This window comes from Aulonocara sp. 'chitande type north' Nkhata Bay, linkage group LG6, assembly GCF_057382095.1.
Source record: "Aulonocara sp. 'chitande type north' Nkhata Bay isolate Kocher_YH1m ecotype deep benthic linkage group LG6, A_spYH_male_GT1.1, whole genome shotgun sequence".
Taxonomy (NCBI): Eukaryota; Metazoa; Chordata; class Actinopteri; order Cichliformes; family Cichlidae; genus Aulonocara; species Aulonocara sp. 'chitande type north' Nkhata Bay.
The window spans coordinates 37083673-37154707 of NC_141349.1; the positions used below are offsets into that span (position 1 = coordinate 37083673).

Consider the following 71035-nt stretch of genomic DNA (forward strand, 5'->3'; position numbering starts at 1 on the left):
TCAGATTGTTGCGACATGATGCAGCTCATAAAAAGATTCAGTCTCAATCTCTAACATCAATTTATTAGCATTGTTTTCCAGGTCGTAACTTTTGTGCTGATAACACTTTATGACGCGCAGCTTTATACCCTATTTATTTCCACGTGTGTCAAGCTTATTGTGTTGTGTCACTGCACTAATCCCCTCCCGAGGGACTGAGTGAATGTCCCCAGATCAGCAGGATGGGATCCTTGACTTTGGAGAGGAGTGCAGAACACTTCGGAGAACCTCTCCATATTGTTCTGTACGTAAGGTCTTCTGCTCCAAAACAGCCGAGAGCGGCACTGAGCTGTGATGAGGGTAGGTCATGGGCCTTCTGCTGTGTCATTGGGTCAGACATGCAGTTGCATTTTGGTTATATTCTGCTCATATTTGTCTTTGATCCGTCTGAAATAATGAGCAGCAATGCAGAGGCAAGTCTGCACAAAGGCATCTATCTCAGAGGTGAGCTCGTATCTGCTTGTTTCTCTAAATTGATTTTAAGTGTCACAGATTTATTAAACAAGGCCCAGACAGGAAGAAGAGGGGAAATGGATCCTGGCAGCCTGGCAAAGCATTACGAGTACTGCAGTACTGTTCAGAAAGCATACATAAAAGTTAAGAAGAATGGCTTTGAGGATAACACTAACTTAAAAACAAGTCCACAAGTGATTGCATGGATTAAACAATATCACTGTTTGTTTCTTGTTTTTGTTATTTACCCATCTCCTTTGCTTCTAAGAAGATCAGACTGAGCCAGCATCAATACGAATCTAAAAATATGAGCGACCAAACAACTCCCACTTCCCACTTTACTGAGGTGACCTTTTGCACTCCTCTTTTCCACCCATAATAAGTCTTTCACTGCCTATAAATCAACCAAGCCACCTAAAATGATTGCTCCTTAGTCTTGTTTTGGCTCTGGGCAACCCATACTCCCAAATCAGTTCCATTTTATTAGATGTTAAAAATGTAGTTTATTAATCCAAAGAGCCGATATAGCTCTGAGGCAACTGTTAGACATGATCGAAATGGTGATTCGTGACGGGAGAAACTGTAGTTAACATCCCTTAGTTTGAAATGTGAAAAATATTGTATCCTCTTGTAGGAGCAAAGCCTGTGTGAGGCTTGCTTAAGTACTTTGACTTTTCTTTTAACTGACTTCTGTGCCTGTGCTGTTTTTTGTTTGCTGCTATCGCCCCCTGCTGGTCACTGTTGGTACAGAATGTACATTTGGCACTTGCAGATAACAGTAGGGCTGGGTATCGTCACTGATTTCTAGAATCGATTCAATTCCGATTCACAAGGCCCCGAATCGATTCGATCCACGATTCGATTTAATTCGATTCGATTTAAATCTGGGAAATTTTGACAGTCAGAAATATTATAATTCAGATCAGTACATTTACATATTTTTGTATCAATAAAAAGGAAGCTGACACACGCAAGACTTTATCACAGGTGTGAGCATCACAGCAGAGGCCTTTGTGTCAAAGTAGCTGAGGATAAAACACAGAAAAACATGAAGGTGATTTTCCTGGCCTGGGATTTTATAAAAATATTCTGCAGTACATCAAAAACGAAAGAAAACCATTAATCAACATATGAACATCACCTCTGAAGTTACAGCGGTTTTATTAGAGACACAGTGTTTTGCATTTTGAATAATTTTAAAAAGTTTAAATTTGTTCAGTATTGAACAGCAGAAATGAGGTTTTCTTTTCGGAAGAATGTAAAAGGGAAAAAACAGCGGCCGACAGCCTGTAAACAACAGTAGACTTGTGCGTAACAAGCAAGCGAATAATGAAGAAAGGGAAACTGTTCTTGAAGTACAGAGAGAGAGCTGTGCATCGCAGTGGAAGCAAAACAGTAAAAGTCTGAGTGAATTCATGACGATGTTTATGTGAAGCGTTTGGATCTTCTTTTGCTGCTGGTTCGGTCAATATTGTTTGGAGAGAGATCAAACTAACAGCTTTAGAATCGGCGCATAAAGGGCGTGAACACAAAGCGCAGACCCGCCGACAGATCAGAGTCAGCGAGCTGTCGGCTTTCAGCCCCGACTGTGAGAAAAGCGACATCTAACTGATTCTGATCCGCGGGTCCCGCTGTGTGTTTAAGTCTTTGTGCAGAATCCGTGTTCCTGCTCTCATTTACTGTCTTAACTGTTTGGTGGTTCTTGAAATTTTGTGAGATTTCACCTGAGATTCTGGCATTTTGGGCAAAATAAATTTATATTAAAAAATCGATTCAGGATTTTAATGAATCGATTTTACGTTATCCAAGCCAGAATCGATTTTAATTGATGAATCGATTATAAGAACCCACCCCTAGATAACAGTGTTGTAGCTATATTATAACTATACATGTGTTTTTAGATACTCATTCATTGGTCTGTTGAAACAGTGTATCAAATGTATAATTTTTTGTTGAATTATTGTGTTAATTAATTTAAGCCAATATTATTATTATGAATATATTATAATAAGTAGTAGAAAATGAAAACAATAAGTCATAAATGTGTATGTATTTACTTTTTTAAATAATCAAGATGAATTAGATGAACATAGAAAACTGTGTCACGCATGCATTTTGCTTTCTTTTCAGAATAAACTTTGGTTAAAGTTAAAAGTTTTAAGTTTTACAACTCTAAAATAAAATCTGCTATCTCTCATCGACTATCAAGATGCAGCATCCAGATTACTCTGAGCTCTTCCCTTTTAAAAATGATAGAAATAACAATAATTTTCCACCTGCTTCCGGTTACAGTAATTCAAAATGATCAAACTTAAATAGATTTTTTCTATCTCAGACAAACATGGATTTCCAAAGGTCATCGTATTCCTTTAAACATATCAAAACATAGTGTTATTCATATTTCCTATCCCTCTCTTCCTTTTGATTTTTGAAACTAATTACAGATCATCGTTGAAAGCCAAACTTCAGAAGTTGCATGACAAAATCAGAGTGCTTTATGTACTAAACTAATTTCCAAAAACTGTGGCCGCGAAGGTGCTACTAACTAGTAAGACTGAAAGTCCCACTTCAGTGACTAACTTCACTTCTGAAAGCATGCACTGCATCAAGCCTTATATTTTCAAACCATCGCAAGTTCATGTGAACCTACCAACTGTCCACCTAAGACCCTGTGAGCTCTGACCCCATGCTCACACTGCGAAAACGCTGAGGTTCACTGAAGGACGGCACAGTGAGGAAGGACATTTTGTTTCCTCCCAAGGGAGGTTTGGGGGTGGACACAGCTTTGTTGTGACTGATAGCTGGCTGGGAGCTGCAGAGCTCCAGACTAGAGTGGGCAGCTGGGTGAAAGAGGAGAGCAGAGGGGTGACTCGAGGTGATGGGAATGGAGGAGTATGGTCGAGAAGACTTCTCTCTGGAGGACTTAGGTGGGGGAGGAAGCAGAGACACTGGAGCTCTGGTTGTCTCTCCGCTCTCTCCTTTCCCTTCTTCTTCCCCAATCTGGTGCTCTTCGTTGCACTTACTCTCCACTCTACTCAACTCTTTCCTCTCCTTGATGGCAGGTTGCTCTCCTGGCCTGTCCTGCTCAGACCCAAACTGAATCTCCAGCAAAGGCGTTCTGGCACTCTTCTCATCCCTAAAACTGCACACAGTGCTCTGTGTCTCCTGCCCGAGCCCTGATGGCAGAGACCCCGCTTTACCTATTTTACAGCTGTCCTCGTCTTCATCATCGCTGTTGTACTGGTCAATGCCGGGGGAGTGGCGCTGTCTCTGGAGCTGTGCTGAGGTGCGTCGAAGGGCCCCTCCCATTAGGCCAGTCGGTGATGGGGCTGAGTTGAGAAGGCGGTTGAAGAGAGCCATGTTAGGATGGCGAGTTCCTGACTCTTCCAAGTTCTCAGCAATATCTTCCAGAGGCTGGAAGTGCATCTCCTCTTTAGGAATCCTGTCAAGCGATACAGCAATTTATGTTCCATGTTCAGAGTTGTGTTTTGCGTTTTCAGCCTTCCTCTGGGGAACAGGTTTTACCATTTCTCAGCCCTAACTACGTCAAAGTACTTGATTTAATTTAGGTGCATTACTTTCATTTTCACAACTGAAATTTTCCCACCATGAGGGGGGAATCCAGTTGAAGGTGTCAAAGTCACAAAGGAAGTACACGTACAATGAGAAGGTAATGTAAAACTTACGCCATGTCAAAAGTGGACCCCTGGAACGAGGGCTTACGCAGGACGAAGAGAGTGGCTGCGGTGTAGGGTGGACGGGGATTGGAGTCATTCCAGTAACGGTCTCTCTCCATCATCGGCAAATCTCCATACATCTCATCCACAGCCATCATGGAAACCTACAGAATGAAATGCAAAGAGATGCACACATAATAAGTATCCACAATAAGAAAAAAAGTCCAATTAAAATCAAGCAAGCACAACAGAAACAAATTTTACCTGATGGTCGCTCTCTGAAAACATTTAAAACAGATTACAATAACTGCCACAGTGTCATTATAGTAGGCCAGAGATATGGAGGAGAAATTTAAAAAACAAAACAATGAAGAAGCTGCATTTGATAATGAGGCCACAAAGTTCCTCCCTGAGAAGTTGATTGCTACAAGATCAGAAAAAGAGCATTAAGAAACCTGGAAGTTTCTGTCTATCAGCCAGTTGGTCTCAAAGTCGTCATCATCTTCTCCAAAAGGGTTGATCAGCTGCTCAGCAACCTTCAGAACAAAACATAAAATATGAAAAAAACCCACAATAACTCTCCATGTGTTACTTTTTTTTTTTTTTTTTTCAGAATCAAACAGGGAATAAATGTGCTGTAAGCCTAAATCTGACCTTGAGCCAGCCTGCATAAAAGAAGAACTGCAGTAGAGTGAAGATGGGCACATAGAGGTCAAGGTCATGACCTGGATAACCTTGACTGGGGTCCAGGAACTGGCGACCAATTAGACACACCAGGAAAAAACTGTACACGGCCAAAGTCACCACCTGAGGGACAGATGGATTTAGGTGGTTTTGTGGTTTACTCTGCAGCTTTTCTTTAACCTCTTTTTTATCATTACAATACTAAAATGATCAAAAATAAGCACTAAAATACACTTATTTTATTTTACATTTACAACAGATTAAGTGTTTATAAAGACAGTTTATGTGAACATCAACAAATGCAATCTGACTAATCAAAAATTTATTTAATAGCTGCATACAAATACACTGAGCCATATTCCTTAATTAAGTTATGTACTTATAAACACTAACACAGTAAATAAGTCTTTTTGGTTACTTATTTTTGATTGTTGCATGTTTGATCCTATATATCACAAAGCTCTAGAATGCAGCTGTAGTTATAGATTTGTTTTATTAGTTAAAATTATTACTTTTTATAAAAATCACTGTAAAAGCTAAGTACGTCCTTACTGTTTCCATTGGAAATAAGAGGATAAGTAGCAGCTAGGTGTTGCTAATCAAATGCACTTAATGAAATGATAATCAACAAGTGTGACCACCTCTGTACAAGCAGAGGTTTTAGCAGTTTGCCAGTCTGAAGCATTCAGGTAAGTGTTAACACAATGCCGCAATCATTCCAGGAGTGGACATCCCAGCAAATTCATCCCATGGTTAGAGTGTGTCACGCTCAGACAAATTGCAAGAATTAGACTCTGAACAACATCTCAGACTCTACAGACCTCAGTTAGCGCTCAGTGTTCAAGTTCATGGTAGTACAATTAGAAAAAGACTGAACAAGTATGGTTTGTTTGGAAGCTTCCCCTTGAGAAAGCCTCTCCTCTCTAACGAACATGGCAACATGACTTAAGTTACACCTGAAAGAAACCATAAGACTCCCAGAACAATGTCCAGTGGACATTACACACAGTACCACATTTAATGAAAACCAAGCACAGCATATTAGCATAAGCGCCTCATATCAGATGTGAAGCACATTGGTGTTTTGGGCTTATTTTCCAGCCACAGGACGTGTGCACCTTCTAATCATTGAGTTGACCATAAACTCCCCTGTGCACCAAATGTTATAGAGTCAAATGTGAAGTCATCTATCTAAAACAACTGAAGCAATGAACATTGAAAGACTGATAAAGTCATACAGAAAATAATTACTTTGAGTTACTGCTGCTAAAAGGTCGATCTACAAGCTACTAAATCACAGGATGTACTTAGTTTTTCACGAGACTGCATAGAGTGCTGTGAAAACTTTTTATTTCAAATGAATGTACATGACTTGTCACTAGGGACTAATTTATTATTTATATTTGAACAATTACAATTTGAGAGATGCAGTCTTTCACCTGTAAGTTTTTGTCACTTCAGCTGGAAGCAATCGCAGTCATTTCTTTGACATCAGTGAATAAAATTGAAACAAAAGCCTAATGTAAAAAAAAATGTTTGTGTGAAAGAAAATCATAGTTTAATTAAAGATGTGTGTAAGAGTTAATAGCAGTGCGATAATAGTCAGCACTTACCTGAGTGTAGACCAGAGGAACACTGATCATGTCATAATGAAACAGCATGCTACACTTCCCTCTGAATGCATTCAGTTCCTGTTCACACACAAATAAAGAAACTAGCTGTCTGTGTGAATGCATATCTAAGCCTGCATATCCACCAAAACACAACTTTAATTCTGCTGTACCTCCAGCAGTAGTTTGAGAGTGTGATTGTCTTTGATTCTGCCCTCGCAGCGAGCCATAGCAGCCAAGTTGGTGAACCAAACACAGGGAATCCAGTACTTGTTATATGGAGAGTGGAGACCCTCAAACTTCTTTCGCTCATCTCTTGTCATGAATCCTGCATGGACCAAAACCGGACTTGTTTATTATGTAAGACTTCAGTTTAAATAACAGCAAGAAACTGGGATGAGGATTCATAGACAATAGTCACAAAGAACTGCTTCAGAAAACAAACATAGTCTTCTGACGCTGTTCAAATCTCTGAGAATTGTTTGTGACTCTGTGAAATAACTTCACATTGTAAATCAAAGCAGGAGAGTCATTTGTGTGTGACTGGGCTAAAACACTTTGGGTCACTTCTTGACTACAGCCTGGGAAACATCTGATCACTGATACTCATCATCAGCATCAGCGAGTGAATGGCTATTTTACATTAACAGCTAAGAATAGACCCACACCACTCCCATCACCATCTTCCCTCCTTCACCATCCTTCTTACCAGCTTCTACCACGTGGTCCATGGTGGGGAAACGTTTGAAGACAGCAGTGCTGACAGAGCGGAGGATGAGCAGGGCTGACAGACTGGCGTAGCGCATCATGGTGCGCCTCAGCAGACGGCCTCGCTCGTCGCTCCCCTGGAGGCCACCTGACAGGACGCACATGAGTCTGTCAGGGAGTGGGATGCTGGTGTACTGGTTCCACCACCTGTTCACCACCAGGGTCACATAGAAACCTGCAAACAGCAGTGGACAGATGATTACTACTGAAGATCTAAGTAAAAAACTGGAACTTTTAAAAAACATGAGATCATATGCTATCTTGTAAGGTCCATAAAGGGGCCTAAAGGATGTCAAGTGGTTTGAGTTTACTGTTACAGTGCTGTGAAAAAGTATTTGCCCCCTTCCTGAGTGGCTAATCCAAACCTATCCAGCCCTATGTGAAAAAGTAACCCAACTCATGTTAAATCATGAATTAACTGCGATTAACCACGTTTTTGAAACACTGAGTTCACTTTCACTACCCACACCCAGGTCTGATTACCGCTAGACCTGCTAAATCAAGAAATCACATAATATAATCTACCCGACAAAGTGAAATAGGATAAAAGATCTTAACAGAAACACATCAGGTCGTGGTCTAAAAATCTAAAGCTGAGAAACAAAGTCACTGATGTCTATTAATCTGAAAAGGATTACACAGGTTTTGGGACTCCAGTGAACCAGAGTGAGAGTCATTATCCACAAATGGAGAACATTTGGAACAGTGGTGAACCTTCCCAGGAGTGGCCATCCTACCAAAACTATTCCTAAAGTGCACTGACAACTCAACCAGGATCACCAAAGAGCTCAAAATGACATGTAAAGAACAACAACTTAAATAAAAAAGAAAAGAAAAAACAACATCTCACAAGGAGTCAAAGGCCAGGGTGAAGAGGTGGGTTTTCAGAAGTGTTTTAAAAACAGGCAGAGAAGAGGCCTGTCTAATCTCTAAAGGCAGATTGTTCCACAGTTTTAGAGCTGCTACGGCAAAAGTACGATCTCCTCTAAGCTTATGCATATAATGCTGTAGCAACTCAGAGAGATAAGATGGGGCTAGGCCATGGAGGCTTTAAATGCAAATAAAATCATTTTAAAATTAATCCTAAAAGAAATGGGCAGCCAGTGAATTAAAATAAAAGACTGGCAAATATATGGCCTTAATGGAAGAGTTTCAAAGAGAAATTCTCTGCTGACCAAAAACAACACAAACGCTTTTTTCACATTTGCCAAAAAAACCCCCAAAAAAAACAGGACTTTTAGAAAGTATTCTGTGGACTGATGAGACAAAAGTTGAACTTTTTGGAAGGTTTAATGATGTAAAACTAACACAGCACTTATTAACAGTCAAACATAGTAGTCATAGTTGCCATTACTTGCGGTACCACGAATTCTGATATCTACTAGAAAATCCTGAAGGAGAATGCTCAGCCATCAGTTCATGTCCTGAAGATCAAACACACTCAGATTATGCACCAGGACAATGATCGGAAACACAGCAGCAATTCCATCTACTCAGGATATCGTTGTCTAATGATAAAATTTGTTTGATGATCTGACAAATATCCAAAAAACTAAAAATTAGAGGCAAATACTTTTTCACAGCATTGAACATAATGTCTTGTTAAGCCCGATGGATCCCAATAGAGAACCAGTAACCTTGACTAATGACTCACAGGATGCATAAGAATAATTAGCTGATTTACATCCACAAAGTAAAACCAACGAAACATGCAAACAGTGCAAGGACGGATGAACTTCAACAAAAGCGGAGTCTGTAAACTGAAAATCCCTCATGTAGTAAATGCACTAAAGGGTTTTTAAGACCCACACAAAAATCTGCTATTATCACTGTTAAAAATGTGTAGATCTCTTTTTAAAAACATTATTCTAATATTTGCATAATCAAACCTTCAATTACAAACAGCAGATATGTAACTCTAGAAGCTACAAACCCATGAAACAAGGGTCTCGATGTCTAGAGCTGAGGATCGCTGACAAAAATCTATAAAACATGAGCCTTGTCCTATTTAGCAAACTATTCCTATTTTCTGGATGCAAACATCAGGAGTAAATCATAAAAGTGAAAAAGATCTGGGAGACAGCAAAAAGGTGATCATTAGCTTACCCAGTACAAAAGACATGGGGATGAGACTGGCATAGTGATTGCAGTAAATTGCCAGCTTTTCGAAATACCTTTTCTGGTCATCATACAGGAAAAATCTAAAAACAACAGAGGAAAAGTTTTCCAAAGTTTAGTATGATGAATGGATCAAAGCACTGATAAAGCAATCCTCCTTTCTCACCTGTAAGTAATACTGATGGCGGTATACATGGCAAAGAAAGCCAGGAATTCTTTATATAACACCTTGTAGATGCTCCCTTTCCAGGCCCAGAGCAGCTTGGAGAAGCCACAGAATCGGGCGTTTGCAACTCTAGCCGTGTATGTGACCGTCATCAGTGACAGAAGATCTACAAGTCTCCAGAATAAAATAAAAAAAAAAACAGCTGTTTGGAAGAAACAGCTAAACTCAGGTGAGCCAGAGACAATGAGAACATGATCTCACAAAAAAAGTTTTTATTTCTAGTTATTGATTGTAGTTATTTAAATAAAAAAAAAACATCTACTTACCTTTTGTTGTGATTTAGCTTGCTGAAATGTTCAGCGCATCCCCTGTGCGTAATTGGCACCTCTGGATAAGTGAATTCATATTTTCATTTAGTAGTACCGTCTTCCATTTGCCTTGTTCTGTGCTGTTTTTTCAATGAGCTCGGAAGCCTGTGATCAAGTGGCTCCGTTAAGTTGAAGCTCATTCGGCTGCGTGGCAGTAATCCTACGTGCCTCCTCAGTGCGTCCAGTGGTCAGTGCGCCCCGGGGTAAATCCCCGAAACGAGAAGGAGGAGCTCGTTAACGCGACCCCCGACCGGGAGAGCGGGGCTAGGTGATGGAACACAAGCGACAGGCCGCAGCGCCGGGGCACCAGGAGCGCACAGGACCGTGCAGTACAGTAGAAAATTATGCAACAATAGCAAGTGAACCATGGCAAAGTTTCGTGTTAAGTGATACGAAAGAAAATCACCCAATTTTCCAGTTACAGATCAGTAATTACTGCGTGCTGCAGCTTAAATAACAAACATCTTAAGATACTCATACCATCTTAAAGGAGCATTTTATGTCAAAGCTTCCTCCACTTTTCTTAAACTTAGTTGTACTGTAATAAGGAGATATCAGTGGAGTGGAGCTCCGCACCTGGATATAGTTTGAGACTTTTTTTAAAATCATGTCTCCAAAGTACCCAACACGACTTATCGACCACACTTTAAACTGAGACACTTCTTGGCGTTCATTGATACAATAGTCATTTTGTGTCATTTTTCCTCCCACTTTTGTGTTCTTTTCAGTGGGAGGCTTTTATGTTGCTCCTGAACTGCTTTGTTGGAAGGTTAAATGGGGCTTCATGCTCTGTCGGAGCCGATCTGCACACTGCTCAGTTTGGTGGTCTGTGCGCACGCAAGAATTTGCTTCAGTCCCCTCCAATTAAACGATTAATTCAACTGGCACGCAGATGAAAAAGAAATGACCATGAAAGACTTTCAGCTGAGGCAAGTTTGTTTTAATCAACACTGACATTATAATTTAAGGAAAATCTATAGAAAACAGATTCTTACCAACTCAAAAACTGTCCGTGACAGAGAGGGGAAATGGAGCTTTTAACTGAGAGTGCACTATCCTGTCATTTATTTATGTTTCACTTGGGAAGCACCAATCAAGGCAGCCAGGAATCTGATATTCAATCAAAAGGGAAAGGATGCTTTAAATTTCCTTCACCTCACCATTCATTTAACATTTGATCAAGTGACATTCAATATGTATTTTAATTAACAAAGCGCTGAATAAGGCTACTAATATCTTTCAATGGTGTTCCCATATAGTTCTCAGTCAACAGGATGGACACAGGTTTGACAGAAACACACTGGATGAGTTTATGAGCGCTGTATAGGAACATGAACAGGGAGATCAGCAGTGCCCAACAGCTTTAGCTTCCAGCTCAAACATCACCAGTCACATCAAATAAAACTGCAACCTTCCTCCACATACCAACCAAAGCAACTAATGTCCTTTATGGATAGAAAACAATAAATCTGACTGATGTTCTCATTATTGTCATCTAATGATCTGATAAATGGTAAAAGACACTCAAATTTGTTTTGTTTCAGTTTGTTTTGGTTGCAATAACAAGGCTGTAACTAAAGACCACACAAGCTGTCTTCCTGGGTTTTTTTTAGTGTTTTCTTTTTTATTTCCCTGCCACCACCACAACCTGAATATAGAAATCTGGATGGAAAAAGTGTGATACACGAGTTTGTTTGAATTTTTAAGTTGCAAATCAAATGGAAGAAGACACACAGTCACCATGAATCACACAGAATAAACAAGTCATAAACATCAACCATCTGAAAGCTGTTTTCTCCTCAAACACACAGCACTGTCACTGGAAACACTTTGTTTTCACAACTGAGGCTGCACAGGGTGTGGGGGAGGAGGGGACGATTTTTCAATTCTTCTGTCGAGAAAAAGTTAAATGCTTAAAGTAGGAACTGCCACAGTGGATATGAAGACAAGAGAAGGTGAAGTGAGAGTAAGGCGGCACGCATATGTACCATCTTATCTCCAAAAATAATGCAGCTTCTCTATGGGTTTACTTGTGATGTCGTGGGGGGTGGGGCACCCTTCAATGCAGGCGGGTGTCTCGCTGTAACCGTGCTGTGAAGATACCGTGTTGAGGAGTGAATGGATCGTCTTGAGGCTGTTGCTGCAGGATTTGAGGCTTGCTGGGGATGGAGCTCAGAGGAGGATAACTCAGACTGCAGAGCTGTGTCTGTAGAATGGGGGGAGAGGAGGCGGCCCTGCGAGGGGGCAGGACATCACTTGTTTGGGGGTTTGTAGGGTTCCAGAAGTTGCTTAGAGAACGTGTTGACCTTGTCGGCACCTCGAACTTCATGGGGCAGTAGAGGTAACTTGACTATGTGGAAATCCTCGTAAAGATCTTCCATCTGTGGGCAGAAGACAAACCACCAATAAAGTTGTGTGACTTTGAACTGTAAATATTGTAAATAAACTTTCCCATTTCTCCTGATTCATACCTGGTCTAAATATTTCGACTGAATTTTATGGCGGGCTTCACACATTTTACATGGCCTGTCTGCATCAGGGAAAACGAGCTGGTTGACAATGATGTTGTGCGTGTCGATGCGGCACTTGGCCAGTTCCTGAATCAGCCGCTCTGTCTCATAAAGTGACAGAAATTCAGCAATACACACACAGATGAAGGTGGTCTGCTCCTGAAGGGTGAGAGGAAGGTGCGTCACAACACACATAGATAAAAACTATTAATATGACTTCATGAAGCTCAAATTTCCTCCAAATACTGAATTCGTTATTTACATTAAATATTTTGTCTAAACAGGTAGATGAGTTCCCATCAAAGAACAAAATCAAAAGGAACAACAAAACCTAAAGCAGTCAAGTAAAACAGACTAGCTACTAGGGCTCAACAGGGGTGGAGTTAGAACTTTAAAAGAAAATAATAAAAAGGTGAAACTGTTGTCGAAACTTCTTTTGTCCTAATGACAAAATAGTATAAAGAGGGCTTGATAAGAGGGATACATGCATGTGCAACAGGCCGCTGTGCACAGTGAGTCACTCCAAAAAAACTCTTGTATCCACACACACTATTGACACTCGAACCAGCTAAAGTTTCTTCTGTCATCAGATAAGACTTGTTACAGAGGGTGTGCATGTAGCTACCACAGCACCTCATTAGAACAGTATATGACTGAAGTGTAGTGTGAAAAGGCTTATTCATCGTGGGTGGGTGGAGACTACAACCATTAAAGCAATTACATCTTTAACTGACAATGATGTTGCATCTGGTTCATCTGTACAATAATGCCAAAATTAGAAAGTGGCTGAAGGAAAAAAAAATGTCCAGGGATCATTATTATTTTTAGGCTAGACAAGTGTAATTTTCTTTTATCGAGTTGTTCTAAAGGCTCTCTGAAAAGCTTTCAGTTGATCCCAAATGTAAGAGAACTAGAAAACACATTTTTATATACATAATAAAATCAGAGAGGAGCACCCTCCCTTAACCTGATTTCCACCAGACAGGGCTCTTCCCGTTAAAAGGCAGTTAATTCTACCCTCAATCATCAAATCAATAGTAAGCTATTACTATATAAATCCCAAAGTTGTATAAGAATATATAAATGTGACTTACAGGGTCTTTGAACTGCTCACTAACTGAGCGAATGACTGGCAGGGTTTCTTCAAGCTTTGAGGCCAGCTGGTCTGCGTTCATGTCACCCAGACCAAGCATATTACACATCTAGAAACAGCAAAAGAGATGGACAGTGTGAGTGAAAACAAGAGAAGAGAGAAAGAGAAAACACTGGAGAAAGAAAGAGGCCAACAAAGTGAATATATTTAATCAGAAATCATGTTTTATGTGCAGAATAATGAAAATGGTTTGAACCGATCTGCTCGTCTCAGCACCCACCTGAGAGATGAAAGGGCTAATCTGGTTCTTGATCTGCATGAGGCGGCCTAGACCTCGCTCCACAATCGTGGGAAAGTTAAGCAGTCGCAGTGTGTGACCAGTAGGGGCAGTGTCAAAGACCACCACTGAGAAGTTCATTCCCTTCACTAATCTGAGATACAGGCAAACAACAGTGGTAAGTATAACACTCACTAACTGTCCTTAAAACTTCAGACATGCTGCGAGAAAACTCAAATACAAAACTACCTCATGACCTCTGCATAGCTCATAGCCTCATCGATGCCGGGGAAGGCGCTCATCGCTTCCTGCATCATCTTCTTGCCCATGCTGAGCATATTGTCCTCCTCGAAGAACTCATCAGGCAGCTCTGCCACACCCAAGCTCGGGTCAATCTCCTGTATACACATGCCCAAATCCTAAGATCAGAACACTTCAAATAGATTGCAAATGTTTTTATGCCCTCCAGTGATTGAGTTTGTTACACAGTGGTGCTTGTGAGACTCACATGTGGAACTGGCTAGCCTCGTGACTCTGAAAAGATGGTGATCTCATGCACTAACTTGTTTTTTCCAAAAACAGAATGAACAAACCCTCTGTGCTTTTTAAACTCTGTCTAAACGTTAGTCTTTAATATGATGCAAAGATGAAAATGTGGATAAGAAAATCCTTGTACTGTGGATGCTTGCTCATTGTTGTTTCATAGACTTCATCAATGTTATTAATATTATTAATAACATGCTTCTCAGAAAAAAATATATTTGCAAACATTTGAGTTCAATTTTTAATCTCATCAAGCAGCACCTCACACTTGTAACATTTAATAGCTGTTAGGTGTACACATATACTCACCATTGCAAAGAGGTTGTCATAGCCCTTAACCTTAGTGGGTACCTTTGAGAACTTCTGGTCAAAAGCATCAGAGATGTTATGGGCAGGATCTGTGGAAATGATGAGCACACTCTCCCGAACAGCAGCCAGCTGGACAGCCAAACTACAGCTGTCAGAAGGACATGGAAAGGGGACAGGTTTGTGTTTAAAGAGCCTGTTAAGAGTATTTTGTGCCCAATGTAAGCATGTAAGAAATGCTGTGCAACTGACCAACAATGAGATCCGCAATGTTTTGAATTCTTAATCCTTCATGTGCATGCATGCCGTGTAAAGCACAAAGTAAAATTCTAATCCATTTCCACTTTGTGAACATTACCTTCCCCCAGTTACTTTGATGAACGCAACTTTCGCATGCAATTATATTCCAACTGAAACACAGTAGATAACTTAAGGGATAGCATATGCGACAGTGGTTGATCTATGCGCAATGTTATCGTGGCTGCTCTGGTGTGATGTACATATTTGTTTGACACATTAGATTTTTGTTAGTTATCTTGTTTGAAATAAGTCCGCTACAGACTAGATCCACGTTCATTTGGAATTGCATTTATTCATATTTTTTTCTTCTTGTTATGAATAAAGATATGATAATACGGGCTTGACAGCCTAACTCTGGAGTCTCCTTTAACTCTGGGTGAAGTAAAAGAACAGGTAACATTAGCAGCAGGTTATTGATGATGGCTTATACGGTGATTACTGAAGGTGTTGAGAAAGTCGTGAATCCATGTGTCAGCTGCTAACGTTAGCTGCTCACTGCGCTTCACAGCTACCAAACTGCCCGGCGAAAGGACTCCTTACTCAAATCTAAAACATAACAGTCACTTTTCTTTGATGCTAGCGCGTCTTTAGGTAGAAATTTAACACCAGTCTAATCTCGTCGTGGGAAAATTACCCACGCAATTCATTTTCGGACAATGATCAACGTCAACTTATGGTAACGGCTAATGCTAGCCAGCCGCTCAAGCCGAGTCAGTATCCGGAGGCAATTTAGCATTTTAATCAACTTACCTACATGTCGTTTTACCAACGCCACCCTTCCCACCCACAAATATCCATTTCAAAGATTTCTGCTCGATGATATTCTTCAGAGTTGGTTCTAACGGCTCCACATCGGGCGCATCTTCAAATTCGTCTTCCACCAAAGCTGCCATCTTGTATGTGTACAGTCAGCGACGTACAGCTCAGGAGTTACGCAAAGACGTATCCACAGTTGATGCATTCACTGCTCCTCGGAGTTTTGATCCACGCAAGGTTTCACACTGCCGCAGGGTTGTACGACATTTGGTAGTTTTAATATTGAAGACACTATTAATTTTTGACAGAAGACAAGGAATCACATAGGCACTGACAATTATATTTTTATTCATATTATATTCATGCGCATGTGTACATTAGAATAGTTTGCAAGGAAGTCATCTAGAAACAGGTTTATGTAGATTTTGAATTTAGAATGATTAGTATATATCTTCAATTAATACTGTCAAGTATGATCAATCAATCAAACACAACAGTGAGTTACCAAAAACACTTTCATTTTTAATGTTCTCTGTAAACAAAAAATGTTTGATACTGTTTGAATATGAAAGTGCAAAAATAGAGTGAAAAAGAAAAATTGGAAGAAACATGCACAATCCACGAATTTACCATAAACATGAATGTAGCACGAACTACACTAAACTCGGCGCCTTAGAAATTGCAGTTTACTGACGTAAAACATTTACTTAAATATTTATTAAGCCAGTTTGTACTAAAAATGTTGAAAGTTTAGAGCAGAGAAAATGAAAGAGCAGGTAGCGGCATCGTCTTAGTAATTAAAAGTAGCCATGTTCGATCATTTCAACTATAACACTGAAAATCAACAAAATAATAAAAAACACAGTGTGCACAGAAAAAAAGCCGGTCTGCAGTGATAAAAAACATTCATTTACATGAACACATGCATGCAGTCACCACAGGATAAGGCACTTGTCTCCATAAACATCTTTTCCTTGTTTCACCTGTCCCCATCTGAGCACTGCCATCAGAGTTTTCACCTCTCAATTTTCTGGAGCGATCATCTCCATCTCTGACTTCAATGCAGTGCCAAGCCAGAATCTTTATGTGTGTTGTTTGAGCTCGCACGCAGTTCATCCCACTGGGAAAGGAGCAACTTTGCCCTCCATCTGGCCCTTCACAGTCAGTCTGCCGCAGCCACCGTGGCCAGAAGGTTGGGCCCAGATCGACCCACTGGTGCTGTAATTTGCATGTTGCTGAGCGCACCAGCCATCCTCTGACTGAATTGGCAGCATCTGATGGCAGAGAACTGAGGTCCAGTTCTGCAGCCTCCTTCTCTAGTTTCTGCTGATATTTTGCTGAAGCCTTTCTCAGTTCTGGAGACACACGCAGGTTAAATTTCTCTTTGAAGGTGGTAAGGGTGGGCTGACTTCCTTTGGGGGACTCAAAAGGGTGATCTACAGACATCCAAAACGGGTCAAACGAGGATCCCAGAAGACGCAGGAGGCGAGAAGGCTGGCGATGTCTGACTTTGGGCATGTAGTGGTAGTCGTCAGCATTTGTGATAAGGGTGTATGGACGGATTGGCTGTGAGAAGGATGGGAGACTGGCTCCCAGCTGAAGAAATGGTGAATCCCAGCCTGTGCCATCCTGGTCTTGAGCAACAGTCACATTTGGATGCTGATTTTGAGTTGAAATGTTGGAAATAAAGGCCAGAGATGCATCCAGGAGAAAAGATAGGAAAATCCAACAGAGACAAATGGCAAACTGCCCACACATGGTCTTCAGATCTGGACTGTAGCTCAAAGAATGAAAAATTGCTCTTTTAGCTTTTCCCTTCAGTCCTTTAGTTATGCTTTCAGTTGGTGCTAGGTGCTTCAGGGACTCTGTGTACCCAACACCAGACATCCTTGGGCTCTTAAACAACAACATACTGAATTCAGTGTCTTATCACACAAGCAGCACTCTATTGAGTATGGCACACTTGAGTTCCCAAGACTGATATTTTGGCTAACTTGCAATCTGAATATAAGACAACTATGCTGAAATTTGGTTTAATGCAAGGTGTCACGTACCAAAATTTCCACACTTCACACTTTTGCAAAGTGCCAACTTTAAATGGGTTATCAATGAAATATTCATTGGATAAAGTTGGTGTGTAAATCACTGGACTAAGGAGTAAAATATTTTAAAAAGAGACCACATGAAAAATGTTCATGGGGCAAATGCCCCATTTATTTTCATCTACACAAAATCAGCATTGTGGATCAAAGGCACATTTGGTGTAATATCAAGTATATTTTCTGCATCATACTAAACATCCAGTTTACTCCCATGTTATAATCTTACATATAAATACAGTCACATAAAATTGTATATACGCACATACAGATAACAAACAGCAGAATTAACAGAGAAATACAGCATTTATGAAACAAGCTGATTGATTAGCAGTTCTGTAGTGTCAGGTTCCATCTGTGTGTGTGTGTGTGTGTGTGTGTGTGTGTGTGTGTGTGTGTGTGTGTGTGTGTGTGTGTGTGTGTGTGTGTGTGTCCTTTAGAAAAAACCCGACCTGGCACACTATACGTGTGAATGTAACCATATTTCAGTTTGTGATACTCCTGTGTTGACCTCCATCCTGTCGTCTTGCTTATTCACACACTCAGAGTGAGAACAGATGATCATGTGTGCTATCCTGTTGCTGGCTAGATTGTGGTGGCCGTCTGGGTGTGGAAGATGGCACATTGAGAATCGTCTGGCTGCTGTAGTCTGCCGCCTTCGCCCGATCCTCCAGGAACTTATCAAACTCTGAAATGGTGACACGTATAATTTAATATTTGTGTGTGTCTGAAAATATTATCATTACTCAAAAGAAGCGACAGGACCAGACATACCTTCACTGGAAACTCCCTCGCAAACTGAAGACTGCTCTTCCGGCTTTTTCGTAGACAAAGAATAAAGATTATGTCATGCTATTATCACCCTGATCTATCTATCTATCTATTCACACACATGTGTTCTCTTACCACATCAGAAGATAACCATTTGTCAATATCATTCTGCATAGAGTTTGTCGCTGGCGGAATCTAAAAGAAATTAAATGACCCTGAGTTTTATTTATTCGTAATATTAAAACAGGGATATTACTCCAAACAAAATCCAGCTGCATCTTACTGTTGCTGTACTCCCTCCTCCTGTGACCTGCAGCCTGGTATCAAGAGCTCCAGCCAGGCCCTCTACAGCTCCTGGATCTTCATACCTAACACTGAACACACACAACCACACACAGATCAGGCATATACAGCACATAAAAACACTCAGACACTTTGTTAGGTACACCTGTTCAACTGCTCGTTATTGTAAATGTCTAATCAGCCAATCACAGAGCAGCAACTCACTGCATTTACGCGCGTAGACAAGTAGGCTGAAGTTCAAACCAAGCATCAGAACAGTGGAGAAAGGGGAGTTAAGTGACTTTAAGCAATGCATGGCTGTTGGTACCAGATGGGTTCCTCTAAGTCAGGGATGGGCAATTCCAGGCCTCGAGGGCCGGTGTCCTGCAGGTTTTAGATATCACTCTGGGTCAGCACACCTGAATCAAATGATTAGTCCATTACCAGGCTTCTGGAGAACTGCGAGACATGTTGAGGAGGTCATTTAGCCATTTGAATCAGCTGTCCTGGATCAAGGACACATCTAAAACCTGCAGGACACCTGCCCTCCAGGCCTGGAGTTGCCCACCCCTGCTCTAAGTCAAGGGTTTCAAACTCGCGGCCCAGGGGCCACTTGTGGCCCACGTCACCCCAGAGTTTTTGTCTTGCTTGTATCATTTTATTTTGTTGTATTTATCCGCGACACCTTGAAGGCTGGTCCATGAAGATATTGTGTGACATTAAACTGGTCCGTGGTGCAAAAAAGGTTGGGGACTGCTGCTCTAAATCATTTACTAGTTGTTAAATATAAATGGTGATGACAAGGTCGTTTGGATTTCTTATTGGAAAGGTCTTTGTTAAAGGCTCTGTGTTTCTAATAAAGCGTATTTGCTTACAACTGTCCAAAATTCAAAACTTAGCTTAATGTTAAGAAATGAAACACAGCTCTGATAGGAAGATTGTAATTGTCAGGGCCTTAAGGTATTGTTTTGATAAGTATAAATGTGATTCATTATCTAGAACATTAATAAATCGACTTGTTATCAGTGGCATGCAGATCCCTAACATATAAAACGCATAGATGATATCATTTATATCCATCATAAGTAAGTAACACTCACCTTTTCCTCTGGTCAGCCAGAGAGCTGCCTCTGGTTTGCGCAAACATGTCAAATTCCTCCTCTTCATCTGCAATGCAGAAGTCCTCATTTTATTTACTTTGTTATCTAATTGCTGTTAATTAAAATTGTGGTATAACTTTAGAGAAAAACAAAATTGTATTAAATTTGACCATGTTTTCAAAAACATATATTTAAAATGTTAAGCAGAAGTAGCATAGAAGTTACAGCAGTTACAGAAGAGAAGTTCCTATAACCATTGTTGTTGCCATTCATCACATGAGGTGACACCGGTCAACATGGAGCTTATGCATTTTTAAACATTCCCTTGTGACGTTCAGCCACAGCATCCTGTTTTTACCAATCATAAGACAAATGCTACGGCTGAATAATCAATTTTGCTCAAGGAGCACAATTACCCAGAGGCTTCTATAGAGCTGCTATTAAAAGATCTGCTCGGAAACTGTAAACACTAAAAAAGGTGATTCAGCACTTCCTGTATTACTTCTATTCAATATTATCTCCTTTTCTTTATGAAAGGAAAGGAGATAATGCTCTCCCAAAATTCTTTCAGCGACACACTATCCAACAGTTCCCCAAAACAATAACAATGCAGATTATTATGCAGAATATTATGTAAGTGTTCATTGTTAGGATGTTTATCATTTCATATCATAACCTGATGATATGTTATGAAACTTCACCAACAGGCTTTGTTTAACCCACAGGAAGTAAGATCTGCTTCTTATGAAGTTAACGCCTTGCCTAAGGAACACAAATTTATATACACTATTTAAAAGGAAGCTCTTTGAATTAAGATCCTAAAACTAATTGTAATCATGATCACAGGGATTTTCAGATTTGCAATATTTTAGTTTGCATTAATTATGTTCATTGCTTTCTTCTGAGCTTGGGGAAAAAACATCTGGAGTACTTTAAGTTTCATAAAGAGGTTCCACCTTTCACCTACTCCAACCCTTCACTTTTCACATCAACTCAGTGGATAGAAACATAGAGGAGCTATCTCAACAAGACAAGGCTCAGCTGTACATCTGCATCTAAAGGATAAAGGTCACTTTTTCAAAGATGCCAATGTTTACATTTGGACCAAGAAGACAGATGGTTTGAAAGAGGAGCAAAAGACGCCCTCTATGTCCACTGTGAACGAGCATGGGGTGGTTTATGACACCAACTGTCATCCACTTACAATGAAATCATGAAATCCCTTCCCAGATGGCTCAACTTCCATGCACGTCTTGTGTCAGGTGACGTCAATAGACCACATGATAGCGTAAGGCAACGTCTCACAATGGTTTCACCCGAAACCTCCGGTGATAATGACCCACGCCTTTTTTCACACCTTGGTTCATGTGATAATGATTGATAGTGGGTTAACGACCCTCCTACGGGACAACCCCAACTAGGATATCAATACCTGGGACTCTCCACCTCCACCTCAGTTTTATTACTGAAGAAGCGTCTTGGATGAGAGGTGAAACATCTTTACAGTTTTTTAAAAAGTCCAGTTGCTTTTGTTCCAAGCTCCTGGGAATGCCATGACCTGGACGTCTAAGAAACTACACAGACAGATGTCCATTGCTGTATTTCTAGTCTTTAGATTGATAATTAATTAAATTGACTTCAGTCACAGGAAGCCTCAGTAAAACAAGGGTTATACTGGAACATCTCTCCAGCAGAAAGAGAAGTGATATATGAATAAGATCAGCAACTAGTGTGAGAACCATTTGATTTCACTTTAAACTCAATTTACTCCCTTTTCTTTAAAATTCAAACTTTGGTAACGAAGTCCCATTTGTCACTGGTTGTTTTTGTAAAAACATACAGGGAAAAGTAACCAAAATGCCCTTTTTTGAATTGTAGTTTCACTATGTCAGAAGCGCCTAAATGTGTGAATGTAATCAGAGTCTTCAAGCAACTTAAAGAAGTCCAGACGCTTTTCTTTGCAAGCTCCTTTGACTAAGTATCATAGTTCCCATTTTCTAAGTGGTTGTTTTCCCAACAACTTCAAAGAAACGTGATGAGGAAAAGACAGTGTTTTTTGAACTGAACCGTAAAGAAGCTCAAAGTTACTCAAAGTTTACTGACTGTGATTGGCTGATTGCTGCTGATTGGTACTGGTGCTGGCGGCTGGTTGGCTGGTTGTTGAAATGACAGCTGGTTGTCTGACAGTGGAAGGCTCAGAACTGAGGTTGATAAGGTTTGTTGAAGAGCTCTGAAAAGTGGGTGAGAGCTTATACTCATTGCTTAAATGACAGTTTACTATTTTCAGACACACGGTGCAGCACGCGTCATGTTAAAGAAAATTAAACAAGAGGATCTTTTACCTGTTGTGTATTAGCAATCTGTGCCTTGTTCAATCTGTCAAACCTAAAAAACAATGCAGCACACTTTTGAGCACACTGTGGTTGCATCTCAACACTGCCTTACAAATAAAATCTGAAACATGCACCTCTCATAGCGAATGAAGGTGTTATTGAGGTCATCATTGACCACGAGCAGCTCTTCAATAAATCCTTCATCCAGCAGCTGAGGGATGAGCTCCACCACCCGAGTCTGCATGCTCTTACAGACAGAGAAAAGCTGCTGCTTGGACAGAGGAGGAAAGAAAAATCTAATTATTTTGTCCCCAAATGACAGAGTGATTTTAAATAGATAATTTTCAGTCATTGGTATTATTCTGCTACATCAAAAATTACTTTCATGTTTTGTTTTCATCCTGATTTTAATCCATTGACAACAACACGAGTCATGCTCTAAACTTAGATAACACTAAAGGCAACGGTTTTACAGGCGGCATGAGACATCAAAGCAAACGTGCACTTCAGTAAAAACAAAATAATAAAGCTAAACATTAATTTAGATTCAGACTGGTGACGTTAAAGAATGGAAAACAATCACTCTAAAACCTGAAACACCTCTGAAACCTTTCAGTCAGTGTTGGTAATCTAATGTGGTCTCGTCACAACAGAAACTAAACTATGTGAAATAATATACAAAAACATTTTATGTTTGTCTTTTTTCACAAATAATGTCTTACAGTGGACAGGACTGATTGAAATGTGGATACTGTTATCTGTGACCTAAAAGTAAATGTAGAAAAGGGGCATAAAAGTGGGGCTCTCCAACACCTCCCCGGCCACTCAACACACACTTGACTGCCTCTTGGAGGAACACCCAGTTCATCATCACCATAAGCTTTTGAGTAGTGCAACTGCCTTTCAGCAATTAGCAATATCACCAGAGTCTATAATGCGGGGGTCATGGTGCCCAGGTCCATGCCTTTGTCCCCCACACATTTCAAAATGCATCCAACCTCAAAGCCAATCTCTGTGGGCCCATTTGAGCTGTGAATGGCTGGGCCCCACGGCTTAAGGCTAGGCCACTGGACAGTCAGCAGTAAGCTTCCCATCCAATTTGGCTCAAGGAGTGGCCAAAGTGATAGCTCAGTAGGTACAGTGGTGGCCCCATGATCGGAAGGTCGGGCGTTTGGATTCCCCGAGGTACCCCCGAGCAAGGTACTGTCCCTACACACTGCTCCCCGAGTGCTAGATTGGTGGCTGCCCACTGCTTCACTGAGTGAATGGGTTAAACACAGAGAGGAATTTCCCCACAGGAATCAATAAAGCATACATCATTACAACGTTAAAGTGGTGGAGCTCAGAAGTTATGCTCCTAGGATCACAGTAGCAGAGAAACCCCTCAACCACATTAAGGTGACAATTCTTTGTGTCAAAAAGGAATTGTGTGGTTCAGCATATGATAAGGATGCTTCCTGAACACTCTCCTTTAGAGGCTTTTCAGTCTCACCCAGGTAGTGCAGACTGAGAACTTATTCCCAGCAGGGATTAGAAAATGTTCCTAAGGAATAGGATATTTTGCAATTTCCTTCTTAGCTTTTTGACACTGCAATTCGACTTTGGATAAGTGGCTGAAAATAAATGGATGGATGAAATACCACAAATGTACAACAATAGAACATTGTAAGGAAACTATATGGTGCATTGATTTTAGAACACAATTTAGGTCCTTAAACTGGCAACAGCAAATACACTATATTCATAGTCCACAGCTCCTAAAGGCACTTCTGACACACACACACACACACACACACACACCTGTAGCAGCTGTGTATCATCTGGCTGGCTTTGTCCAGGGAGTAGCTCATTTAGCATTTCAGACATCACTTTGAGATTTCCTCTCACCAAATCGAGCTCACTTCGCAGCTTCTGCTCCTAGATTAGAGAAAAATACAAAAAGCAGTCAAACACTGCTAGAAAGGCCACAGTGATGCATTAATGTTACATGAAAATAAGATAAGCCATTTTCAGATACAGAAACAGTCTGTATACAATGAGAGGTATTTTTGGTCAGTGGAACCTGTTCTGCAGTAAGTGAGACTGGTCCTTCACTGGGCTGAAATGAAGGTGATGTATTCTGACTGGAAATACTTGAAGCAGCTTCCAGTTGTGACTCATTTGTAGGAGCAGTGACAGGGGGCATCTCAGCGGTTCCATTTTCTGGGGTGCTCTGCAAGATTTGTCAGAGAGGTACGGTACAATAACTATCCAAACATTCAAGTGGTCTTTTGTTTTTTCACTGGAAGATAGTCTCACCCTATTTGGTGTGTGGATGGGGGACAGAGCATCCAGGTCTGTCATGGGGAACTCCAGACCTCGTCTTCTTAGGTCATCGTATACATGTACCACCCCCACCAGGGAGGAAGAGCTTCGAAATGCATCAGCCCATGACTGAAGATGAAAGAGAGCATGTAACAGATTGTAAAGAGATGACTGACCCCTAAATCTGCATCCAGTGGCACATAGAACGACACATAAAAGGCAACATGCAGAGAACAGAAGTGTACTGTCCTAGAGCATTTCTAAGCCTGAGACTATGTTAATGTTAGCGGTCTTTGTTTATGATTACCCACAAGAACTCTGACCATGTAGCAGAGGAATGTACATATCAATGTAGACACCTGGATTGTGAGCATTAAAAATAACACTGTTGCACATTTCCATAAACATAACAGAGTCTGTGAGACTGATTCCAGCCTCACAATGTAAATTAAAAAAGCGATTCTGTTAGGTTGTCTAATTTGAATTGACTAATAAATTAAACAGTGGCAATTGATTTTTTTTTATACAAATCATCTTAAGCTAAAGCTCTAGTGCCAGGATGTCAAACTCATTTTACATGGAGGACCACATACAGCCTATTTTGATCTTGAGTAATATCCTCTGTAATATCTTTATAATTGAGCGATTTGTATATAATAGTGCTATTCCTTAAATTTTTAAACTTTGCAATATATTGTATTATTTAATTAGTTCAGTCTGTTGGGATTATTAAAATATCCTGATTCTGATTAAATACTTTGGTGTAGTATAAGTGGTTGTGGGGGTGTTGGGGTTGTAAAGCTTCAAAAAAAGTCAAAAAAATTGATGCCCTCCTTTAAATTTTCCAAAGCCATCCAGCAGGCCGGATTTGAGTCTTTGCTGGGCCGATTCTGCCCCTCAGGCTGTAGGGTTTGACACCACTGCACTTGTGCACAAACACTCGGTCATGTACATACCTGTATGAGGCTGAGGACCCTGTCATGGAGGATAGTGGGTGGGTTATTTTTGGGCAGAATAGAACGAACCAAAACCCCCTCAACAAACTCCTGTGAGGCAACCAAAACGTGGAAACGATGGCCACAGTTCTTCACACACGTCTCCAGAACCTATATGAGAGTGAGAAAAAATCAACACAACACGTAACATATAAAAAAAAAAAAGTGATTTTAGCTGCACCAAAATGAAAATCTATCTCTCTCTAGCATGACGTCAATGGGTTAACTAAGACCCGAGTTAACTGAGCTACTTGCACAAGTAAACACAGAAATCATCTCCTCTTGGATAACAGCCAACCAGGACAAAGATCATTTTGACCTGCAAAATATTCCTCTCACATCTGACAGGCCATGACAGAACAAATAACACAAAAAGAAAAACATACAATCTTTGACAGACAATTACTCACAGTGAGAGCAAACATAATCTCTCTGAAGTTCTTGTTTCCTACTATTCTCTTCTTAATGGCTTTAACTGCATCTCTCGGCCTGGGGAAAAGCATCACATGATGTTTGTTTACTTATCCATACTAAAGTTTAAAAATTTAAATATGCAACATAAGTCATTAACAAAAGACTGTAGATTATTAAATTAAAAATGGGTTTTCTCTGGCAAAACTATATATAACAACTTATTTTGTAATGGAGAATTTAGATATTTTCTTTTGCTGCTTTAACCTGTTTTTTCAACATGAGTGCAAAGAAAATGCACATGCTAGTGTTTACTTCTCCACAGTTTATCTAGTGGACATAACTATATATATAGTTATTTATAGTGGACAAATAACTAAATATATGAAATAAGTACATGTTTGAAAATTATTTGCATATTTATGCATAATTTCACAGTTTCATGGTCATATCTGTTAGCTAATTTTTTAATCTGTAAATTGTAAATCTTCAGTTCAGTCGCACTTATATTAATTGAAGTGTGTACTTCCATTGGCATGGTGAAAATTGATTTTTTTTCCTACTATCTGCTACCACAAGTATTTATGCAGTGACAAAAACCTTTAACACTGACAACATAAAATGTTAAAATCTTTCCTCCTTTAAAATCTCACAAAAGCTTTAAAACATGTTTTGGGTGTGCCCCGCCTCATGCCACATGGCAGCTGGGATGAGCTCAACAATACCCTATTAGCCTTTTACAGCTGAGGGGTAAAAGCTAGCAAAACAAAAAATATAACTGTCTTAACTGGGACAGGTAACCTACACTTTTAACCCTATTAATCTGTTCTGTCTCTTCTGAATTAACTACTTTCAATTCCGTTTCATTAATTTTATTTCTATGGCCCAGTCTTCTTAAGGTGTTTGATATTGGAAGGTAATGAGCCTATAATACAACAATTAAACTATCCACCGTGAGTACCTCATGACAGTGGGGAGGAAAAAGTCCCTTACAACAGGAAACCTTCAGAAAAACATGTGTCAAGAGAGGCTTTCTCAGCAGAAAACATGCGTAATTAACTAGAAGACAGTGTTAGACGTAAGTAGGTCAATGGTGACAACCAGCACTGAAAGTAGCAACAAACCCATAAAGGAAGTGACACAGTGATGCAAAAGCAAAACATGGAAACATGCTTACATAACTTGCCTTAGCTATTTATCTCTTAAAGTTATTAAAAAACAAATTTAAACTTTTTATTAGTTTGTGTCATTTATTATTACTAATACTATTATAAACAAAGCTAAAATGTTATATAGTGAGCATGTGTAATAACAAGTTTGACTTCGATGTGACTTGTGCAGAGAAAACAAGAAATAAGGAATTAATAGAACTGTTGTCTCTTCCTGCATGTGTGCTTCACTGACAGACCAAAAATACCCCAACACAACAAATAACATCATCCCTACCCTTCGTCTGTCTCATTGATGATGTCACAGATCTCCATGTTGAGCCCCCAGTCTTCCGATTGTAGTGATCCATTGGTCGCTTGCTCTGTCAAAAGTAAGGGAATGAGATCAAACTACATTTAATATGATAATACTGAAATTGGAATATTTGGAAAATCACAGTAAACAGAAGACTTCCCCCTTCTTTCATGACATCGACATAACACAACACATTTAAGGGTTCAATATTTCTGTTTCACAGACCAGACTTGAAGGTCTACTTATCATAATGCAAAAGACAAAAATGTGAACCAATGGTCTATATTTATAAAAGAAAGGTCACCATGTGATCATTTTATGCTCTGCTTTCACGAGGAGGGTTTAAAAAAATGATCAGTTACAATGGGAAACAGTTTACACATTTGCATACCGTAGTGTTCATTATGCTAGGAATTAAATAGCAACAGCACAGATTAAACCAGGGTAACTGATTTTTTTATGTTTTGGGAAACATACAGTAAAATCGATATCGTTTAAGCAGACTGATACCTTATTAACACACTTATTAACACTTCATAAATACACATGCTAAATATACCTCTGTGTCTACCAGGTCATTACCAAGTGTGTGTCTGTCTGCTGTTTAGTGCTGACTAGGTTGAGTTGGTTTTGGAGCTTTTAGTAGAAAAAAAGGCAAAAAGGTGAAGATGTGACAGATAAAATCCTACATGAGACACTATGTGCATGCCACAGAGACATCCCATTCACTGTTCACATAAAATTACTGATTAGTACCATTCATTAAGGACAGTAATAGTTACAGAATGAATAAAATATGGAACTTCATGAGAACACTAAAAAAAGCACAGCTAAAAGCTGCACAGAGATATGAGAACTTTTTGTCTGTTTTAAAAATAACCCCTGACAGCTTATTTAGTTATGCTTCTCTAACTCTTTGCCTTCTCAAGCCGTTAACGAAGACAACACTGGTGAGAACCTCAAAATATGTAACTGCTTTCAGATAAAAATCCTCAGTGTAATGTTGCCTGACTAGACTTCATTAATGTAGTTGAGCTACACATGATTCTTAAAAGTCAGACATGCATGACAGTCAGTTTTACAACACGGGCAGGAGTCTTGCCAAAATACGTATCCGCCCATCCAGCTACCCATTATAAGATAGCTAAACGTCAGGGTTTATAATTCAAATAAATTCATTTAACTCTAAGGTAAACAGCTGCCGCATGCATATTAAAGCTGGTTAACCACAAGACACAAAAGTAGCCTGAAAAAAGACATTACATCCACTGACGACATCCTCATCAGTGGATGTAATGATGCAAACACGAGAGAGCTGTGCGTTTGTTTGTGTGTTGACTAAGCAGGTGCAGCATTAAACATGAAAAGTGAAGAATAGTTCTTACAAAGCAATACAATGTCTGACAGACCGACCACTTTAAATTCCAGGGTAAGATAAAAAAAAAATGTTGTGTTTTCTTTAAAGTAATTTTTCCTATAAATTGACAGAAAAATTTAAATATGGGTCATATTCTTTTACCAAAAGGGCCCACCCTTTTTTAACCCAACAAAAAACTTAAAATATAATAACACTTTCTTGATAAACGTTTCAGTAACTCATTATTTGTAGCATTGAGCTGATTAGAAAGGTTTCCCTTAAAATCCTGCATCCTCCAAACTATTTTGCAATCAAAGCCTGCTTTTTTTCCCCACTCCACCCTACACGGGCTCTTCATAAGTCTCTAAATCTCCTTCATTCCTTTCCAAAACTCCCCACACTCCCCGATCCCATTTACTCCATTTCCCTCCTCACCCCTTCCCTCCCACTCTCTTTCCCCAGCTCCCTTCCACTTCATGTGACTGTCAGCTGATTCTGCTCTCATTTGCCTCAGAAGTAGCTGACATTTATATGTGAGAAAGTGAGTGGAGGAGATAAGAGGAAGGAAGGCATGAGATGGGTGTGTGACATTTTCTTAATACCGATGACTGTCCTGATGTTACACATCTTTGCAGGCATCTGCACTTGCAGTGGATTGTGGGAGCTTTTAGTGGCTGGATAAAGAGAACTATCCCGGTGCCATTACGAGCAAATGGCAGATGCTTCATAAGATGTGTGACGGCACACACTTGTTGACACTTAGGCATAGTGTGAAACTGTAACACATCAGTGATTAAGGAAGTGAGAAGGAACGCCAAGCGGCTTCCGGATTCGCCAAGTGAATTGCCACTCAATTTATATCGACCAATCACGTGGAAGAATCAAGGGAATTAATCCCGCCTCTCCTGCGTCATTGACTGTAAAAACTATCTTATTTTTCCTGGCAAATTTGGAGTTGATTAATAAATAGAATAAAATGCGAAAACCGGAAGTAAACAGGTTTGTCGCCACTGTCACGTGTTAGCGGAGTTTTTAAAAGCAAAACGGAAAATATACAAATGGAAGCAAACTGAACCGACTTGAACACCACTCTGAGCGGTTTTAAAAAGCAGCTGCTTACCGATTCTCTGTCCGACCGGCGTTGAAAATGGGTTTCCTATGAGAAACTCCATTTTCTCCCCGAGTGAAAACATCCTCGAAAATTACAGGCGTCCGCTGCCGAAGTGAATACGTTTGCTTGTTGTGTTAGCTTTTGCTTTAAGTGTCAGCCGCTGGCTCTGAGGCTCACTCGCTCGTGGGGTCACGTGAAAACGCACGCAGCCAGGAAACAGCATCAGCGTACAGACCGACGGCTGAAGCTTCTTCACACCTCAAACACTTTCCTAAGTGAGGAAAAAGTGTAGACTTTAATCATTTAAGTAGAAGTTCGGATATCCGTGTATATATATATATAATCATTTCTTTTTTTGAGCTCCAGCAGATTTTCTTTGTGTACTGGCTGTGGTCAGCTGACATGTGCTGGTGCTGCTCTGAGGTTTCAGGCTCTTTGTGGACTTACACAGCTGATTTCAACAAAATGTAACCCAATATTTCACAAGCTGTCTTGGCTAATTTCCATTCCCTTTGCTGAAAGCGTACTGTTTATTCTGTCTTTATGTTAGACAATATAAAGTTGGTAGAAGAATGAATCTAAGCATAATATTGTCAACTTAAATTCAAAATTATTTCTGCTACAACTGATGTAAACCAACATTAACCATTCACAGTTACTTACTGCATATTTACCACAGTACAGCAAACTAATCTATGGGGAACAGAGCTTTCAGTCGCTCTGCTCCTCGGCTCTGGAACTCTCTTCCTCCTGCACTAAGAAATATTGACTCCCTCTCCGTATTTAAGACACAGCTCAAAACACATCTGTTTAAACTGGCTTATTCGCTTTAATGCTGATTTTATCTGTTGTCACGCTCTGTTTTGTAATTTTAACTTATTTTATGTATTTTATGACTATTGTTCCTATTATTAAAAGTTTTTTTTTGGAAGGTGACCTTGGGTTTCTGAAAGGCGCCCTCAAATAAAATGTATTATTATTATTATTATTAATCTGTTTATTCTGAACTAAACTGCAGAGTACTTTCATTCAACCTTTAAATACTTAAGTTAGTATACCTTAGTCACTAACAGTTTGTTTAACAATGTGAACAAAAATAACAGATATGATATATATCTAATATAACATACACACCCAATACCTGATTAATAATTAGGAAATTACATGTAAGCTTTAAATTTCCAGTTTATCAAATGCCAATGGGCAGACATTACCTTTAACTATAACTGCTTTTCTTCCTCTCCGACCCTGTCTTTCTTATATCTTTCCCCTTCTCTGAGTGACCTTATCTCTCATTCTGGGAAATACAACAGCTGTACATTTAGAAAGCAGACACAGTGTGTGACAAACTCCATAAAAAGTTTGTGTGATATTTGCTGATGTTTGTTGAGCCGTAGAAAACACAGACATTTGTGTTAAAATGTAGGAAGTAAAAGTAATAACCATCCATCCATCCATCCATCCATCCATCCTCATCCGCTTTGTCCGGGGCCGGGTCGCGGGGGCAGCAGCCTAAGCAAAGAGGCCCAGACCTCCCTCTCCCCAGCCACCTCCTCCAGCTTATCCGGGGGAATACCAAGGCGTTCCCAGGCCAGCCGAGAGATATAATCTCTCCAGCGTGTCCTGGGTCTGCCCCGGGGCCTCCTCCCGGTGGGACATGCCTGGAACACCTCACCCAGGAGGCGCCCAGGGGGCATCCTTGTCAGATGCCCGAACCACCTCAGCTGGCTCCTTTCGATGTGGAGCAGCAGCTGCTCTACTCTGAGCCCCTCCCGGATGGCCGAACTTCTCACCCTATCTCTAAGGGAGAGGCCAGCCACCCTTCGGAGGAAGCTCATTTCTGCCGCTTGTATCCGCGATCTCGTTCTTTCGGTCACTACCCACAGCTCGTGGCCATAGGTGAGGGTAGGGACGTAGATCGGCCGGTAAATTGAGAGCTTCGCTTTTACACTCAGCTCCCTCTTCACCACGACAGACCGGTGCAGCGTCCGCATTACTGCAGCTGCAGCCCCAATCCGTCTGTCGATCTCCGGCTCCCTTCTCCCATCACTCGCGAACAAGACCCCGAGATACTTGAACTCCTCCACTTGGGGCAGGAACTCATCCCCGACCCGGAGTGGGCACTCCACCCTTTTCCGGCTGAGAACCATGGCCTCAGATTTGGAGGTGCTGATCCTCATTCCCGCTGCTTCACACTCGGCTGCGAACCGTTCCAGTGCGAGCTGGAGGCCCTCACCCGATGAAGCCAACAGAACCACATCATCTGCAAAAATCAGAGATGAGATTCTGAGGCCACCAAAGCGAAAGCCCTCCGCCACTTGGCTGCGCCTAGAAATCCTGTCCATAAAAATTATGAACAGAACCGGAGACAAAGGGCAGCCCTGGCGGAGCCCATCACCCACCGGGAACGAGTCCGACTTATTGCCGGCAATGCGAACCAAGCTCTTGCAACGGTTGTATAGGGATCGAATGGCCCGTAGCAATGGGCCAGACACCCCACATTCCCGCAACACCTCCCACAGGACACCCCGAGGGACACGGTCGAATGCCTTCTCCAAGTCCACAAAACACATGTAGACTGGTTGGGCAAACTCCCATGCACCCTCAAGTATCCTGGAGAGGATAAAGAGCTGGTCCAGTGTTCCGCGACCAGGACGAAAACCGCATTGTTCCTCCTGTATCCGAGGTTCGACTAACGGACGAACTCTCCTTTCCAGCACCCTGGCATAGACTTTCCCAGGGAGGCTGAGGAGTGTGATCCCCCTGTAGTTGGAACACACCCTCCGGTCCCCTTTCTTAAAGATGGGGACCACCACCCCGGTCTGCCAGTCCACAGGTACTGCCCCTGATCTCCACGCAACATTGCAGAGGCGTGTCAACCAGGACAGCCCTACAACGTCCAGAGCCTTCAGGAACTCGGGGCGGACCTCATCAACACCAGGGGCTCTGCCACCAAGGAGTTGTTTAACTGCCTCAGTGACCTCGCCCCCGGAAATTGGCGGGTCATTCCCCTCATCCCCAGACTCTGCTTCCTCCTCGGAAGACGTGTCAGTGGGATTAAGGAGGTCCTCGAAGTATTCCTTCCACCGCCTGACAATTTTCTCAGTCGACGTCAGCAGCGCTCCGCTTTCTGACAAGTAATAACTTGTCAGAAAAATAAATACTCAAGTAAAGTCAGATACCTGTAAAAGTACAGTAACAAAGTATTTAATTGTAATTTTTCTGAGCAAACATGTCTTGAGAAATGTCAAAGGAGAATGTTCAGGCTTCTTTGAGATGATAGGATGGCAAGCATGGCTCCATCCTGCCTTGGTGGTTTAATGATGTAGGCAATAGTTTCTTGGCCCCTAATACCAACAGAGCAGTGTTTAAACACAGTGTTTAAGCACTACCTACAACCTATTTAATGTTTAAGCCACATCTAATACAGCTTGCCCTCAAAAGAGTTCAATTTAGCCCACAGGATGGGTTTGCACATTGCAAAAGTTGCAAAGAAGCCACATGTGCATTTTACGCTTTCACTGTATTTTTCCATAGAGAGCTTTGTGTTGCAGGTGCAATTTAATCCAAGCCCTATGTCTGACTCGTCAGTTTTACAGCTTTCTCATTAATAAACATCACAGCCATGGCCAGTTATCCTACACCAACGTCCAATGAACTTGCTGACAGGTTTCTCTGATTTAATACAGTAATGTGTCTTTGTAATTAAATTGGCTGAATGTGGAAAAACTGAGAAGATTCAACCTGCACTTGTTTTCTCAAACCTCAGACTGACCTTAATTATTTATTTTAAATAGAATGTTAATTGAAGGTGAATATCTTAAGCACATAGTAAAACTTATTTACACCACACAATAATTTAAAGGGGGGGTTGGGGTTGAGGGGGAAACTGGTTTGTGCTATTTAAGCTACCTTGACATTCAGATCTTTGCACTGTCTGTATACAGAAACTTTTTGTCCTATATGCTTAAAAATCAAGTCACTAGTAGACATAGACTAAAGACTATATTTCTAAGTGTCATAATCTTATAATATTAATAATTTGGTTGCTTCCATCTTTTCTCAACTTTATTGCCATGTTTGTGTCTACACACTCACTAAATTCCTTGCATGCATGAACACACCAGGCCAGTAAAGACAGCGGGAAAAAAAGATCCACTAGTTCCGCCATTTATTCTATAAACCATTCGCTTAAGTTTTCTTGACTTGGAAAAAAAAAACACGTCAGGATTAGCTCTCTGTGGTCCAAAACAGGACCAAGATGCAAATTCTTTTTTAACTGTAATCCCCATCTACATGCAGTGGATATGTGCGTAACCTCTAACATACAGTGAGAAAAGCCTGGTTTGACCACTTCTCCAAAACTGCAAATGGCCCTAATCTAATGAATCTCTCACCATGAACAGGTAATACAGGTAAAACAGGAAATACAACTTTATTAAATTCATTCACTTATTTTTATGACTGTCAGTCTTGCAAACGTTGAGTTTTCAGATGTTTTGAGACTGTGTAGAACTTTGATTCAAAATCATCACCTCATCTTCATACAGTCGTTAATGCCAACTGCACCATCTGGCATTGTCAGTGTGGCTTGCATTAAAATGAAATGGGTGGGAAAAAGTGAAAATGAATTGTTGGCACGGTGGTTAGCACTGTTGGCTCACAGCAAGAAGTTTCTGAGTTCAATTCTACCATCAGGCCAGGGTCTTCCTGTATGGATTTTGCATGTTTGCGCGGGTTCTCCCTGGGTACTCTGGCTTCCTCCCAGAGACATGCAGTTAGTGGGAATAGGTTAACTGGAAATTTTAAATTGTCCATAGGTGTGAATGGTTGTCCTCTTCTAAGTGTCAGCCCTGCAACAGACTGGTGACCTGTCCAGGGTGTACCCTGCCTCTCGCTCTAAGATACCTTGCATAGGCAGTAATTCATTAGTTTAAACTGAATTTTACAATATTTTACTCTAAATTGTGGTGGAGTATAAAACAAGGAATAAAAGAAATTATTCTAAAAAAGTACAAGTTCTTTATATATACTGTTACAATGGTGGATATTCATTTCACATTTTAAGTTTCAATTAATGAGGTTACTGTCTGTATAATCCCTCTGAGCAAAGGGCTCAGACTCCAGGCTGCTCTGAATGTCCCGTGTCAGCAAAAGAATCATGCTGTTGGATCTTAATGATGTTAGTGAGGGCATAAATAATTAATCTCAGACTGTGAGCACAGTAGCCACACCCACCTGCTGTTCAAAACTTTCTAAGGTTGGTTAGACGCAGCCAAGCAGAAGAAAGTTGCCTTAAGGGAAGATTTGACCTATTTTTACATTTGCAGTCAAAATACCCTATATGACACCTGCTGAACTTTGAAGGATATTGTGGGAATCTCAAAGCAGTGAAACAGTAAAGTGGGAGTATGTAGTGCACATTAAGAACAGAGGTCTACAGAGGTGAAAAGGTGCCTTGCTAGAGGGGGCGTTTACATAGATCTGTAATAGGGAGACATGGTGTTGCAGTGGTTAGTAGTCTCACCTCAGAGCAAGAAGATTCTGCCATGAATTAACAAATTTGTTTACTAGAACATTTTTGTGTTTGGTTAATTAATGTTGACTTAATATTGATAATTATAGATGGCATTTTCTTTTGATACAGCAGTGATCACAGTGCTTAATGGTTGTAATATTTATAAATATTTATAAATTATATACTAACTTTATTTAAATATATTTAAATGAGTATGGCTGTTAAATTGAACGGAATTACCTAGAATTGAAGGCTGCTTTCACAACCTTTTTGTTTTGTTTTGTTTTTTTGTAACTAGTCTTTTCTGGCAACGTTTGCAATCACAGTTATGATCTGTGGTAAATAAGTTTTCTTTTCCAAGGCAAGTAAAGACAAAAGTTCAGACTTTTTCTCAGAATTCTGAAAAACAATGATTGTGCATACAAAGAGGAGGTACTGAGGCACACAGAAACGCTCTGCAGAGAGTCATAAAAGCTCACAAAACATCACAATCCAACAGCTACCTACCCTGGAAGACATCCTTACCTCTCATTACCTGGACAGTTACCTGGAAAGTTTATCTCATCCCACCCATTATCTGTTTGAATCGTTAACCTCAAGAAAACATCACAATCTGTTAAAACAAGCAGCACACAATTAATCTGTGAGATTGTCACACGATTTTGTAACATTTTCAAACAAGATCTAGAGAGTGATTAAAGTGGTGGGTGGGTTCTTTTACATTGTGAATAAAGCCAGTTGAGTCTAATAATAGATTATATGACCTGATGAGCTTTAGTAGTTACATGGATGTTAAAATCACACACAATGATTATTTTATCTGAGCTGAGCACTAAACCAGATTCAAAAGTCTGAGTAAGGCCCCGGTGGGCAATAGATAACAACAAATAAAACTGTTTTTTGAGTTTTCCAGCTAGTGTGACCAAGGCTAAACCTCAGGTTTTCAAATGAATTAAAACTCTTTGTCTATGGTTGATTAACAATCCGAGTAACCAGGTTTCTGTTACAACATGGTGATTATGTTAATTTAAATGACTTAAAATTAGCCAAATTACTTATTTTAAATACTTTACATACAATAAATAAGTAAATATGCAAAAGCTGCATGTCAGACTCACACATGATACGTTTATCTGTCTAAATAAAAGCTTATTTTTCTCAAAATACTACTTAAACTGTAACGATGCAACTCTGTATGACGTAATGCATGTTTTGTATTTCTGTGTTATCACCACAAGGTGGAGGCATTGAATCTATGCGCACCACCCGAGCCACTGTTTGTCAAGTATGATTTGTGTTGGTCTGGACGAGGAAGCTGGCAGTTATTGTTTATGCAACACAACACACATCCTTAACAAATACATTTATTCTGACATTTACTTTCGGTCTTACTGCTTTCACACCGCGTATCCAGTCCAGGCAGAACACGTTTGATCGATTCTGTATCTTGAACAAAAGCCTAACAAAAGCCTGTGAGAATCAGTGACCTTTGAGCTCTTTGATTCTCCACAGCCTACCCCTGGGCGCTCTTGCATGACCCTCGTAGCAAAACATAAACCGAAAGAGATTTCTTTGTGTTGTTGTAGTAGTTGCTCATTCTCATGCACAGAAGCAAAACCAGTCACAAAACTCCAAACATTTTTAAACAAAAGTTGATAAAGTGTTACCTCTTCGACATTATCTCAGGAGGCGGAGTGCTTTTTGCATACCCCCACCCCCTAAGGGTTTACTAGATCAATGAGTCAGATTACAGTCCCAGTTGGTTTCTGGGACATGATAGGCGGAAAACCAACTTGTTATCGCTGTACGTCAGGCTTCGACTTGCAGCAGCTTAAACCCCGACACCATTGTTCACACAGCTTTAGGCCTCTGTGACATCCGTGTTTCCTGAGCAAGCGGCTCATGCAACAGCTGAGCAGGAAATTCTGGCGAGGGAAACTTTACCAATTAACACAGTCATTCATGTTTAGAAAGGCTTTTTGGATTCATTTAAAAAAATGGGGATGGGGGGGTCTCCTTTCCTAGATCTTTCCAGTAAGCTCTCAATGTATCACGTTATGTTTTTCTTCCCGGGAGAAACTTGGAAAAAACCTCACACATAAACACGTTTTAATCCCAAATAAATGACATAACCATAGGCAGTTTCAGGAGGTTAAGTCTTGGACATGCATGCATGTATACATGAATGCACTTGTGTGTGGATCTGTGTGTAGTTGTGCCGCTTGTAAATTGATCCCTCCTGCTCTTGCTGGTTCGTTGTGCAGAGAAGGGGCGAGGAGGAGGAGGAGGAAGAAAAGGAGGAGGAGGGAGCTGAAACAGGAAGGAAAGCAGGCGGAGAGGGACGGGAGGGAGGCTGTGAATGCTAACAAGCCCCGTCGTAACCGTATAGCTGTGTAGGTAGGGTTTGATAACACATCTTGCAATGGAGAGGAACGACGACCACTATTAAAACTCCTACTATGCGCCAGCGCAGAGTCCGCCTTGCGCGCGTGCAGCAGCCTCACCGTCGTCGGCACGTTTGATCAGAAAAACCGTCTTTTTTCCTCTGAGTGAAATGTATCGCGACTGCTCGGGATTCACATTCTGACAATGGAGATTGAAAATATCGTGGCCAACACGGTTCTCCTGAAGGCACGGGAAGGTAAGTTCAGCTTAATGGCTTCAAGAATGAATCGTCTTTTCTCCCCCTCTTCGGCGACTTGGCCGTAGCTTTCCGCCTGTCCTTCTCGGGATTTATGCCTTCTCTGTCTCGCATCCCTGCGCAGTGCTTTGTCTCCGGGCAGAACCCAAACATGTTCTGCCGAAATCTGCTGCTCGCACAAGAACTGCACGCAGATTCACCGGGGCACCTTAACGTAAGGCCCCGAAGGCTGGAGATGAACAAGGCAGGGAGTGTTTGCAGCATCGTGCTTAGATGGCTGCGTTAAATGAAGGCTGTCGAGCGAATTTTTTCACACAGGCGGCAGTGGTTTGGTGGATATTTACGATGACATAACAGACATTTAATGATATCCACGTTATTGACTGTGGAGCGAAATTCGGCTGCGCAGCGGGGCTCTTTGCGCCGGTGCCTTCTTACCTGTCATTGTAGGTTTCGGTGTGTTTAAAGCCTAATTAGGCAGGTAAAGTCAGCGTGTGGTGTTTTGACGCAGAAGTATGCGGCTGCATTGGCTGTTAATTAGACGGGAAGGGGGTTATGTGATAGTGAGGGGCTTCTGGAGACTAGAAGGTAGCCCCGGCGGCCCAGGCTCCACAGCCTCGATCGTGCACACTGCTCAGTGGGCCGGGGATCCCACAGAGGCAGCTCACCTGGAGGTGGAAAAGAGGCGAGTATCCATCTGTTTTCCATGAGATGGCAGAGCAGCGAGGCCACTTTTGTAGCCAGTGAGTGGGCGCTGGGTGGGTGTGCAACACTGTATCAGCAGCCTGAGGAGGGGCGGGGGGAGAGAAGAAGTGTAATTACTGCTCAACGATTTCCACTCGTGTTTTTTCTCTCTTTCTTCCCCTTCCAAACAAAATCGAGCAGGAGGCTTTGTGATTTCAGATGATATTATGCAAGCTGATGCATTTTTCTCGAAAGCAAATTCACTCACAAGCCCGAAAGGCTGGAGTGGGGGTCGCGCCTCGGTGTGCAGAGGCCTTCCCTGCTTATGGTTTACATTATATTCAGAATGCGTTTCAGTTGGAGACTGAACGCCAACACTGCCGTGAAATGGATTGTTCACGGCAGCTGTGAATCCATTTCATAGCAGCAGTTGCTCCGTACGAGACAAAGCACCAGGCTCTCCTTTCGCTGCCTTTAAATGGTGCTCGGCAAAGGCTTCCCACGAATGTCCCGATATTACTGCACAAGAGTCGGATCTACAGGCTCAATACCTGCCGGAGTTCACCTTCTCTTATCACCCCCCTCGGAGGCCCTCGGAGCACAAAGATAGTGGGAAGAGCACATCTGTCAACAATTTCACAATGTTATACATAATTAAAGCACTGGAAACGGAAAGATTTATTGATTAACCGGATAGTCATTTAACAGGCAGTTGATCACATCAGTTTATTGAGCGAAAATACAAAGTTCTAGCTTATTACACCTTTACACTGTTTTTATTTGGTTGGAAAGGGTGGAAAGTGAAATCACCAGCACCACAAGCATCCTCCTTATAGTTAGAGTTGCGTTTTTATATTTCTCCCTGCTATGCTATTCACCATTCATTGTCTTAATTATCATTAAGCCTAAAACGGCCAACAGCCCCTCAGTTTATGTCTGGAAGGTTCACTGGAGACTAGTTGGATGTTAAATCATCTTTCCATAGGTGGGTGTTCTCAGCTGGCAAAGTCTTTCACAATGGCAGAGTAACTAGTTGCAGAGCGAACAGCACCTTTAAAAGCACACAAATCCAGACAGAAAGCAGCTTCTATGCATCACATTTCAGTGGCCTTCTATCCAAGAGTCTCTCTTTGGTTACCTTCATGCCATACTGTACATAACAGCGTTTGCGTGACCCTGCTGATGTGTCCTTCAGCAAGACATTAAATCACTTGCTCTGTAGCTCTCTGACCTCACTGTGGAGAGAGAAAATTACAGATTATTAGTCTTAAGCTGTGCAAACCAACTCGGGTTCTGTTGACAGTTTTCGTCTTCTCTGAATCACCGCTACACATTTGTTGGTGTCCAGAAAACTGTTGAGTGTCACTTTATACAGTCATTCTTTATACACCTGTGCATGTGAAACTGGGTGGCCACAGTGAGAAGTGTTATAATAGGGTGTGTTCAGTCTGGCACAGTGGAAATGACATGCGTCAAAGGAAGTGGTTTGAGATGACACTGCTCCTGATGCTCCACACCCCTGCCTATGCGAATTTCACACATGCATTTGTTATAAAATGTAAAAGGAAAAGCGTAACAATAACGGTATTTAATTGATGGGGCGGCGGTCTTAAACTGTGACGAGAAGTTAAACAGAAAGTCCCGAAGTTTGAAGACGTTTGGGGGAAGACCAAGAAGAAAACGACTTCAACCGAAAAATCAAGAGTTCCTCCTAACGCAGCAGTTTCATTAAGCATCCCGCGATGAAGTGTATTAATCATTGTGTTAAGCAACCATGTTCAATATTTAACTGTAAATAAACAAACCTGACCACTACATATTTGATGTGTGGTTTTGGTGGTTCATGTTCACAGAAAATATTTAATACATGACATTTAAACACGGGCACTTGAGATCATTAAAAAAAAAACCAAAAAACTGTTATCATAGTTTGTCTTGCAGACTCCACTGTTTACAATACTTTGCAGGCACCTGAGTTGGCAGAGCACCCTATCACAGAGGAGCAGATGGTGGCGTGAAGAGTGCTGAGGAAAAATTATGTTTACTCTTCTGCTGTAAAAAGTTCTCCTCCCATTGCACTTATATGTCAGAGTGTTTTTAATGGCTGCATTGCAGAGACCTTTTGGTGATCAGTTTCAATATAACAGTGGTTTACGTGAAATGGGAAAGATGTTTAGGCACACACTGGTATATTGCTTTTAAGCAAACAGTACAGCTGTGTCTTAATTAGGAGATTATGAAGGAAGCCAGAAACTTTATGAGACACGTCTTCCCTTTGTACACCTGGAAAAATAAACTAATGCTGAAGCTTAATATTAGCAGTGGTGTTGTAAACAGTTAAAAACGGAAAAGGTTCCTAGAAAAATCCAGACATGTATCCAGTAATGCTGACAGATGACAGCACTTTAACATCTCAGGCTTAATTTATATCTTAGAACAAAACAAAATGCCTTAACTGGTATTACCATATGTATTAAAGCTGCACTTTACAAGTTTAAACTGCTGAGGATCATGGGTGTTGTAGTACTTTTTTTTTTTTCAGCTAGCTCTCGGGCCTTTTGGTGAAGCTTGACTTGAAACTGCTAACACAGTGTGTTACTGTTGGCGAGTCTTTGGTGCCGGTATTAGAAATTAGTTGCCTTTGAAACTGCGTTTCCCAGAGTGCTCTTTGAGAGCCTGCATTGACTTGTTGTATTCAGCTGTGTGTTATAAATATAGTTGCTGGAAGAGGATTGGTGATGACATGATGGGGGCAAAGAGGAAAAAAAAAATTTATCTCTTCAATCAGAACATTTTGTCTTTGACTGAATGATATTTAGTTTGTTTTTTTCATGTCATTTGATGGGTGTTTTCTGTTTGTTTCTGTAGAACAGCAGATATGCAAAGCTGTCACAGAAATCAGATAGCTTTAAAAAAAAAAATTACAAAACAATAAAAAACATCAGCAACTATTCTTAAATATTGAGAGACTGGAAATGCACTGATCTGACTGTCCTGCAATATAAGTATTATGCATTTGATAAATGGAAATATGCTCTTGTATCCTATTAAAGCAGAAATCTTAATTTGTTTCAGCTGTCACCAACTTTACATTCATCTCCTGGGACGCAAACGCAGTATAATCGCTAAGTAGTAATGTGAATTATCTACAGAAGACTATGGTAAAGGGTTAGATAACTCCACTGGAGACCTCGACATGTAATCACCAAGAGTTACGCTAAAGAGACTGAACCTACATGGTATTTCAATCTCGGACTTTCTGGAATTAAATGTAATCACAGACCTAAAATGGAAGGAATGTGGATTGTCCAGCGCTCACATGAGCTTTGATTTTTTTTTTCTCTCAAATTTCTTTTGCAATAGAACAATACAGGTATAAGCAGATATGGCTGCGTTGGTGTTGGTGTCACTAACCTCTGTGCGTGCGCTGCCCTCTCCTTACCACCATTCAAACTTGAATCCCGTCACTCCTCTCAGACCACTTGTGAGGGTTTTTCTGTGACGTTAGCCAGCGTAGCTTTATTAGTTTTGTGGTTGTAGCTGGGCTAACACTCGTTGTCATCACTCTGGGGTGTTTCCTCCAGCTGAGGCTCATAAAACACATTGCTTTGTGACTGTCCCTTGATGTGGGACTCATTTTACAGTTATTACACCCACAAATGGGCTGTGCGGAGAACGAGATGCACTGTGTTGCGTACTCGGCTCTGCTGCATACCTTTAGCAGGGATGCTTAGCTGGGTGGCTGCTGGGATGTTCATTAACATGTCTTCTTGGCAAGCTGAGTAAACATGAAGAGGCACTTTTGAAGCACTTTATGAACATCTATTAAATGTTAAATGGGCATTCTTCCTACGACAACCCAGCTGTCAGTCTGCTTTTAACAATGTGTAGGTTATGTGTAAGAGCGGATTCGGAGTGTTGTGGTGACTTATGCTTTGTTTCTCTAAAGAGGTTTTTTAGAAGTTGTAGAAAGTGTATTAAATGCCCTTAAAGATTTTTCATGCTTTATACATTTTTCTTTTTATAACATTAATAAAGTCGCAGTTTTAGATTCTGTCCTTGGTAAATTTCACGTCAGTCCTGCCTTCAAATATGACTCGATGTGTTGTCCTGTTAAAGCTCATTTTCAAGGTGTAATCTCTTCTATGTGTCCTGTGCTCAAGGGCCCCGTTCTGGGAAGGCCTCTTTTCTGTGTTTCAGTTTTCCCTGCCAGGCTATGAAATTAACCATTCCACCCTTCGTCGAAGAGACAGCTGTAGATAACTCCCAGATGATTAACCTTTCAGTTTCTTCTCTTAAACCCACATGAAGTCTGTCGGTATCTTGCTCAAGTTTAGTCTGACCATGTTCCCGTACTGTCCTTCCCTCCCCCTTCTCCCCTAAGACACTGTGAAAACAAGGGTCAGTTTTCAAGCACGCCTCGGCTCGGTTTAATGGAATACCTCAAGCACAGAGACATGAGGAAGAAAAGGTCTTGCAAAACACCATAGCACGCTGCTGGAATGAGCACGGGAGCTTGTTTATGTGCAAAGTGCTGTGCTCTGTGTGTGTGTGTGTGCTCGTGCTTGTCATTTTGCTCATGTGAGAAATTGCTTGTCCTACCTGATGTGAGATCCGCTTGCCCCCCCCCCCCCCCCCCCCCCCCCGACGCACTGCCACGCACTTCTTCGTTTGTTGTCACTGGAATTTACTGTGATGTTGCAGCGTTCCTCGCAGTTTTGCACGCGAGCCACTCTTTCTCTCAGGGCCATATGGAGGAGGAGGAAAGTCTGGTTATAAAGAATTAATGAAGGCATAACGGGAGAAGAGAACTGTTTATATATGGAGGGCAGCAAGAGGCTGAATCAGAACATGTGAGCGAGGTGAGGAGTAGAGCAGAGCAGAGCTGGCTGATATTCACATGTTTCTCTTTTCCTCTCTCTCAGCTGATGTGTGTCTTTCAGTGCAAGTATACAGATGGATTACCTTACGCAAACACTGGGCCTTTGCTCTCAATAGGCAACACAGATACTCACAGCTAATATTTTCCTTATCAGGGGCTGCACCAGCCAATCACACACTGTATGAGAGTGACTGGGAAAGCAACAGACCATTCATTTATCATGGCCAGGCTCCATTGTGCCTATGTGCGTGTGCATGCTCGTATTACAATGGGCCTAAACTATGTGTGACCCTCTTTCATTTCCTACTATTTAAGTCGTGTTTTTGGGAGACGGCTGCGGCAGTCCAATACAAACCTCCACCTATGCTGCTGCTGTTGGACAGGCTTCAAATCAGAAGAAGCGCCGAATATTCAGGATGTGATTGTACTGAGTAAGAATATCCTGGTAAACATTATTATCAGTGTTTTGAAAGTTAGAAAAACGTTTCTCATGTGCAATGTAGTTAATTTACTCAACAATGTTTTTGGCTTATTACCTCTCTCTGTGCCAAAAGTACATGGTGACCCCCATCTTTGACCTTCACGCAGCTTTTTATGTCAGAGTTCAAAGAAGTAAACCTTCACGTACTCATTAAAAGTCACACTGCGTAAGTGTGTAGCCTAACTGGCTGAATCATATTGTGTGAATACGGGCTGCTTACTGCCACGGTCAGGCTGTGACTGTCACAGACGAGTTGGATTTTCTGGCCTTGTGGCTGTTATTCCGAGTGTCAGCATGTGACATGTGTTCATCAGATGGCCGGGCGTCTTCCGCCATATGGTGATTCAAAATAAAAACGAGTTGTGATGACAGCAGCGCTGCTCTATGTTCACGGTAACATCTGAAGAAGCTGGGAATCACAGCAGAGAAAATACTCGGTGTTTTGTCGTTTAAGTGTTTTAGAACTGTTGTTTTCTAGTTCCCAATATCGGAGCAAATAAGACTTTTCATCTTATTTTTAAATAACGCTTTTTTGTTAGAGTGTATTTTTCTGAGTATTAAAATGATCATTTGTGGCACACAGAGATAAAAAGTTGCCCTCCTCCTGATGTCAGTGGCACCAGCCACACAAGGGCCATATCAAGGCCAGCAAACTTGGGGTCTATGTGGTTATTACTTCGAGATGTACCTCCTGCCTAAATGTTATTGCAGTTTTTTAACATTTTTATTGCAGTTTTAGTTTGCTATGACCCTTCATGGCGATGGTGGGATAATATAATCTGATTCACTAAAGAAAACATGTAATGTTTTTGAAAAACATGACAAAGGTTTCGCCATATCTCGACTCAACTGATCTCTAGAAGTTGTTAGAAAAACAGGTTCGATCCACGGAGGCTTCACCTTGTACCTTACTGAACTTTCTGCTGCTTGGTGCCTAAAGCCCTCAGACGTCTTGTGGAGTCCATGGAGTGCAGAGCTGTTTTGGATTTAGATGCATCCTCGATGCACTAATCGTCTGACTGATTTGCGTCTCTGTTTTGTCTCACCTGTTTCCAGGCAGAAACTGTTTTTGTCTCACTTGTAAGGCCTAATTGTACTATTACACATTCTGTGAAATAACTAGTGAACTCTATTTGAACTGGTATTAATAAAAGGCAAATCTGAAGTGTGGATTTGTAACTGCTGCAGGAATTAGGATGTGGCTGGGCAGGGGGAGCTGCGCTGAAACGATACTGCTACAGTCGAATGTGCAACCTCCAGTCTGGCTTCTTCTTTCACTTGAGATGAAAGAGAGATGAAAGAAGTAAAGGCAGTGATATAGGGATGTCACCGGACTGAATTTGTCTTGCACATGAGCTACAAGCACACCAGTGATCACAGAGTAGGAGAAAAAGCAGACTCAAAAGAGGACAATGAATGTACATTCATTAAAGCAGCCATAACTCACCTCAGACAGAACTGCAAACAGTAGCTCCATGAAGATACTTAGTGTACACATGTGCTCTTTTTATTTTTTCTGCAGTCTCAGTTTTATACGCGTCTAACCGGTTAGACTTGAAACTTCAGAAAATACACTAAAATACACTTCAGGAAGATAAATAACACTGCTAGTGACTTTGTCTGCTATAATTTGTATTTATTTATTTATATATATTTGTGCGTATATAATTTCTCTATTCACATTTGAACAAATGGCACTTGTGTCCCCTTTAACAAATGACAGACTGTTGGCTGTTATCAAAAAGAAAGACGTGGTTACATAAAGTTACTTTAAACAAGCCTAGTGTTATGTTGGGTCATCTATTCAGCTGTTGCCAAAGCAGTTTTTCTGGCCTTTTTTGTGGCATTTTGCTTTGGTTGGATGGGTGACAGTACCGAGTGACAGGAAACAAGGGGAAATGGAGAGGGGAGTGATGTGAGGCAACTGTGGCCAGTCTAACTCAAACCAGAAAAGCTGGTGACATGTTGCTACATCTTACTGATGTACGACCGGGATGACCCCGCTTTCTATAACTTTTTTTCTTTCAGGAAAGGAATGTGCATTCTCGCATATCCTCAAGCTGCATGTCTTGTTTTTGATGTCAGACTTCCTCAGTCCGTCTTAGGTTTTTTTGTCTCGTCACTGCAGCACATGCGTTGGACTTTTGCAGATCTTGCTTGGTGAGCTCAGCGCTGGCTGTAGCTCGGCTATGAATGAGCAAAACTTCTCTGAAGTCAGTGTTTATGGAGGGCCCCGTTTTCTCGAAGGGGAGAACCAAAGTTAAATAAATACTTGCTCCATCCTGTCTGCATTAAGGGCCTGCACACATGGCTTTGACGTCAGAGTGACTTTAAACAGGGTGGGGTGGCCCAGCCGGCTCTGACAAGCATGAGCACACTCGCGCATACACACATTCTTCAAAAGCTTGCTATTAAAATCTTTTTTCTTTTCAATATCTTTGTCTATCTGGTGTTTTTTGTCAGTTATTTCCTGTTTCCTTCTCTTTCTTTCCATCGGAAATTTGAGTCTCGTGTAATTTTACAGTATAGAGCCCATTAGCTGAAACACTCACATTTCCTACTCACAGTATAAGAAGGCAATACGAGAGAAGTAAATCTCTGTCTATTTCTTACTTTCTGCAGAGCAAGTTTGATTGTATTCATCAATCTTGCAGTGTTTTTGGCTCAATATATTTGCAGACTTTTCCTGCAACTGGCCATCATCACACAGCAACAGCTGTGCAACAGCCAATCCAACATTTGGCTTCAACATTTTTCTTCGTTGGCCTCTTTTGTTTGTGTATTCAGTTTTCCTGCAACAAGGAAACATAGCTTTGTGTGTATGTGTGTGTGGTGTGTGTGCCCTGGAGCCTCACAACAGGTCCGTCAGCATACCTGTCTTCAACAACCTGATGCCACATGATTTTAAAAGCTTCATATATCAACGAGCAGTTCCAGTTAAACAGTGTAAGTTTTCTCACGGTTAAAAGAAAAAAAAATATTTTTTTTTGGTAATGTGTGTACTACTGTTGCATGTTGCATGTAAAACTAATTCAGGCAGTTTGTTCAGGGTGAAAATCAACAAGCAACAGACAGCAAAGTCAGAAAGTTGAACTCTTTCATATTTTATTTTTTAAAGTAGTTTGATGCAGAAGAAGCTGTATGAGGATGTTGTTTTTGTAGTGTTCTGAGCGTGCACACTGTTCGTTCTGCAGGTGTTTGACCGTCATGGCCTCCTGTGAGATTTTGTGCTGAAGCTGTCACAAGTCTCTGCCAGGCCAGCTGGTGTCTAGTGAACTTTGGGGCAGAGGATTTCCCTCTCTGTTTTCATAATCAAACTGTCTATGTTGCTCACTCACACTTAGGCTGGCTGATGTACTGATGTAACATAGTAATCGAGAAAAACCAACATTAATCATTTTAAATTCACTGACTGTGAAACAAGAAGATGGGTTGCTCTCTTCCCCTGATAGAATTTTTTTGTCACATATAAATACTAATGTTTTTTTTTAATTATTAAAACATGCAGAAATGCATCTACTTTTAAATTTTTAAAAGAAAAGATTTTCAGAATTAGAAATGCACAGACTTATCAAACATTAATACTGGCCCCTATTCTCCTTGTTGACTGTCACAGTACTGTGAGCGCATAAAATGTCAGTATTGCATGTTTTAAAATCAGGTAACCACTTGCATAAATTTACCACAAGCTTCAAACATTTATCCACAAAAAGTCCACAACTATCCATCCATTCATCCATTTTCTTCCGCTTAACCAAATCATGGGAAAACATACCAAACAAAAAAACTTTATCTATTCCAGGATTGTTGACAGATTTTCACATGTCTGCATATTTTACTTTTAAACACATAGGATCTTGATATTCAGAGATCTTCAGACATAGTCATAAGAGTGTTGATCATCCATTTGTCTGCGGCATAAGCAAACACGCAAGCCTGTCTGAAGGGAGGAGGTTTTCAGGAAGGTAGACTGCCTTGTATTTGCATCCTTTTTGTATAATAGACAGTCCAGAGGCAGATATGAAATGATTAGAGATGAGAATTGGCTAAAGACATTTAGCTATTTTTATCTTTTTATTGTCCCCTTTCCACTGATGATGGATAGGGCTGTGCGATATGACCAAAATCTCATATCCCGATATAAGACATCTATCGTCCGATAACGATATAAATCACAAAAATTCAACATTTTTTGTAAATTCTGTGAATCTCGGGCAGCTCGACTTGCGTGAAGTGTTTCCAGCTGCACGTTGCGTACCTGGAGTCGAGTGTTTTAACCGATGCATGAAACTATACATTTTTAGACATGAGTTGTAACGGCCGCCGTTTTCTTTGTGAGTATTTATTACACAGCGTGCTGCGGGGAAAAGCCTGTTCTAACGTTTGAGTCTAAGGTTTATTTTTTAGCACCTGGCGGCTCTTTTTTTAATTCTCATCCGTAAATAATCTGCTCTTTCACGTGATTCAGTTTATTTTGAAAAGTCTCAACAGGATCTTGAGCTTTATTGTGAAATGTTTATGTGGAAAATAAATAAGCGGACACGTGCCGCGATGGTTTTATCGTCGTTGTTGCTAACGACAACGCATATGCTTGCTCGTCTGTAGTGTGGTTATATTAAATACAAGAGAAAGAGAGAACTTTAAGAAATTAATATAGCCACTACAGTGACCATCAAAACGATGAAAAAATATTGCCGTAAACAGTTTATTTTGCAACACCACGAAACAAACGATAAAATTAAACGATAGACGTTTTTATATCGTCATCCGATATATATCGTTATATCGAACAGCCCTAATGAACGAGATTAATCTAGAACCAGGTCTTTGTATTCCTACTAGAAAAAAAGGACTGCTCCTAGTCCCTAAAAGCTGGCACCACAAAATAGCTGGAACCTCTGACGCAAGCGGCTGTGGGAGGGAATATTCATAGATTATTCACAGATACAACTGTGATATTTTTATTTATTTATTTATTTTTTTGTCTTCCTTGTATAATTCCCCCAGCCTTTGTTAGCAATGATTTGGGATGCACAAGTAGGCCATCATAATAGTGGAAAATGGGTAATTGTGAATTTGTGTTGAACCATGTGCTTTGTCAGGATGGTCCTCCAAGGATCATTGTTTTTATATATTTTTATGTACGCTTTGTAGCTTTTATTAAGAAAGGATAGTGAAGAGAAGGCAGGAAAGCTGTGAGATAGCACAGAGGAACTTTACTGGCATTGTGTAAACCATAAAATACCAGTCCTAATCAAATGATGTTGTAATCAGCAAATGTGTGTTGAGCTACTTTTTAAAATGTTGATCACCTATTTTAATAATGGCCGAGTTTGCAGACAGATGTTATAAAATATCAGATTTTCTCTTTAAGTGTGTGTGTGTGTGTGTGTGTGTGTGTGTGTGTGTGTGTGTGTGTGTGTGTGTGTGTGATCCAGTAATGATGGAATGATGACCTGTGGATAATGTCCACGGAATAAGGTTGGAACAGTATCCACACATGCTCACATCTAGCAAATATCAGGAAACCATCCACTTTGGATTTGTACTTACAACTTACATAGCATGAGTGTGCTACAGGCAGGATACAAGAGTACTGGTTGCCCACTATGAATTACATGGATAGCTTTCTGCTATATTCTTACATTGGCTCAGTTGGACATTGCGTAGATTTTGTGTAAAGGATCTGGCTGGGTGTGGACTATGTAATGTCTGCAGCATAGCCGGTGTAGCTGAGCTTGAGGCAAGAGTTTGAGATGAGAAGGTCATCGAGGGGAAATGCAAGGGATTTCCAGATGAGACAGTCTGCAGGCAAACCTCCTCAGTTGGATTGTTTCCCATTCCTGACTTCTTTTCTTCCCCATTTCTCTGGACACACACACACACACACACACACACACACACCCCTGCTGCTATTGGAATGAGATTCCTTGTGAAATATACAGAGTGACTGGGGTCCTCTGTAGAGCGCTGTTGGGCCTTGAGATCGTTTACCACTCATATCAGGGTCATCTGATCTGCCAAGACGACTGCCCAACATTACCGTGTGTGCGTGCGAGTGTATGTGTGTGTGCACGCACACGCATTTACGAGAGAGAGAGACACACAATATGTGTGTGCCCCATGATCTTTGAAGCTGTCAACATTCTTCACCACATGCCCTGCCATGATGCATGGAGGCGACTGGTGAGATGAACCACCTGCTCTGGCCTCTGGTCAAAGCAAGGTCAACATGAACAAGCTTGTGCACACCCACACACACGCACATGCATAGATGCGCACACACGGTTCCCATGAGTCTTAAAAAGTCTGAAGTATTTCATTTCATTTTGATAGTTATGAAATGTCTTAAAATCTTTTCTCTTGTGAGAGGTTTTAATTTAGACATGTGGTTATAACTGAGACTTTTCCTAACACTTGAAGTGAACCTATTGTGCTCATTTCCATATTTCCACCTTTATGTTTTTTGACTGTACTAGAATTGTTTTCCATAATTAAAAAATGATCCTTATTGGATGAAGTAAAGGATAACTAAATAAAAACAAGCTGTTTTAGCTCCTCTCCCTTTCTTTATTCTGATTGGCTGATCCTTGCACACAGTAGGTTTGAACAGCAGATGGGTGGGGCTTATGTCCTCACAGCAGCCCTATTCATATGTTTGTGTTGAAAATGCCAATGGATGGAAACTGTTAAAGACTCCAAATGCAATATTAAAGCATAGATGGGCTGACGAGGAAACTCTCATTTTGTGTCTCAGGTGGAGGAGGAAAGAGGAATGGCCGCAGCAAGAAATGGAAAGAGATGCTAAAACTCCCGCACATCAGCCAGTGTGAGGAGCTACGTCGCACCATCGGTAAGAAACTGGTAGTGCATGTGGGTGTGAGACAAAAAGATAACTTGCCATGCTGTGTCGTTGGGGTGGGCCTGACTCTGTGAGGAAGTTCAGATTGGACTTCCTTCCTGTTTCTACCCGTCTCCACCCGTAGTTACAAGCAAGGGACAGGAAACCCTGTGTGTGTGTTTGTGTGCGTGTGACTGAGACAGGGAATCTGTTTGTACTGCTGTTTCTGAATCTCAAGCTCTCCTTTAACATTTCTGCTGTGCTTGTTCACACATCAAATGAAAGCATGCTCACCCCAGCTTCCTTCCTTTTCTCAACCTCCAGGTCTAACTTGAAAGTACTGGCAGGATTTTCTCTTTGTGGCCCCCGACAAGAGTTCTACTCTTGGGCTTCATTATCTTCTCACCTCCCCAGCCCCCACCCACCATGGTTCCCTGAATGCCACAGCACAAGTGTGTGTGTGTGTGTGTGTGTGTGTGTGTGTGTGTGTGTCTGTGTAATAGTGCGTCACAGCTATCTTTGCCAGAGATTGCAGTGCTACCCTCCCCCACATACTCGCATACCCTCCCTCTTTTCTATCTCCATGCCTTTCCCTCCCACTATCTGCAGCTCTTTCCCTCTCTCTCACTCTTTCAGCCACTTCAGAGAAACATAAGAGTGGCAGAACAGGAGAGTTACAGAGAGCACGAGTGGAAAACAGAAACACAGAGGGAAAGAGAGGCTTTTTACAACGAGAGAAAAGATCTTTCGAGGACAGGAGAGGATAGGAAGAAGGCAGAGTCAAAGATGTAGATGCACATATTCGCGGAGGACATGTCTCATACTCGGTGTTGATTGCACTCGTCGTCGTGTTGATTTCAGATCGCAAGTCTTCATTCATAGAACTAATTATCCAAATCTTGAAAAAAATCGATCTCCATCTCTGGTCCAGTTGTGTGCATTCTCACCTTTTTGTTCCTATCCCAGGTGATTTCCATGTCCGCCTTAATAATAATAATAACTGTAAGTGGCTGTACAGTTTCTGGAACCAAGTTCAAGTTCAAATTTTATTCGCCACATGCAGTGGCAGGTTGCCACTACAGGCCTTCAGTTTCATACAGGAGAAACTGAAGGCCTGTCTGTGGCAACCTGTCCACAGTCAGGTGAACTTTCATATTCACAGTCATGGTTGTGTCTAGGAGTTGCAATACACCAGCTAACAATCACAATGGATATGGACATCCTTACCCCCCAACACACACACACACACACACACACACACACACACACACACACACACACACACACACACATTTCTTTACATGCTTGTTAGGCATGTAGTTCCTTGGGGAATTCCCCAGTGTGTACTTATCTCTTCTCACCATTCTCCCTTCCTCATTCGGCCTCTGATTAACACTGCATCCTCATCTTCCTCGAACTCAGTACGAGTTTTGATACCAACAACCACACTGTTCTTTTGTCCCGACATTAATAACCCTGCCACAGCCTCTCAGTCATGTATTTCAAACAACAAAGCAACAGTTCATGAACTTAAGCCCAGGCACACCTCTATCACAGGATATCCCCTGTGTTTAATGCTTGTCCCTCTTCTATTCATCCTCTGGATCCTCTCCCTTTGATAGCGTCATACTTCAACATGATGTGGTTGGACACCAGCACCATTAAATCGCAGATGAAAGTTTACTGGCTCAAACTAAAATGATAAGTCAGGACATGATTGGTCCCAAACCCCCAAATGTGCCTCACCATCAGCAACTCCACTCTGCGTCTGAGTAATTTTTGGCACTTCTCTCCTTTAACCTCAGCGTGTCGCAGCAAAGAACATTTTTTTCCCCAGGAATTTTTTTTTTCTTTACTTCCAAAACGTTTATCCATGCCTCCAGCACATCCAGATGTTGCTACTGCAACTGCATTCTTTACAGTACAAGTAATCAAACTCCTGTACAACTCTGCTAAATGCCGTAGTCCTGCAACCACTATTACTCCTGTCCCTTCAAAACTTTAACTGGGCTCCTGTCCCACACCAGAATCCATTTCAGAGTCCTTCTGTTCATCACCACACACCTTCCATCAGCCTCTACTCATTTAATGCCAAATTCTTGTCAACCCCAATCAGGACCAAGCGAAAGAATTCTTTAAAGCTCTCTCCTCCTGGATCATTATCTCCAAGCCAGCACTGATGTTCAGATCACTACTCAAAACTCACGATGTTTATCCGTTATTTGTTTGAATGTGTTAGTTTCTATGATCATTTTTGCTTTTTTCACAGCCTCCACTGCCTTTGTCTGGACAGACGTGTTCGTAAGCTGTAGTTTAACTCAGCGGTCCCCAACCTTTTTTGTGTCACTGACCAGTTTATGTCCGACAATATTTTCACGGACTGGCCTTTAAGGTGTCGTGGATAAATACAACAAAATAAAACCGATAAAAACCCTGAAAACCATAAATTTCACACCCGAGCCTCAACTCTCGCGGCCCGGTACCAAACGACTCACGGACCAGTACCAGTCCATGGCCTGGGGGTTGGGGGCCGCTGGCTTAACTGGTAGGCACAGGCCTAGAACAGCAAAGCAGCAATTCTGGTTATTTAATGTAAAATCTCTTTGTGTAACCTGAAATCAATCCATCTATTATTATTATTATTATTATCATTATTATTATTATTAATGTGTGAGGAGGATGGTACCGAGCACATAAATATAACCTTGCATGTATTTATTCCCATTTGGATATTAATGTGCACAGGATTCTAAAAATGGGCAATAAGTGCCTGCCCATGTGTGTGTTTGTCCTTGTGTGTGTGCATGCGCGCATACAGCAGCTGTTAAGGTTTATGTACGTCACTATTACATAGATGCTATTGCGTAATTTCCCTATCACACTGAGTACAAGATCAAAATAATCCTCCTGGTGTGCTTAAACACACAGGCGTGTAGTTATGTGCGTGCACACATACACACGTGCAGAAACACTCACACTTGCCCGTTCAGAGTGCGAGCACAGTGGACAGAATACAGTGTAGCGACTGATAGCAGAGTCTTTGTTGTGTCTTGATAATGTCAGGCATTTGACCTTAGCCTTGACAAGTGAACGGTAATTCTAGGAAGCTTAGATTACATTATGTGGGCTGCAGGCACTTTGTCTGCCAGCCTTAGACCTCTCTCTCCATCTTTCTTTCTTTTTTGTCCATCTCTTTCTTACCATTCTATTTTTTTGGCATAGTTAATACATATATTATATGGGCACCTCTTACTTTTGATCACTGCAAACACGTTAGCATGTTAACATGGTCCTGAAAGCATAGGTATTTTGGATGGAGACTAAATGCTTGTTGCATAGCAGCAGTGCGCACTGGCCGTGCAGGTGTCTGTTTGCACACAAACACGGGCATGCACTCCTGCACCCATTGCACGCTTGTGAGCATTTAGCTGACTGTTCACTGTCTCACTAATCTACTCTGTCTTGGTCTAAATTGGAGTTTTGATTGAGTTGTAATTACAGCTGCATTCACTGGCTCAGACAGTTAGTATCCCGTGCTAGTTCGAGCCTTACAGTGCTCCCTCCTCTCTTTTTAATCCCCTTATTTACCAGTTCCATTTTTCTCTGACACCTTGTTGCCTTGTGTGCGTTCCCTCTTTCCCAATCTCCTTTCATATTTGTTCATATTTAGGAAATTGGATAAGTTCCTCATAAGCAAGGAAGACATTATTGAGAAATTAGGGGGGTTTTGCAGTTGGGGAGCACAAAAAGTATGAGTAAACATCCTCATAGAAATATAAATGTAGATAAGGAGTATGCAATAAAAGAAACAAATGTATGTGCTTCAAATTGCTTAAACTACTCCCTTCTACACAAATGACAGTCAAAAAGTCAAAAGCATTAGTCCAATTAAATTTTATATCGCATCAGCTCACAATAACAATCATCTCTAGATGAATCCTTTAAATTGTAAGGTAAAGATCCTACAACATTAGAGAGATTACCCCAACATTCAGGCAGTCACCTTTGAGGAAGCACAACTGTGAAAGAAACCTTGGACAGAACCAGTATCAGGAAGGGGCAACTATCTGCCTCGACTGGTTGGGATGGAAAACCATGTACAACAAATAGGACGAAAAATCTACTGGAGAGAGAAGGCACAACATCAATGAAGTGGATCTGCAGTGTCATAGAAACGCTTTGTTACCATTGTTAAAAAATAAAGAAAAATTTCTCCAGTGTTTATTCATAAAAAGATTTGTTGTGTGTTGCAAACCTGTGAATGGGTACAGCAAAAATCAAACACTAACAACTGGTGTAAATGTACTATTTATTTAAATAATTCTGAGAAACTTACTGAGTAAAAATGAAATGTGACACAGATACTTTTCTTAATTTTGACAGTCCTACTGAAAAACGGGTATATTTTTGCAATTAGTGGGGGAAAAAAATGCTTTCCAGACAATTTCACAATAGTTTCTGTGGCTTCTTTCTTACGCAAATTAGATGTTGTCACCCTAAAGAGTCAGCCAGTTGTGTTGTGATTCAGCAGAGAACTGCCACCACTGGAGCAACAAGCAAAACTCGTCATTAGGATGAAAATGTCCCGAAATACTTGAAAAACTTCTCATGCTAGACTGAAACCTTGTCAGAGGTCATTTTCTCTGAACAAAAGAAATGTTTGTTTAATTTTCAGAACGGCCGACGGGACGCCAACCCAAAGTTTCATGTTTTTTGTCAGCTGGCTGAACTCACTAGTCTAATGCTCAGTGAGAAATTAGATGGTGAAAAAAGAAAGCATTAGAAAGTTGATCTATACCTGTTTGTCAGGACGGGTAGGTTAGCCTCAAAACTATCCGATAATTTGTTGTAATGGATAACGAATAGTAATAATTACAAATGAATAATAATAATGAAATTTCTGATGATACAGAAAAAAGATTGAAAAAATGTTCTTGATGCTTACAGCTTGCAGGCAGCAGCATTTAGAAGTGTAGGAAATGGAGGCGAAATAAGATAAGATAACCTTTATTAGTCCCATGCATGGGACTAATAGCCTAGGATGTTCAGGTAAAAGTGTAAAATAACTGCTTAAAGCCCTTGTTTTCGACATTACTGTACATTTAGCAGGAACATTTTTCTCACGTATTTTGCATAGTACTGTTTTGTTGCATGTTTTTGAAGTCTTTTTAGATAATTAGTCTCAATCGGACACTGACATGTGCTCTTGCTTTCAGACATGCCTGGGCTTGTCTCGTAGTTGCGCACATAAGGCATTTCAATTCATGATATTGTTATAGACTGTTATATCACACTACGACATTTTTATTATACAGAAAAATGTATTCTGGTTTTATCACGGACGATATTGTAAAGCACAGCCTGAGCTGTTTCTGATTGTTGAGGCCTTTGAGTTATGCGAGGTGCGGTGCAGCACCCTGTGTGCTATAGCAGAAATGTTACAGTCTTATGCTTTTGAAAGTAAAAAACAAAAACCACTAAAACAATGAAAATATAAAATGTGTTGAGTTCTGCCTCTGGGTCGGTTTCACACACTTTATATGCAGTACTTTATATTCTGGGAGACTGTCTTCACGGCCACTGTGAGGGGTGTTAATGCATTCAGTTGTCTAAGAACAAGAGATATATAAAGATCAGTTGTCTTCTTTGGCTTTTGTTTTTATTAAAGAGGACAAAGTTAGAGCAGTTAGAGAATGTCTTGGTTGAGCAGAGTGCAACAGTAAGTAAAAATCCATTCTCACACTTAGTCCAGCAGTTCTTCAGCACTTCACTGGTAAATTTTCTAGCACTGGTGGTTTGTTGCTTGAAAATCACTATCAGACTAAGCCAATGTTGATGTTGTGCTTTGGCCATTTATTAGTTTGGGTATTCTCTACCTATTTTCCTAAATTGTCAGCTATCACAGGAACACAGGCAGGGTACACTGTGCACAAGATGCCAGTCCATTACAGAGCCAATGCAGAGACAGAGACAACCATTCATGCTCACACTAAAACCTATGGGCAATTTAGAATCACCGGTTTGCCCGCCATGCATGCCTTTTGGACTCTGGGGGAGGAAGCTGGGGTCCCTGGAGACCATGTGGAAAATATGCAGAATCCTCACAGAAAGGAGGTTTGGACCAGGAATCTTCTTAATGTGAGGTGACTATGCTAACCACTGCACCACCATGGCCTCTTCAAGCTTTCTACTTCACATGAAATATCTTGACATAGAGAAGACAGCCTGAGCTGGTTCTCCTCTGTCACCACCTCTACCAACACCACTTCACAGTACAGCTTTTTACAGTGCCGATGATCTAATGGTTTATTTAAACCAACTGGATGATTAATTAATTTGCATTTTATATTTTGATTTCTCTATGCCTGCTAATGAATATGGGACGAGTATCTTGCCCTGTCTCTTTTTACCAACTTCCTGTGGTTCGCATCGCCTATTGTCCCCTGTTAAATAAAAGCCACTTGTGCTCTCGTAATCGTACGCTGTCAGTAACCTCTTCAATGATTGTCAAGAGTAGCGCGCGAGCCACATTTGGGGATACAGATGTCATACACAGCTACACCATTGTTCTCCTCCAGCCAGACCACTCCACTCCAGAGTTCAAATAAACTGCTCCAAATACTGTTCAAACGCTCTGAAATTGCCTTCATCAGCTATGAGTGTAAAGGGCTTTCCCCGCTCCCGCACAGAGCTGATGGGGAAACACCAAAGCAGGCCTCTGAAATCTTGGTGATCAAAGATGACAGATAATGTCTGAAAGCAAGTGTAACAAAGTACAGTATAAAGTTTTGTGAAAGGGCTTCTGTTGGTCAGATTTTAAATACAGCAGCCTCATTGTGTAAAGGGAAGTAATAAAAAAAAAAATCCTATCTCTATTCTGTTTGCTGACCAACCTGATAAGTTAGGTGCTGTATTCATGTAAGTGGCAAGTTTGAATAGGAAACGCTGAGCTGCAGAAGTAAATCCTGTGTAATAAACAGTGCAGAAGAGAGGGCTGTTGTGAAGATTTCATTTACTGTTGGAGGTTTGCCTGTAGCTGTCAGCACTCCCAAATTTTCATACCTAGCATCTCTCTTCCTCTGTGTATATGAATGTGTGTGGCCTGTTTTTGTTTGTATGTTTATCTTGCCTGTGTGCCTGTGCATCCTTAGCGTCAACCAATGATGGAAAGCTGGTACAAGAGGAAATATGACTCAAATGGACACCATTAGTGCTAATAGGGCCAAAAATGCTAAGATATGTACAGAAAAAACAGATATGTGACATCATGTGGTGTTTTTCTTTTCTTTTTTTCCAGAAAATAATACGTCGCTTTTTCTTTCTTTTTTCTTTCTTTTTTTTTAAGGTAGAATTCATTTTTTTCCGTGGTGTGGAGGCTGAATTTCTTTTAACTTGACCCTTACATTTTATTTTATTTTTTTTTATTTTTGTGTAGATCCCCATTACTTTGTGGAAAATTAATAGCTAGATCTGTCTGGGGGAAAAAGTGTGTTTATTTGTAGGAAAAACCTTGTTTTAGCTAAGACGTATTAGATATAAAATAATGAGGAAAAGTCCTGACCCACTCCCTATTTGTTTATATTTTACTTCCATTCTGCATTCTACATTTCAGTCTGCTCAAAGTGCCTCCATCTGTATTTTCAGATGGAAAAAAAAACCCTGTTTTTGCTTTGTATACGATATTTCCATCTAGGTTTGCATGTTTCAAAAAATCACTGCACACATTTTACATTTTTCTAGAAAAATATAAAAAATGACGGGTGGCTGAAAACCTCTGCAGAGTACTGTAGATAATCGCTTCTCAGATTCCCAGTTTTTAAGCTTTTCTTTTACGCAACTTCAGTGTCCATTATCCTAATCTATTGATTATAGCAAGTATTGCTTTTCTTTGGTTAAACATGCCAAGCAATACAAATACAAATCTTTCACTCTGTATAATAAAAAACAAAATATACGCTGGGGAAAAAGTTTAATTTTTAAAATTTATTTATTGTATTTTTTGTAAAGCAGCTAGTTAGTGCTAGCTTGTTGTTAGCTAACAAAGGACGAGAGGACTGGTACGTTGTCATTGTAAAACATGGACGTCGCTTTCAGGTGTGAAAAACGAAGCTTCTTATTTGTAGACCACCAGATGACAGTAAGTGTGTTTGCAAAAACACTCCTATAGAAAATGGTTTTCTGTCTTGAACTCTGGAGACATTTGTTTTTCTGAGCTTGTGGACTCAGCCACTCATTTTAGCTCAAACTATGTTTGACATACATATTATGTTTCAAAATGGTGGATTATCTGCGGCATGCTCGTTGGCTTATGATTTTGTGACTGACAGCCAGGTTGTTGTAGTAAGTGTGCGGTTTTACACACAGACCTGCCCCTTCTTGTCACATTCCACGTCAAAACACTAAGATGGCAGCTGTGAAAATGCTCATGCTGAGGTTTAAAATGTTTAAAAGGGCGCTTCACAAGCGAATGGGGTGATCAAAATTGACAATTCGTGTTTCTACACATACTGTAATTTTTAGTGTTTCTTTGTGCTCCTCAAAACAAATTTTCAGACATTAAGCCTGTCCTGTATTTTGAAATGTATATGTTTCTTTAAATGCATTTTTTTTTGTATTTCATGTGGATGGAGATGTGTTTCAAAACAGAAGCAGAAAAAAATTGCTTACTGTTTTGCTGTCACCAGGAAACGTGACAGTTCCTGCCCTTTAATTGCCCTTTTGCGACTATTTCGAGTTTAACTGTGAGAACTATAAAAGGCATCCACCAGTTCGTTTCTCACTTTGGCTCACAACGCAAAGTTAATTCAAATGAAAACAATTTATCCCTTAAGCCCACTAATATAGTGATATAGCTCAATGGTTTCCAACAATTTTTTGTTTCGCTGGGCAAAAATATACAGTTACTTACAGTTTCATGCTGCAGGGTTATCATTTCCTCCTAGCGTAATCATCTCATGGACTCGCTGGTGTAGCGTAATGTCCAGTGTGTGTTGTATTACATTTCTCCTTCTATCTCCCTCCCCCTCATCTTTTTTCCTTCCCCTGTCTTCTTCTCAGAGAGGGACTACACTAGTCTATGTGAGAAGCAGCCCATTGGTCGGCTGTTATTCCGTCAGTACTGTGACACAAGGCCAGAGCTGAAGCGCTGCATGGAATTTATGGATGCTGTGGTAAGACTTTGAGTCCATTGCAACTACTCTGCATATTCTCTGATATCCTTATAAGTATTCTTGTGTCTTACAGAACCCCCTTTGTCACCTTCTTGCCAGTCTTTCACTTTCTCCGTCTTTTTTACCTTCATATGTCTATGATTTCTCCCACGAGACCTTCCTGGATCAGGGCCCGCAGAGCAATGGACAGGACAGGAAAGGAAAGTCAGTGCAAAGTCCCCTTGCCTGTTCTTGGCAGTCACATAGGGAGGTGGGTGGGGTGGGCGTAGTGGGTGATTAGCGACTTAGAGAAGCTGTCAGGGAGCAGACTCCTCCCCTTCCTCCATGCACTCCTCCATGAGGTCAAGCCAACGTCAGAGGCAGGTCCCCTGGGTGAGCAGGCAAACACAGGCCCAAGCTTGTGTCGAGGCCCCTGATGGTATGCAAGAAGGAAAACAGGCGAGGAATTTAATGGGGTCCTAGATTTGTGTTGTTTTTGTTTCTTTTAGTTTTAGGGTTTTTTTTTAAGGTAGGCAGACACATATATACACACCAACTGACAAATGCTTGAAATTTAATGAGCAACTTTTTAGTCGTCAACATGTGCCACGAGTCTCCCCGAGGACTTTGTGTCTTGGCTGATGCGTAGTAGTGCTGCTCAGTCCCATTCGTCTCTGCGGAGCGTGTTTTCAAACAAAACACACGGCGCAAAGCAGTCAAACTCCAGACTGTGTCCCTGCCTACAGCCATATTTGACCAAAGACACAATCTGTGATGGTGAAAAGAAGAAAATAGTTCCCAGTTTGCTGCCATGACTAAAACGAGATGTTTGTCTTTGCTAACTCTCCACCATTAGTCAGCTGTCCCTGATTTCCTCTGTTCATTAACACAGCATCTTTCCCTCTTTGCTTCAGCCTTCTTTGCTTTCTTCTCTGTGACTTTGACCTTATTTGGAGAAGTTTTAAAGATGGCTGAATGAGCATGGCTTGCTGTGGTTCCTACAACTTCTGTTTTTCTGTGACAGGCTATGTATCAGCTAGCTCCCGATGAGAAAAGGAGGGACTGTGGACTGAATGTTTTAGACACATACTTTAATAATGGGGTAAGATGCACCAACCTGCTCATTTAATTACAGGGCTGCATGATACGGCCATAAATGATTTATATATTAGTTTAAGTTAATACATGCACTTCCAGATGATCGTCTCATTGAATTTTATTCAGTGTAATAAAACTGCTTAGGGTTTATTTAATTGTTTGTTAACTGGAAATATGCTCAGCTATCGGTAAATAAAGTAAGCTGGAGATAAAATGGTCAAGTCATGCATTTAATTCTGGCTCTTACATGTGTGAATGTGTACTTCACTGTCCCATTAGGTCTTCTTTTGTGTTTTCACTACAGCTGCACAAGGCAGTTATTTTTAAGCTGATTCACATAAATGCTAATGTTCTCACTGACTGAAATGAGTCGGAGCAAACAGACAGGGGAACTTCAATTTGTTTTGTTTTTTCACTAACAGAAAGATTCAAGCACAATTCTGGTATAAAATCTATTTTCACATCTTCAACAATCTGTGACCATGTTACACTGAGCATGTTCTCTTCTGTCTCTCTGCATCTGTTTGCCTCACCTGCTGTTTTTCTGTCTCTTTAAACCCTCAAGTCGGCAGCCCATCTGCCTGACATACCCCAGGATGTTGTCGCTGGGTGCCGGGAGAGGTTGGAGCAGAGTCCGTGTAAGGAGCTCTTCAATGACTGCACCAAGTATGTTTTTAAATCTAACTTGCTGATTTTATTTGTTCTTTTATTTGCTCAGCCCTCATGCAGACAGGCTGTGGAGGGAAAATTCAAATGGAATTTTATACATTGATTTATTTCTTTTTTTAAAAAAATATAATTATTATGATTATTTTTTTGCCATGGTTGCGTCTGGGCATCTAAGTGTAGGCACTAGCAGAATCTTTAGAGAGAGAAAGAAAGTGTGTGTGTGTGGACCATTGCTCCCTGTCACTGCTGATGATGAGGCAGCGGGCACCTGGAATGCCGTACTACACACAGACACACACACACTCGCAAATACGTACGCATAGTTGAGCCAAATGAAAAGGAGCAGTGGGCAGAGAGAGCATCCGGATGGCTGGCATGAAAACAACAGCCACCTCAGTGTTCGCCACATACACACACACAAACAGGTTTACAAACACACACAAACACACTTGCAGGTGTTTCTCCTTCCTGCTCTGAGAGCCAGGAGAAGCAAACAGACTGGGGATTATTACCCACACATGTACTTCTTATTGAACATACAGTGACACACGTACACCTCAGCGATACTCGGGTATGCGCTCATATTTGTAGTATCATCTCAGTTTGTGTTTTGGTTTCTTAATTATATTACAGTGGTAAGTGCAATGGTAATCATTTCACACATAAAAGGCATATTACATATTTTTAACGGCATATGCTATACTCTGTTGTTACTACTTAAAGTCGTTGTAGTGACTTATTCCTAATCCCTAAGATGATTGCACTGTGTGCCGATTGGTTAGCTGATTGCATTTGTTTTAGTTAGATTCCAACTGGGTGAATTTAGTTTGGCAAGATGTTTGGAAAATGATAACCAGACTCTAACCAGGCTCTTAAGAAACACTATGTGGAGGAAAAAGCTTCATGGACCTGAAACAACATGCTTCTTGGTCCAGAAAATGGCAAAGTCCAAAATGCAGAAGCTAACAAAGAATCTCCAAAAGATCCAAAGATGCATGACTGTCAAAATAAAACAGGAAACGAGTAAACAGTGAAATATCTAACTCTGAGACAAAAACTTGACAACAAACTACAATGGAACACTAGGGAAGCTAGGTTAACCTGAAACACACAAAGGAGTAAATGCACATCTATACTAAAATGTAAACAAGAACCCATAGCACAAAGGTAATCACAACTAAAGATCCAAAAAACAAAACCAAGGATAACCCTAGGTCAAAGACCAAGGACCACGACAAGTCTACTATTAAAGAGAGCTTATTCTGCCAAATTTCCTGGTGCACATTGCGATTCTGTAATTCTACTAAAGCAGCTTTGCAATTCTTATTTTATCCCGAGTTTGATATTTACCAATACATCAGATTACTTTTACAAAGGTGATGTTTTCAGATTGTTTGACATTTAACAGTGAACTGACCAAACCACCTCGGTGACCCAGGTCTGCTTAACACACATTGGGGTCTATTCCTGTATTTTATTTTATTTTTACTAGTTTACTGAAATAATTGTAATCAATGCCTGGAACTATAATTCATATATTTTTCTTTTGGTACATGAAACAGCATTGCCATGGAATCAGTTGGTTGGTTACCAAAAAACAAACCAAAAAACCCAACCTTTCTTTTTAGCATTTAAATGTTGTGCACCCATCTAGCTGTTATCAGTCTCTGGTTGATAAATCACTTGATCACATCACAGAAGAAGACATTATTAACTGTAGTGTTAAATAGATTCAAGCTTCCTGATGATAAGATCTTTGAGGTCATCTTCAGGAAGCTTCTGGGCAATATGCAAATTAAAACTCGATCTGTGGGCTTCCTTTCTGGGAAGATGGTGCGCCCCCACCACGTTTTTTTTTAACTGGATTAATTTAGTTTATGCACATAGCACATAAAATATAAATCTTACTCTTAAACAACAGAAAATAAACAACTCAAATGTATCAGGTTTACATGTAACATGTACAGCATGCATTAAATCAGCGGGCTGATGGAGCCATGTGTTGTCATTGCTGGCAAAATCAAAATTTCTGTGAAGTCTGAGCTCATAACCACAAGGGCAAATGGATTTGGATTGGAAATGCTGTCACTAACCTTTGATTCACTTAAGCTTCACCAAACAGGAGCTCAAGAGAAGTGGGGATCATTGCTGAGAAAACACCCAGCTATGACATCAGCATGCACTCTTGCATACAGTCAGATATTATCTCCCTCCCTCAGGTATAGGGAACCTTTATGCAAATGTCTGATTGACAGAGCGCGGCCACTTTCACAGACCCATGAAGACAGGAATGCAAAGTTAGCTAGTCAAAGTGGCTGACAGGGACAAGCGTGCGGTTGCCAGAATGTTTTGAAGCAGTGATTAATTTTTCCCAAAAAGTTTCCTCGACCCGATGATTTTAATTGAGTATGAAGTTTTGTTTAGTTTATCTAAAGCTTATTCACATATCTTAATTTTCTCTGTGTTGGGGAGATTTGCTTGAGGGTTTAGAGGCTGAGTGAGCAATGCAGACACACAGCAGGAGGTGGTGTGTGAAGGAAAAAGTTGGCAAATGCATGTGTAGAAGAAGTGAGGTGATGTGGTTTGTGCTGGACTAAAACTGGGAGCTTCATTGGTTATGTTTAAGATGAGCAAAACCCAGAAAAACCTCCACAGAGTCTCTCATCTCAAGTCATGTTCAGTTAGGCAAGTTTCCTTCTTCCTGCATAAATGTCTTCCTCCAAGTTGTCCAAAGGGCATCAGGGAGAGCAGGGAAACGGTGTGAGAAAGAGGATAACCAGAATACTGCGCTTTTGTTGATGTGAGAAGCACAGCATCTGCTCCATTTCTTGACTGGATTCAAAACTCAGCAGGTGATGAAGTGATAAGTCTGAAGAAATGCAGAGCATGAGGACGCATCGTTAGAAAACCTACACAGAGTAAGGAAAGGAGGACGAAAAGGAGAATTAGGGGAAAAGTGAGGAGAAATGGAAAGAGAGTGTGAAGGAGAGCGGGGCAAAACGGCGAAGAGAACAACACAGGCACGTGTTGAAGCCGTGCAGCAGCAGCAGCTCAGATGTTTTTGAATGGGATTCCCGTCCAACTCTGGTCATCACTTCTTCCTTTCACTATCATTATTTGTATTATTCCGTTGTGTAACTTCATATTTTATTCCGATGTGTAATTCTGAACCAGCGTTTGCTCCGTTGTTTGTTTTTTTTTCTCTCAAAGGGAAAACCTGTAGGAAAGCATGGTGCTGCACGTGTGAACGTGACTTTTGGCAGAGCTGCACTCCCACTAACAGAAATATATTAGCTCACTTGTGGATTTTTATTTTTTTATTTTCTTGGTGCAGTGGAACATATTGTTATGTCATACTGAGAGTAGTGTGTGTGTGGCCCATCTCATGTGTATCGTGATGTTTTGTATATCCGCTGTGTTGACAAAGGTCTCACTGCTGATTTTTCTTCCCTCTTCTTGTCTTCTCCCGCTCCCTTTGTTTAACAAAAGCCATATTGTAGCTGTGTTTATTTCTACTCCCAGTGATGGCTGTCTGCAGCTCTGCTCAGCTCTTTCCTTTCTGGAGCCCCTTTCAGGCCTGTCAAACCGATAAGCGAACAGAATCTGGGAGGAAATAGTTTTTGTTTCTTGATTTCTTCAGTGACAGAGTGGAAACTGAAGTTTGATACACAAGGAACAAGAAACATGCTAATGCACGTGTTTAGGAGAAAGATTTTATGTACACAAACCCCTTGTAGGCTGAGAAACAACAAAGGGTAGATTGATAAAATCCTGTTGACACTCTACTCCTGCAAACAATTCAAATGGATGTTCACTTAATTTACAGAGCAACTGAGTTCCATAATGACATAACTCAGTTTTCTTTCACACAGCCGAGGGTGCTTCCCCGATGGAAACTCTCTACTCTCAAGTCTTTTTGCCAAGAACAGCTACTCCAGCACTGTTGGTAACCACAGGCAGCTATCCTTGTCCTCCTTAGTGATGAAGTAATTTTAAAATATGGTCAAGGAAAATCTGCTGGATAAATATGAGCATATCTTTGACATTTGGGTGGCTGAGGAGAATGTGTGCTGTAACTCTGGTTTTTAGTCATGTGTTGTTGGCTGGTAGAGGAGGTTGTGATCACACCGGGCAGTGGTTGTCATGACTGTCCCAGAGTATTTGTTATTTCATGTGGGGTTTTTGTAGTTTGGGAATAGTGCAGCTTGTGTCACAAGGATAAATGTAATGAAGATGATTACTGCTTGCTTTGAAGAAACTGATCATTTTGCATCATGTTGACTATTATAGTTGACAGTTAAATGGCTTAGAGGGGCACTGTAAGGAGTCTTTGGGAGTCTGTTTTATTGTTTAATAATTAAATTATTATTGTTTTTTAAGCTGATGTTTGCATTGCGACCTGGGGTTTGGATTGCTAAGGTCCATCTTTCATGGAAAGTTTCGTTAATTTAGTATCTGCATATGACTCCTCTCTGTTTAAATTATTATTCTGTATTTGGATGAGATGAAGAATGGTTAAAAAGCTCCATCCGTGCACAAACACAAATACCTTCTAATTTGTGACAGACTATTAAAATATTTCAATTTCTCACCAGAACTGAAGCATAAAGTCCTTGAATAGTCTGCATCAAACAGCAAGTCACGATCCATTAAAAATGAACCCAAAGACTCCAAAACCACAAATATGGTTAAGAGGTCCAGTTCAGCTAGTTGAGGTGACGCCAGACAGCTATCGACTGTAGCTGCCGATAAAGTTTAAGCCCTACCGGCATTTAAAGATGAGTTAGAAAGAATGTTCCCATCCTATGATTATTATTGAAGGGGAAGCTGCCCATAGGGACGAAACCCTTTTTAAAATATTTATAAATGTTTGTACCAGGCTATCAGTGACCTTTTTATCTTGATAACTTGGACATTTTCAATGATGACTGACTCAGCCTTAAGTGGCCACTTCAGGAATTGCAGTTTTGCCATTTTCTGTTGGTAGAGACTTTAGCAATAGAAACTGACCTTTCATTTAATTCAAGGAGCACCCCCTGGATCTAAAAAAAAGTAGTTAAAAACTGCATTTCCTCATTGTGTCAGGCTGGTTTGTTGAGGCTGGTTTGAAAAAGGCTCTTTGAAACATTTTTTATAGATTACAAAGCTAATAATATGACTTGCTGTGTAGTACAGATCATCTAACATGTTTGTGCTTCTGTTACTATTTCATTAGTCTGTTATTTAGCACTAAATAGTTGATATGCAACTCTAACCGGTCGCAGCAGATGGCCCCGCCCCTCCCTGAGCCTGGTTCTGCCGGAGGTTTCTTCCTGTTAAGAGGGAGTTTTTCCTTCCCACTGTCACTTGCTCATAGGAGGTCATATGATTATTGGCTTTTTCTCTGTATGTATTATTGTAGGGTCTACCTTACAATGCAAAGCACCTTGAGGCGACTGTTGTGATTTGGTGCTATATAAATAAAATTGCATTGAATATGTGTGTCTGTATGCTGCATCTGTACAGATTAAGAATGCAGTTTGCTAACTAAGCTAGCTAACGTTAACTGATTGTTCAGCACTCCACCCTTTCATCCATAACAGTTACTTCTGGGTTTTTGTTTTTTTTTTTTTTGTTTTTTTTTTAAAGAGCAGCAACGCTGAAGCTTCAAAATGCAGAATCCAAAGCCACTGGGTGACGTCCTGGTGGTTATGTCAGTCTACTTTTTAAAATATGTAATCTGCCAACACTCAACGCAAGCACAGTAGATAGCTCAGCCTTAAAGTAACCGCAACACATCAGTGCTGTTTAGCTCACCGCTTTAGTGTCAAGAGATGGTGTTTAAGTCAAACATCTGTGGTGAGACCATTGAAAACAGACACTGATCTACGAGGATGACGCACGGATGTCAAAGAGTCGTGTCCTAACAACTCCCAGCGGAGTGGCAGTTTATGCACGGCTAGGAGACGGTGAGACTGTCACCCTTTGTGACCCCGCAGAGAGTTATATTTTTGCTGGGTGTTAGTGGCTTCCGTCTTTTGCTAAGAATTTAAGAAAAATGCAGTCCTTTTTGTGTGTGTGTGTTTCCAGACTTACACCCACATTCACGTGGCAGGTAAAATGAGATTAGATGTTCCGCTGAACCTCAGACTCAATAAAAAACGGTTTCCATAAATCCCGTTTCCTGGTTGAACTGAGTGGAACTTCCCTGCTCAAAGGCATTTTTCGTTTTTCATGGTGGCATATTGACATTCAGTGTTTTCCATCTTTCCACTGAGAGTGACTTTTGAACTCTGCAATGTCCATGGCGCACACAAAAGTTCACAGATATATACAGATGTGGCCGTATGTAATCCAGTGGGTATTCAGTCAAAGGATGTGTCTGTTTGTAGTCACTGCCAAGGTTTAAAAAAAGGAAGTGTTTAGGGGTAACATGAAATCTGGGTTTTTTCCTGGTTTACTCTGACATGTAAGATGTTATTGTTATATTTGATATGTTATTAAAATGGTCACCACTCCCCCTTCTCTGTCTCTCCTTTGCTCCAGAATAGTTCGTGATTATCTGAGTGGAGCTCCATTTTCCTCCTACCAGGAGTCCATGTACTTCTCTCGCTTCCTGCAGTGGAAATGGTTGGAGAGGTGGGTAGCGTATTACACACTTGGAAAAGCAAACATGCAAAGCATGTACATTAAGATTTACATCAAAAACGTGACATGCACATACTAAACGTTCCCTGTTCAGGTCGTCTGAGGCTGAACAATTACTGTCTTTGACTGTCGCTAAAGCAGTAAAAGAGATATATAACGAAAAAGTAAATATTAAAGTATAGCAGCAGGAACGGTTTTTGCACTAAAACAGGTGGTAGTGCCAATCGGTGATTCTGTGTGAGTGGTTAATAATTGATGATGCTTTGCATAATGGCTTTGAAACCAAAGCAGGGTGGAAACAGCAGTCATCAGGGTGGATTAATAATATATTAGACCATTACTCTGTCTGCAACATCACATGGTCTGTGAAAATGAAATAAACTCCTATTTAATGTCTCCTCTGTGTTTTGTCTCTCTGTCTTTATCCCTTTCTTATTCTTCATTGCACCTCTGCAGGCAACCAGTAACCAAAAATACCTTCAGACATTACAGAGTACTAGGAAAAGGTGGATTTGGCGAGGTAAGAAATGAGGAATAAATAATGTTTTATAAGGTGGAATTATAATGACTAAAGTTATAGTTAAACTTTAATGAGTTAATTGGTTACAAGTAACTGTTAACTGTCAGTTAATGCACCAGCGTTTGTCGCCACTCCAGTGATGCTGGGTGGGAAAATCTGCAGTGTGACATATTAACTTCCATTAGTTATATTTTAGGGGCGTGTGTTTTATTTTTAATGCGCATGTGAGTGCGATCACGTTTTTTTCGCTGCTTGTTTTCCAGGTTTGTGCCTGCCAAGTACGTGCCACCGGTAAGATGTACGCCTGTAAAAAGCTGGAAAAGAAACGAGTGAAGAAAAGAAAAGGTGAAGCAATGGCACTAAACGAAAAACGCATTTTAGAAAAAGTTAACAGTAGTTTTGTAGTAAGTACTACTTTTTTCTTATTCAACCTTTCAACCGAATTTTACTTGTTTTGCCCGTCTATGTGCGAGACCGTGCATGCGTGAATGTGAGAGCACTGTCAGCTGCAGGATCCTGCAAATGAAACGGAATGGCGTGTTTGCAAAGGCTGTCGATCAGCTCTTAAAGATAGACGCCACAACTCGAGCTCTGTTTGTTTAGTGAGGTTGTGAGCCACAGTGGAAAAAAGACATGATGAGATAAAACTACAAAAGGGGGGAAAAGACGCATGATCTTATTGAACAGTGGCAGGTGAGAGCATTCTGCGGGGCGTTTAGGGAGGATGTGGAAACACGTTGACAAGTTCAGCTGCGCTCGCTGATTGTGCTGCAGCAATCGAAGCCAGCTTGGCTATTTTCATAAGAAACCTGCTATTCTGCAAACACGCCAGATTTGATTTCATTTGGAGCATACTGTCAGCCCTCAATCATCTGTCAATGCATTACTGAATTACTGTTTTGTTCCTGTGTATTTTTAGATTAATAATTTTTTTTTTTTGCCTTCTTGGGGCAGAGGTGTTAAAATAATGCTCCCCCCAGAATTCTGTGATGGTTTACTTTAAGATTGCCACTCTGTGACAGCTCAGCATTACGTCACAGACACTCTTAAGTTTCTCAGACATTCCTGCCATATGTGACTGGAATTCATTTCACCAAAACAAATCTGTCATCAAGTAAAAGCAGCATGTTAAAGTGTGTAACCCAAATGTGATATTTAAGGAACTGAAAATTCTGAGGAAGCATCAATCTGAGGAACAAGCTAAAACGATCTCCAGAGAATGCCACAATAGTATTGGTGCCACCTTCATCAGGAAATGGCATCAAAATTGCTCTTCCTTGTTGTCCAACCGCACCACCTAAAACAAAGGCTGTTAGAAATGTTGAATTGTTTTTAAAAAGAGAACCCGCGGCATCTGAGTTGCAGACACAAGTCACATTTTAGCAGAGCAGCTGCTTGCAGAATGAAATGGTACAGTATCCTTTCTCTGAGCATGTGTGCCAGCCTAAGGAAAAGAAAAATCATTAGCCTGCCACTGTGCCTCCGGCTCTTAGTGATGCCATTGCTCTTGGCTGATTTTCCTATGGAGGATTTCTATAAATTGAACCATAGGCATGAGTAAGCAGTGGTTTTTGGCTAGCAGCGCATCGGAAACCTTTTTAGGGAGTCACCTACCGACAGGTGACAAATTAAAGGAAAAAACAACATAAAGTGTCGTTGTGTGGTATTGGGTTGCCGCATGCTAACAGAACAGCTTCAGTGTGCCTTTGAACTGACTCTCCAAGTCTGTAGAAGTCTGCTGGATGGATGGAACACAATTCTTTTGAGATACTCCCTCACTGCGTGATTTGAAGTGTGCTATATAACACTTTGTTCCAAAATATGTTAAGGCCATAACATATGACTTGAATCACTTTTAGATTCGTTAAACCATTTAGTAAACCCTCGTGTCTTACGGACAAAAAAAGAGACCATTCACATCAGGATAAAAATGTTTCTTCATTGTATAACCGCAGTAACACTACAGTCACTCTTGCCTATGAAAGCATGCTAGCACAATGTAACAGAGCCACCAGATTCCCTTGCTGTAG

At 40.8% G+C, this 71035-nt stretch overlaps 5 protein-coding genes across 6 annotated transcripts in view; 1 reads left to right on the forward strand and 4 right to left on the reverse strand.

Annotated features, from left to right (window-relative positions):
* Nucleotides 1-1237: 1237 nt before the first annotated feature.
* Nucleotides 1238-10192, reverse strand: LOC147328424 (bestrophin-2-like). The gene is made up of 9 exons (XM_086296787.1): nt 9516-10192; nt 9338-9432; nt 7173-7406; nt 6637-6791; nt 6467-6544; nt 4824-4976; nt 4625-4705; nt 4179-4333; nt 1238-3934 (listed from the first exon to the last, which is right to left on the reverse strand). Exons 1-9 carry the CDS (start codon nt 9665-9667, stop codon nt 3154-3156), a joined length of 1884 nt encoding a protein of 627 aa, XP_086152913.1. The 5' UTR covers nt 9668-10192; the 3' UTR covers nt 1238-3153.
* Nucleotides 10193-10808: 616 nt separating this feature from the next.
* On the reverse strand, nt 10809-15839 carry get3 (guided entry of tail-anchored proteins factor 3, ATPase). Its single transcript, XM_086296788.1, has 7 exons — nt 15663-15839; nt 14616-14763; nt 14013-14161; nt 13767-13917; nt 13488-13595; nt 12355-12552; nt 10809-12264 (listed from the first exon to the last, which is right to left on the reverse strand). The coding sequence occupies exons 1-7, from the start codon at nt 15803-15805 to the stop codon at nt 12136-12138; spliced, it is 1026 nt and encodes a 341-aa protein (XP_086152914.1). The 5' UTR covers nt 15806-15839; the 3' UTR covers nt 10809-12135.
* A 198-nt stretch (nt 15840-16037) lies between these two features.
* Nucleotides 16038-17579, reverse strand: LOC147328426 (noggin-2-like). The gene has a single exon (XM_086297690.1). The coding sequence runs from the start codon at nt 17577-17579 to the stop codon at nt 16575-16577; it is 1005 nt and encodes a 334-aa protein (XP_086153816.1). The 3' UTR covers nt 16038-16574.
* Nucleotides 17580-17855: 276 nt separating this feature from the next.
* Nucleotides 17856-30139, reverse strand: LOC147328427 (target of Myb1 membrane trafficking protein). Its single transcript, XM_086296789.1, has 15 exons — nt 29905-30139; nt 27410-27494; nt 25963-26041; nt 25514-25663; nt 24552-24686; nt 24316-24465; nt 24054-24170; nt 22388-22521; nt 22263-22305; nt 22024-22150; nt 19921-19987; nt 18822-18912; nt 18674-18733; nt 18542-18584; nt 17856-18455 (listed from the first exon to the last, which is right to left on the reverse strand). The coding sequence occupies exons 1-15, from the start codon at nt 29975-29977 to the stop codon at nt 18310-18312; spliced, it is 1500 nt and encodes a 499-aa protein (XP_086152915.1). The 5' UTR covers nt 29978-30139; the 3' UTR covers nt 17856-18309.
* A 7598-nt stretch (nt 30140-37737) lies between these two features.
* Nucleotides 37738-71035, forward strand: part of grk4 (G protein-coupled receptor kinase 4) — a 52501-nt gene continuing 19203 nt past the window's right edge. For both annotated transcript variants that reach the window (XM_086296791.1, XM_086296790.1), the window contains exons 1-8: nt 37738-38054; nt 50859-50954; nt 60000-60112; nt 61116-61193; nt 61755-61855; nt 68384-68476; nt 68942-69005; nt 69269-69409. In XM_086296791.1, the coding sequence (XP_086152917.1) occupies nt 38003-38054; nt 50859-50954; nt 60000-60112; nt 61116-61193; nt 61755-61855; nt 68384-68476; nt 68942-69005; nt 69269-69409 (738 nt within the window). In that variant the 5' untranslated portion in view covers nt 37738-38002. The remainder of the gene's footprint in view (nt 38055-50858; nt 50955-59999; nt 60113-61115; nt 61194-61754; nt 61856-68383; nt 68477-68941; nt 69006-69268; nt 69410-71035) is intronic.

Excerpts from the sequence above, each read along its gene's own strand:
- LOC147328424 (XM_086296787.1), bottom strand. The coding sequence starts at position 9,667 with ATGACGGTCACATACACGGCTAGAGTTGCAAACGCCCGATTCTGTGGC. Across the intron at positions 9,433-9,515 it reads GCCATCAGTATTACTTACAG|ATTTTTCCTGTATGATGACC; the intron begins GTGAGAAAGGAG and ends TGTTGTTTTTAG. Across the intron at positions 6,792-7,172 it reads GGACCACGTGGTAGAAGCTG|GATTCATGACAAGAGATGAG; the intron begins GTAAGAAGGATG and ends TGGTCCATGCAG.
- get3 (XM_086296788.1), bottom strand. The coding sequence starts at position 15,805 with ATGGCAGCTTTGGTGGAAGACGAATTTGAAGATGCGCCCGATGTGGAG. Across the intron at positions 14,764-15,662 it reads GTTGGTAAAACGACATGTAG|CTGTAGTTTGGCTGTCCAGC; the intron begins GTAAGTTGATTA and ends TCCTTCTGACAG. Across the intron at positions 12,265-12,354 it reads AGTCGAAATATTTAGACCAG|ATGGAAGATCTTTACGAGGA; the intron begins GTATGAATCAGG and ends TTCTGCCCACAG.
- LOC147328426 (XM_086297690.1), bottom strand. The coding sequence starts at position 17,579 with ATGTTGTTGTTTAAGAGCCCAAGGATGTCTGGTGTTGGGTACACAGAG.
- LOC147328427 (XM_086296789.1), bottom strand. The coding sequence starts at position 29,977 with ATGTTTTCACTCGGGGAGAAAATGGAGTTTCTCATAGGAAACCCATTT. Across the intron at positions 26,042-27,409 it reads ATCAATGAGACAGACGAAGG|GCCGAGAGATGCAGTTAAAG; the intron begins GTAGGGATGATG and ends GCTTTTCCCCAG. Across the intron at positions 18,734-18,821 it reads GAGGAGGGAGTACAGCAACA|ATTCCGCCAGCGACAAACTC; the intron begins GTAAGATGCAGC and ends AATTTCTTTTAG.